Source organism: Crinia signifera, chromosome 12 (genome assembly GCF_055691185.1).
Source record: "Crinia signifera chromosome 12, ASM5569118v1, whole genome shotgun sequence".
NCBI lineage: Eukaryota > Metazoa > Chordata > Amphibia > Anura > Myobatrachidae > Crinia > Crinia signifera.
In genome coordinates, this window is record NC_139228.1 from 78418885 (window position 1) to 78490973 (window position 72089).

General features: G+C 42.1%; 3 protein-coding genes across 3 annotated transcripts; all 3 read right to left on the reverse strand.

Moving 5' to 3' along the window:
* Positions 1–16447: 16447 nt before the first annotated feature.
* Positions 16448–20669, reverse strand: LOC146049573 (olfactory receptor 6N1-like). The gene is made up of 2 exons (XM_083166097.1): positions 20340–20669; positions 16448–17398 (listed from the first exon to the last, which is right to left on the reverse strand). The coding sequence occupies exons 1-2, from the start codon at positions 20667–20669 to the stop codon at positions 16448–16450; spliced, it is 1281 nt and encodes a 426-aa protein (XP_083022223.1).
* Positions 20670–45037: 24368 nt separating this feature from the next.
* LOC146049574 (olfactory receptor 2B6-like) lies at positions 45038–45967 on the reverse strand. Its single transcript, XM_083166098.1, has one exon. It carries the CDS (start codon positions 45965–45967, stop codon positions 45038–45040), a length of 930 nt encoding a protein of 309 aa, XP_083022224.1.
* A 10507-nt stretch (positions 45968–56474) lies between these two features.
* On the reverse strand, positions 56475–57404 carry LOC146049575 (olfactory receptor 6N1-like). The gene has a single exon (XM_083166099.1). The coding sequence runs from the start codon at positions 57402–57404 to the stop codon at positions 56475–56477; it is 930 nt and encodes a 309-aa protein (XP_083022225.1).
* Positions 57405–72089: the final 14685 nt, after the last annotated feature.

Consider the following 72089-nt stretch of genomic DNA (forward strand, 5'->3'; position numbering starts at 1 on the left):
AGTACCTGCTGGCTCCCTAGTACCTGCTGCCTCCCTAGTACCTGCTGGATCCCTAGTACCTGCTGCCTCCCTAGTAGCTGCTGGCTCCCTAGTACCTGCTGCCTTCCTAGTACCTGCTGCCTCCGTAGTACCTTCTGGCTCCCTAGTACCTGCTGGTTTCCTAGTACCTGCTGCCTCCCTAGTACCTGCTGCCTCCCTAGTACCTGCTGCCTCCCTAGTACCTGCTGGCTCCCTAGTACCTGCTGCATCCCTAGTACCTTCTGCCTCCCTAGTACCTGCTGCCTCCCTAGTACCTGCTGCCTCCCTAGTACCTGCTGGCTCCTAGTACCTGCTGCCTCCCTAGTACCTGCTGCCTCCCTAGTACCTGCTGCCTGCTGCCTCCCTAGTACCTGCTGCCTCCCTAGTACCTGCTGGCTCTCTTGTACCTGCTGCCTCCCTAGTACCTGCTGGCTCCCTAGTACCTGCTGGCTCCTAGTACCTGCTGCCTCCCTAGTACCTGCTGCCTCCCTAGTACCTGCTGGCTCCCTTGTACCTGCTGCCTCCCTAGTACCTGCTGGCTCCCTAGTACCTGCTGGCTCCTAGTACCTGCTGCCTCCCTAGTACCTGCTGGCTCCTAGTACCTGCTGCCTCCCTAGTACCTGCTGGCTCCCTAGTTCCTGCTGGCTCCCTAGTACCTGCTGGCTCCCGGCTATTAGAAAGACTGAGATGCACTAAGCCTAGAAAAGTGATAAAATGGACAGTGATAAACCACCAACCAATCAGCTCCTAAGTGTCATTTTTCAAACACAGGCTGTTGCATGGCAATTATGAGTTGATTGGCTTGTACTTTATCATTCTCAACTTTCTCCCATTTAAAGCTTTGTACATCTGTCCCACAGTGAGCAGTTTTATTTCCAAGCTCTCAACAGCAACCAATCAGTATGTTCATGTCAACCTTTTGCTTGTGTAAACCTGTCAATGCCAATGTAGTGTATGTCAACCATTATTAGGTGTGGACTTAATCACTGTTCACCATTAGTGGTCAACCTAGTGACTGTCAACCTAGATACTGTTGAACATACATAACACAACCACGTCTGTGCTGTCTGAAATCACCAGCCTGTTTGAAAATGGCGCCGACCGCCGGGAACTATATATCCCCAGGTCTCAGGAGAATCCGATGCGGGATGATGACTTTTTAGCCTTGATTTGGACTCGGAAACATGGCGGGCCACCGGCGAACTCCTCGAATCCGGCCTTGGGTCAGGTAAGTTCGTGGGGGTTTGGATCTCTAGGATACGAACCCGCTCATCTCTAATAGTAACGTCATGCGGCTCTGAAGCCCCTCCCACACTTGGGAGCTGTCTGCAGTGTATTTGCTGGAAACCATGGAGCTGCAGTTGCAGCATCAGTGGCGGGAGGTGAGGGTGCACAGCGGGCAGGCATCACTGTTGTCATCTGTTTCAGAAGCGGCAGCCAGTGAGTGAGACAGGCAAGCAGCACTATGTGGCATTTTGCGGGAGTCTGTGGTGATAATAGTATAGAGACCTAGAGAGTGGAACAGTGTGTTGCCATTAGACTCCTCTGTGGATTGTCACAATTTACACAATTTATTCAACAAGTGGAAAACCCTTGATCCTGACTGAGAACGTGCGGGATTAGTCAACTGGGGATAATACATATATGGGAAAAAAATGGGCAGTAAACATTCAGGAAAGGGCATGGCCACACCTCCCCTTTTCTGTTGACCATGGCCATTTGCTAGTGGCATTGCCCCATTCCAAATGTGCACCGGTTTCTGCCCTTCAGATGTTGGAGGGTATGTGTTGCTGCTCCCAAATGCCAGCAGTATGCCAATCATGCTGTGGCTTTTGGGGCACTGTGATCAACATTGCAGTTAGGGTGTGCCAATCCTGGGATTGGGAATGGTGGGATCCCAGATTTGGCCCTAAAATCTCCAGGATTTTAATCCTGGGATTGGAGTTTCAATTCCTGGATTTTTATGGGTTTTATCCTGCGCAAGCTAATGTCAACACCTGCTCAGACATGGCTTGGCTGCTCTGGACCCCAGGTGTCTGACTCTGTGCGGTGTCGTGTGGTCAGAGGTCATGCTGTACAGCCTGCCTGCTGCACCTCTGCTTGCTGCACCTCTCCTTCCCTCACACACATCATCTGCTGGGTCTGGTTGCTGCAAGCCCCCACTGACCAACACCATTTAAGGACACCTGTGGGGTGTCCAGTTTAGAGGCGGGGGTGTATCCAGGGAATCCCAAAATTAAGCACCTTTCAATCCTGAATCCCGGGTTTGAAAAAATGCTCAGTGATTAATCCCACTTTTTGCAGGGCCAGATCTGCACCTGTGCATCGTGGCTTTTTTGCACATACGCAGATCATTAAATATCAAATATTTATGTAAATAACAGGTTTATGTAAATCTTTGAATCTTGCCCAGAGTTCTTTGCTAAAGTTTGAGGATTAGTAATTTACTGCAATGAGAAGAAAGGTTAGTGGGCATATACTGTATTTGTAAGAGAAGAAATATATAACACATCGCTTGGGTTTGACTGAATAAATTAACAATACCAATTGGAAAATGTAATATACATTTAATAAATATAATTCACATACTATAGTACAAAAAAATTATAATGAAAACAGAATTCTCTGAAAAGAATGAATATCGTATTATAATATAAAAAATAAAGATTCATTCCAGCTAGCATGGGTATTCCACGGAGAGTGTTATTGTCATGTCCATTATAACAATGAATTTATAGTTACCAGATAAAGTATATTTATTTTTTATATTACTTTTATATTTTTTAATATATATGTTTATGATATTCATTCATTCAAGAAAATTCTCTTTTCATTATTATTTTTTTGTACTATAGTGTGTGAATTTCATTTATTAAATGTATGTTAAATTTTCCAATTGATATTGTTAATGTATTCAGTCAAACCCAAGCGCTGTATTATATATTTCTTCTCGTGTCATTACCTTTTTGGAGTTTTACACCCTCCCTATACAGCAGCTGTAGCTACATACGTGGTTCCCATTTTCTTCTTTCCATATACTGTATTTGTATTGTCTTTCCTTGCCGAGAGGAATGAAGCTATCTGAGATCTCATCAGCGCAGTATACAAGGACACAAACTTGCCACATAATGTAGAGTGAAGTGTAGAGTTATTAGTTCACCCCCCTCCCCACATTGTGTCTGCGCATAATATCATTTTAGGAGGACATTTTAAATATTTTATTTTTTTATATAAAAAAACAATGGTTCTACTTTGGTTAGAGGTGGGACATCGCATATTGGGTCAATATTTTTGAAAAACATCCTCTTCTGTTCATATCTTTCCACGTCTCTGAAGGCCTAAGAGTTTATGGAATGTTCCCACAAGAGTAGGTCGAAAGCTATTCATTGTAGTTGTTTTCTGTCAGGATCGCCAAGATGGACTAGTGCAAAGCACAGTGCCCTTCGATCAGCAGAATGGGCTGGGAGGCCAATCCCGGGGCATTTTTTTCAATCCTGGGATCCGGGATCGAAAAATACTCAATCCTGGGATTGGCATCCCTAAAACAAACATGACCCACACCGGCCGCCACACAGATTTACTTACATGGTTGGGCGGCTTTGATCCGGGGTGCAGCACTGCTGTGGTGCCTGGTGCCTCTGGGTGCATGGCGGCAGCATCAGCTGGGTGGGAGGTGAGGCCAGGAGTGGAGCTGATACAATGCAGGCAGGAGCGTTGATACGATGGTGCAGCCTGCACAGGCCGCACGCCCGGGACGGAAACAGCCGGGTAGCGGCTGACCGGGTGCTCAGACGCTGCCCGGCATTAGACTACGCATGCATATATCTATATACAGTATCACTGTAATATAAGCAGCAATGTTTATTAATGCACTAATTCTACAGTTTTCATTACACAATAAAAAAAATGGTAAGACCTACGTGCGGCATCGGAGAGGTGGTGGTTCTTCTCTGAATGTTACCTTTGGATAGTCTACATCTAAATGGACAGGGAAGAGACCTCCAAATGTGATATCCCCTTTTATAGAGTAACCAATAATGTCATCATTAGAAAGTGTGCATCCAATCAGTGATGTTCTCTGTATATTAGCACCTGTTCTCATTAGCAGCAGGTACACAAAATAACATTCCAGCAAGTACAAGTTCAGCTTCATTCTATGAACATAAAGTACAACTGTGTGAGTAACAATATAAAACAGGTACTAAAGTGCTGTATACAGCAGTGTTTTTCAACCACTGTGCCGTGGCACTCTAGTGTGCCGTGAGCTATCCTCAAGTGTGCCCCCAGATCTAGAGATGCCCAAACCAGTTTACAGCCACCACTAGTTCAACTGTTATTTACTGGTCTATTTTTTTCATGTAAAGGGCCAATGTATTTTATTTTTGTTACCTGTGGGGACCAGTGTGATTGTTTTTTATATGGGGACCAATAGTTTTTTTTTTTTTTTTTGCTGTGGGGGTCAATGTGTTTTGCCCTGTGGGGATCTCATGGTGTGCCTTGGCAATTTTTAAATCTTATTCAAGTTAAAAAGGTTGAAAATCACTGGTATACAGTATTATCAGATATAGAAGGGATATGTACATGTAGTTATTATATAAGTGTCAACAAGAATAATGAATGACGTTCTTTAATAGAATCATTATTATAAGATAATATAGCCCAATAACATTGTTTCAGTCTCATTACAGACTGTTGCCATGTCATTACACTCTAATAAAAGGCCTAATTCAGACCTGATCGCAGGACAGACTTGTTCTCAAAATAGGAAAAACCATTTGCACTGCAGGTGGGGCAGATGTAACATGTGCAGAGACATTTAGATTTCGGTGGGGTGTGTTAAAACTGAAATCTTCATTGCAGTGTAAAATAATGCAGCCAGTATTTACCCTGCACATAAAGATAATAACTCACACAAATCTAACTCTCTATACGTTACATCTGCCCCACCTGCAGTGCACATGGTTTTACCCATTTTAAAAACCAAATAAATTTGTCCTGCGATCGGGCCTGAATTAGGCCCAAAGAACGTAACTTTATTCCATTAGTCTTCAGTGAGAACAAATCCTTCACATCTCTGGAATTATTACATCATTTTTTTTTGTTTCTTTTGCAAATCTGCACATGGAAAATTATAATCTATAGCGGTAGCACATGATTTATGCATATATATATATATATATATATATATATATAGTCACGCAATAGTTAATCTGAGGAGTAACAAAGGATTATATATGTAAGATGGATATATGTATGCATGTGTATGTGTCAGATGCATCAAGCTTCACAACGCTCCCCGCAACAAAAGTGATAAAATGGAGAGTGATAACCAGTCAGCCAAACAGTGCCTAACTGTAATGTTACATATTGGGTTTAATAAATGACAGTTAGGGGCCATTTTTTTCCCATCACTCTCCACTTTATCACTTTTTGAAGCTTGATACGTCTGGCCCAGGTCACTGTCACATAATACAGTCACAGAACATCAGAGCTACGCGCTTGTTCCAGCTCATGTGACACATTACACACTGGTCTGGGTCCACCAACGAGCACACTTTGGGCCTGATTCAGTAAGGATCACTAAGCAGTGGTCATTCGCAAGCGCTGAAACACTGCCCACCACTGGCCATCTCCCCCCCCCCCCCCGCTGAGTCCTCTAGCATCCCCTCACATGCGGCCGCTAGCAGGAGAAGGCATTCAATGATCGCTGACCATCAAATTATTTCTCCTGCATTTGGAAATAAAAGTCAGTCTGAACTGGCTTTAATTTCCTCCAAAAATTGCCGAAGATGAGGCGGACACCCCCCTGCATTCCCATGGTCCAGCCCCATCCCTGTCCCTCCCTTCCCGCAACAAAGGGTCGGAGAGTGTCTAACTCGCCAAAGCCGTTTGGTGCCAGGGATTTGCACATTCGCAGAAATGCGCATGCAAAAACCACGACCATCGGAGCTGAGGACTAAATCCTGAATCGGCCCCTGTATGGTAGTAGGAAGGTAGGAAGGAAATAACGTTAAATCCAATATCCTGTATCCAACAAATAATAATGTGTTGCGTTGTCCAAAAACATGTGACTGGGGAGAAGGTGATTCTTCATGTTCTGTCCAGAACACACGACACAGGACACACGGCACACGGCACACGGAACATGACACACGACACACGACACACGACACAGGACACACAACACAGAAAGCAAGGCACATGACACAGGACACATGGCACAGGACACATGGCACAGGACACACGGCACAGGACACACGACACACGGCACACGGAACATGACACACGACACACGACACACGACACAGGACACACAACACAGAAAGCAAGGCACATGACACAAGGCACATGACACAGGACACATTGCACAGGACACATGGCACAGGACACATTGCACAGGACACACGGCACAGGACACATGACACACGACACACAACACAGAAAACACGGCACAGGACACATGGCACAGGACACAGAACACAAGGCACATGACACAAGGCACATGAAACAGGACACATGGCACAGGACACACGGCACAGGACACACACCACAAGGCACAGGACACACGACACACGGCACAGGACACACGACACACGACACAGGACACACAACACAGAACACACGGCACAGGACACATGGCACAGGACACACGGCACAGGACACACGGCACAGGACACACGCCACACGGCACAGGACACACGACACAGGATACAGAACACACGGCACAGGACACATGGCACAGGACATACGGCACATGACACACGGCACACGGCACAGGACACACGGAACAGGACACATGGAACAGGACACACGGCACAGGACACAAGACACAGAACACAGAACAATAAACATCCAACATTTTATTAACAATCATCGTGAATGTGGCAACATTTCTATCCTATAAGTGTGATGTCGCCCTTAGCAACTAGATTTGTAAATATAAAAATAGACAGAAACTTATTTAGTGCAATTTTCTCAAAACCCTTCTTATTCATCTGAATTTTTACATATGCTGAACAGCTTAAATAACGTATTTATCAACAGGTTTCATTAATAATACTAGGTTTAAAATTGCCCAAAATTGTCAAAATGAGCGGCTTATCTTGGAAAGTGTCTCTATATATATTGTATATATTGGGCAGGTCATTGGGCCTTAAGGTGACAGCAAAGCACCTCCAATTACTGTACATAGCGCAATAACGCAGTGTAGACAAACCTCTACCTGATAGACGCTCTAGAAAACACATAAACCTTTATTTATTTACTTACATATACCAGTGAGGTGTTTTCATTTAGCTACACTTTCTACTACCCAAGAACCTGGTACATGAGGCTTCTGATAGATAGATAGATAGATAGATAGATAGATAGATAGATAGATAGATAGATAGATAGATAGATAGATAGATAGATAGATAGATAGATAGACAGACAGACAGACCGACAGACATTTAGCCATGTTCAGTTCATCCGTGGTGTAACGCATGCCTCTCCGCCGCATGCATTGAAGTTGAACCTGCAACGGTTTGAAAGCACAGTAGCCGGGTGTAGCTCAGTGCCCCATGTTGGGGATGGGGATTGCTGTGCCAAGCGGGCGATGAACATGGCTACATCTATAGATAAATAGGAGGAATCTTATTATAGATATTATAGACAGAAAGGTAGTTTAACCAACTATTCCACAGTGTAATGCTGCTTGCTTACCTCACAGTATAGAGGGAACTCTTTCAAGAAGTTATCTCCATGATTGGGGAACTGTAATGGTCTGTATGGATGAGTGAAAATATAAATATGTCAAAGGTAAGAGGTTATATGAAAAACTGTTATTCTAATACTATATATATATATATATATATATATATGAATCTAGTGTTCTATCTAACTTATAGACACCTTGTTAAAGACATCAGTTTTTAAAGCTGCTCATTACAGCAATACAATGTATATGTACAGTAGCTATATTTACTATGGCTTGAGCACTACTAATGGTGAGTCTTTTTATGTAATCCCACTTATTTAGGTGACTGATTTCCTTGTAGATGGTAATATACTAACATATTATTATCACAGAAAATAATAGGTTGAACTATGTTATTACACAAAATCATTATAATTAAATTGATCACCAGGTGCGTACAATAAGGGAGATCCAGAGGGGATGCACAGATCATGGCACAGCTAATTGTAGCACACCGCCTCTGCTGACTAAGACGTAGATGTGTGTAGCTGGAGAACACTATACACAGACTGTAGGACGCTATTCTGTGCAGGTGTTACGGAAACTGTAGGTTTGCACAATGTTTTATTTACATTTTTAATGCTCAAGTGGATGTTCTGCGATTGACATGAAATGATTCCCTTTATTGGCGAGTACAGCACATTTTGTGGTGCTCTTCATTATTCATATAATGTAATATACTGTACTGCCAAATCACAGATATACCGTATATACTCGAGTATAAGTCGACCCGAATATAAGCCGAGGCACCTAATTTGACAACAAAAAACTGGGAAAAAACTTATTGACTCAAGTGGGACCCTCACTCGAGTATAAGCCGAGGGGGGGGGGGCTATTCAGCATAAAAATGTTCTGAAAAAGTAGGCTTATACTCGAGTATATATAGTACATTTTAAAACTTTATTATTTTATTGTAAGAATATTTTCAAAATTGAAAGCATTTCGCTGAATTTTTTTTAAAATATGGCTTGGGCAGCCGGCTCTATTTATACCAAGCACAATGGGTCTAATTCAGACCTGATTGCAAGATCCTGCTTTGAAATCAGAGTAAATCAGAGTAAATCAGAGCCTGCACATCTCTAGCTAAAAGTGGCCATGTATAAATTTCTAGAAGGGGCATCATGAAGGTAGCACCAAAATTAAATGAAGATTAAACAAACCACAAAATAGGCGGGAATAATACATCACTACACTTGTGTGGAAGACGTTGGTTTCAATATTCTAGTGGCCCCCAGACCTTTATGCTGCTGTGACAAACGACAAACCTTCATATGTCACATATTACCCCTCCCCCTGAGACTGACCACAGATTCCAACATTCCATCTAGCAAACAACTAATTAACATATTCTGCCAATATAACAAATATCAAACCCCTCCCCCTGTGCAGCCCAGAAACACCCACTCCTGTCCCTTTGACCGATGTTATAATGGATGTGCTGTAGATAAGAGCCCACCTTAGATGAGTATTTGCAATGTTGGATACACTTCTGTAAACAAGCAAAAGCTGTTTGTGTGTAGGGCAGGAGTGGAAGGGGCCACTACTTTGGACAGGGCCACAGCTTTTAAACAAGTACCTGGACAACAGGAAGCCTCACAGGTGCATTGGCTTAACGGAATCTTTCCTGTTACGTCTATGGGCAATCTGCCCCTGATTGTATCTGACATTTACAGTAAACTGTTTCCTCAGTGACATTTATTCTTCTTACGGGGGCAACATAATCTAATCAAGCCTGAAATAACTGTACAGAGACTGAACACTGCTATTGATAATCTTCCCTAAATCTGTATATTTAATCGGTTTAGATTTTTCGTGAGAGCAACTACTTCACAAAGACAACAAAAATTTTTAAAGTTGATATTTGATGGGGTGTGTAAAGGTTGCAAAATTTGGAAGACTGGTCAAGTTGTTAGAGAATAATGCTTCATATTTGCACATAGAAAAAGCAAAAGTCGTTGCCTATTATTTTCTGACCCATGACCTCTGATATCATCATTTTTTTACTGCATCCTGAAAGTTTACTGTAATGGTATGCAGTAAAATTTCTGGATACAGATTCATTTTAGGATACAGTAAACTTTCGGGATACAGCAAACTGTAGGGATATAGTAAAACTTTGGGATAGTTATATATATATATTGGGATTCTGGTAACTTTCGCTATAGAGAAACTGTCGGGACACATTAAACTATTGGTATACAGTAAACATTAGATGAACGCATTGTAGAATAATAATATTATTTTTTGGTCGTTTTGGGGCAACACCAATGACTGATAATTCTTTAGACACTTTCCAGCTTTAGACAAAAGTCCTTACTCATCTGCTCTTCGACAAAATATGCTATTAAACTAACATATTATTACCATTTAATCTTAGAAGACAATTATAGCAATCTGTATTCAGTTCCCATAGGTACTGTACATGGGCTCTACAATTACATAACTACAGCATATACTGTAATAAGATAATTATTGGTCTCAACTGAGAAAACCAATGAGTATGAAATCATTTAATAACCCAGCAAAACAAAAAGTAATACCTAATCGGATATATATATATATACTTAAAATATACTTAAAATATACTTCTGAAAATACTTAAAAAAAGTTTCCATTTTGTCGAAAAACAGCTGCAGATTTGACAATCCACCACCGTTTTCGACAATACAGACTCACATCTACAGAATTCGGCAATGAGCTGCCTTTTCCGACAAAACAGATCCGACTTGCTTTAAAGTCAGATCTGTTTTGTCTAAACTGTCTTTAATGCTCTCGAAAACAGTGGCAGCATTGAATCGGCACCGGCTGCTATTTCCGCCAAGGAAATACCGGCTAAGATTTAATAGCCCACCTTAAAATTATTGTTAGGGAACAGAGAAGTTCAATATTTCCATCTGCTCTCTCCTACAACTCACTTGTGTCCCAGCTCTGTGCTCTGCTTGTGATAGATCAGAATAGACACATTAGACAGATAAGTTGAAAATGGCACATGTGCATTGGAGATTAAACTTGCTTTGAAGTTGCAAAGATCTCCATGCCCATGAGCTCTAGGCCTGGCCCAGAATGAGACTTCAGTGCAATAGTACTGATCAGAGCTAATTTTATAGGCAGGGAAACGGTTACATAAAGTCGGATATTATAATGTCTGTTTTTTTCTTAGAACTAAGCCAGTGTTGTGGCATGCATCTTTAACACTCATAAAATAGTCAATGCTTGTCTGATTTGATGCCAGCAGGAGATGGAAAGTTGCTGTAAGTAGTACTACTTAACTCTCCATTTCTCGCTAGCAACAAATCAGATAAGCTTTGACTATTTTATGCTATTGTACGGGTCCATTTTCTACTGTTGTTGATTATTTGCATGTTTTTTTTTAAATAAATATGTTTTAGAAACAGTATGATGCTGTTTACTTTTCCCTGGCTTGGAGAATTTTTGGGTTTTAAGGGTCCCTGGATGGCATCTGATGGGAAGTCTGCCTAGACGTGAATAATCCCTGTGTGAGTTGTCTGTATATATTTTCCTTTTTGTCACATCGTGACAACTGTTTATATAGAGCTATAATAGTATTAGCCAGAAGGTGGCGTTGTGTACCTATTTCACAGCACACAAGCACTTTTATTGGGGTGCCGGATGACGCTCCGACAGTGGGGATCCCAACAGTCAGTATCTCAACTGCCGGTGCTCCGACAAGGCGACAAGGGGGATCCCGACTCACAAGGGCTATTCTCCATTGTTGGGGTTCACAACCCCCATAGAGGGAAACTAGAACCTGTGGCAAGCTTAGCGAGCCACCGGGCCCCCAGCATAGTGAGTGCACTGGGCCCGCAGCATGGCGAGCACAACGAGCCTGCTAGGGGCTTCTTTGTGCTCTCCCTGCTGTCGGAGCACTAGCAGTCGGGATCCCAATGTCCGGATACTGACTATAGGGATACCCACTGTCAGAGCCCCATACCACACCCTTTTTATTGTGTGGATTGGCACAAATTCACTTTAACTAAGTGCACTTTATTAATACCCTCCTCCTTAACTTATCTTTTTGGGTCATATGAGCTGATGAGTCCACTGATGGTGGAAGACAGAAAGATATAGAGTTTAAGAGAGAAAGACACTGCTACGAGCTGAGATTTGTTCACATTTTGGTATGCATATATATGAAATCACTAAGGATTGTCACATATCTTTATTATCTGAACACTGAAGGTGCAGGGGTCTTACCACCTATGAATAGATTCCTTAGTGTAATCCAGATGGAATCCAGGAAAACCTGCACCAGTTATATAGAGATCCACAGCTTTTATAAATAGCACATTTATTCGGCCCAAGCTCACATAAAATAGAGCACATGAGGCAAACTTTTAGACACCCAACAGGCAGATACATGCGGTATACATTACTCGTCTCCTCGACGGCCGTTTCAGTGCTAGATAGCACGTTTCTCAAGAGGGGGTCATCAAGGTACTGATGGCTAGAGCTAGAATTTAAGGGTTGTAGATGACCTACTCACCTGTGTGCAATCCTCGATCCCGCAGGACACGCCACACTCCCGAGCAGGACCCGCCCGCTCATCACCGCATTCAGTCCACAGCGCCTCAGATACCGGAAGTACCCCGGCGTTGTGGAACTAATCTGCAGGGCGTGCAGGCGGGGGACCCGTCTGAGATTCCTACAGTATGTCCCCGGAAACGTCAGAGCGCACACAGGCTATTCCCATGGTAACCTTATAAACAACACAGCATATCTAACAAGTACATACAAACGGCTGTTCTTACACAACTACATATAGAAAAAAAACTAAAAATAAAGAAGTGAAAAAAAGAGAAAAAAGGTAAAGAGACCATCTGCATGAAGAGAATACACTTGCAAAAATATATATCAACATAATCTCTGGGACATGACCTCAGGCAAATAGAGCGGTGCACATAGCCAAAACGAATAAAGCTATATACAGTTATATTTAATAAACAGAGAAAATGAGAATTCCTCATTTAAACCCAAAGGGCGCATGCTATTAAACTCATGTATCCAATAACATTCCTTTCTCATGAGTAGTCCATGCCTGTCGCCTCCTCTCCTCAGGGGGGGCACATGTTCCAATGGTATAAATACAAAGTCCCTAATAGAGTGCCCACTATTACCAAAATGTCTCACCACCAGTGGCGTACTGGCATCAATTTTCTGATAAGCCTTATTTATAGACGATCTATGCGCACCAATCCTTTCTTTTAACATGCGCATTGTTTTGCCAACGTACAGTTTGTTACATGGGCACTTGATGATATAAACAACATATTTAGTCTCACAGTCCATAGAGTGTTTCAGCATGTATCTCTTGCTTGTTTCTGGGTGTGTAAAGAAGTCTGTGTGAATAATGTGTCGACAGTTCACACAACCTGAGCATTTATGCGAGCCAGCAGCCCTAGGCAGCCAGTTCTTTGTCTGGTTCACTTTATGACTGATGTCCGAATAGGTCAATTGCTGGTTTAGGTTTTGGCTGCGTTTGAAACAAAACAGAGGACTCTGACACACATTTCCCATCACCGGGTCTGTATGTAAAATGTGCCAATGTTTCATGATGGAGTCTTTGATCACTTTAGAAGCTACCAAATATGTGGTGGCAAAGTGTAGTCTCTGCTCCTTCTCCTCCCTTGGTTTAGGGGACAAAAGATCACTCCTCTGTAGGCTTTTACATTTGGCTCTGGCCTCCTCTACTTCCTTGAGATCATATTGGCAGGCAAGAAATTGCAGACACATATCATCCAGGACAGTGTCAAGCATTGCAGGGTTAGATGTTATGCGCACTGCTCTTAAAAGTTGCGAGTATGGTAACCCGCGCTTGAGCGGCTGTGGGTGGAAGCTGGTTGCCAGCAAAAGCGTATTTTTATCAGTGGGTTTTTTGATAATGACGTTTCAAACCTGCCATTGGTAACAGAAATCAGCATGTCCAGGAAATTAATCCTATCAGGACTAATAGTAGAAATAAACCTAAAAATGCCTGGAATTGAATTCAAGACTACAATAAACTCCATGAGTGAGGCCTCAGTGCCAGTCCAAACAAAAACAAATCATTTATGTATCTCACATAGCAATTAATACATTTGTAAAAAATTGAGTTTGAAAGAATATGCCGCTTCTCATACTGAAACATAAATAAATTGGCATACGATGGGGCCATGTTTGACCCCATCGCAGTGCCGAGTCGCTGTAAAAAAAACGCATTATCAATCAAACATTTTTTTGGTTCAAAACCATTTCCAAAAGCAACAATAAAAACTCAATGGGGGGGTCCAATGTATAACGTACTGGCACTGATGCACTCACGCACCGCTCTAATGCCTTCATCATGTGTAATGTTTGTGTATAAACTGGCGACATCTAAGGTCACCAGCAAACACCCTTTGGCTGGTTGGCCAAAATTGTTCAGTTTATTCAAAAAGTCGGTAGTGTCCTGAAGAAAGTATGGACTCTCCTGGACCACTGGCTGCAAATAAAAATTAATATATTGTGAAACCGGTTGACTGATGGATCCCATGGAGCTAATAATTGGTCTCCCAGGAGGAAGGACCAACGATTTATGCACCTTAGGTAGGCAGTAAATCAGGGGAATAACTGGGAATTCCTGGATTAAGAAATACTAGTATATATATATATATATATATATATATATATATATATATATACCAAGCTCTCTCTCTCTCTATATATATATATATATATATATATATAATGTACTAACTATTGGCCGCTCAAGCCCTGAATTCTGCCGCCGCTGGGTGGCGGTTTTGAATAAGTGTGGGTTAGATTTGATGCTCCTGGTGATTGACCAGGCTGGTCGTGAGCTAAAAGTCACCAGGGAGAAAATTGATGCTTTCACCACTACCCATGAAGCTATCTTAAAGAACATGACAAATTATGGCAAAAACTGAGCACCCAGTGTGATGCATATAGATACGAATTGCTCAGATTCAAAAAGACCAAACTTCATACCGTCCAGCAGGATTATGAAGATAACATGGTCTACCGCTGGGTGTTAGGGATTAACAACCCCAAATGTCAATACAGACCAAGGAACGCCAGTTCATGGTGTAACCACAGGGATAACAGTGATCAACAAAGAGGTTCTTCACAAAGTGATAACAACATTGGCTGGCCTGAGTCTGATGACCCTTCTGCAGCAAGGCCCCCTTTAGGGATGGCTACTCGAAAAAAGTCGGGTGCAATACCAAAAGAACCCACCGCAGCGGCCAAAATGAAAGGCTCTTCAAGAGCAACAGGCAGAAAGAACAACTAATCTTCAATCTGTCCACCAGAGTCCTATCTGAAACTGAGGTACAAGTTCTCAACAAAGGACTATCTTTCATTCCTACCACTGTGCATGACGATTTCGAGTGGCAATGCAGTCTCCTGGGAAGAAATATGAGTCTGAAGGAACACTTCCAGAACTCTGTATCTATGCAAGATGCCAGTGTTACAGGTGCATTTGTAAGACGTCAACATCTGTCTACCTATGATCCTCCGAGCACCAATACATCTAATAAAACCTATACTCGCCTATTGAACGACTCTATGTCTCGGTTTAATGCGGCGAATCAGCCGATACATCTTAATCTTTCCCGTGCTGAGCATGATGCTCTTAAAACCTTGGGTGCTGACAGGACTATCACTCTCCGCCCTGCCGATAAGGGGGGCGGAATAGTGATACAAGATTTATGTGAGTATAAGGCTGAATTGTACCGCCAGTTGGCGGATAGCACTGTATACCTTGCACTTCCTTCTGACCCCACTAAAAAATTCCAAGCGGAATTATTTAAGCTCATTGATGATTCAGTAAAAGATGGGCTAATTGATTCTAAAGTTGCCTCTGCGCTCAGGGTGAAGGATCCTGTGGTACCGGTGCTATATTCGCTTCCAAAGATATATAAAGCACTTGCAACCCCCCCTGGCAGACCGATAATTTCTGCCAGGGGGAGTTTATATCAACCAGTATCACAGCTTCTGGACATGTTGATTCAGCCACACGTTACTTCCCAGACCCATTTTCTTAAAGATACCACCAGTTTCTTGAATGCCATTGCCTTCATGTGTGTAATTGATGTGTCTAGTTTATACACATCCATTCCACATGAATTAGGCCTGTCTGCTATGAGTGATTTTCTTAATGGTCTCCCCAGTTTTGATTTTAACATTTCACTGTATTTACAGTTACTAAAATTGGTCCTTACCAAAAATTATTATTTTTGGATGGGAAGATGTATCTGCAGACGTCCGGTTGTGCTATGGGGGCGGCGGTCGCCCCGGCCTATGCTTATGTAGATTTCTTTAGCATCTAATATTGTAAGGTTGTTGTCTCGTGCTTGACTCGTGCTTGACTGTAGAAGCTTACGTTGTTTCAGCATATATGTGTTTCTTAAGCTTATGACCTGATGTGTGCTGAAAAGCTGTAAGCTAAATTTGACCTTGAATAACTAATATATGAGTTCTGGACCCACACTGTCATATCACATTAGGGGCAGGGCACTGCAAGATGTGCACAACTCTACTGGGTACATTTACTAAAGCTTCAAATATGAAAATAGATAATGCTGCCCATAGTAACCAATTAGTAATTATTTAGTCAATTTTACCCTAAATGTTAAATTATTAAAAACAAGAAGTAAGATTTTTTTTTTTACAATGTTAACCAATACTTTGTAATTAAAGTGGCTTTTTAAGACGCTTTATTGAATTCCCCAAAAGTTTCTTTACTTCTCTGTTCCTAAATGTATAAATAAAAGGGTTAATCATAGGCGTGATTACTGTGTACATAAAAGCAAGATATTTGTCATAATGGCTTCCTTTAGGCTTGGTATACACAATGCTGGCTGTGCTATAAAACAGAACGGCTACAATGAGATGAGAGGAACATGTGGAAAATGCTTTCTGTTTTCCTTCATTGGTCTTGACCTTTGACACAGTCATTATTATATGGATGTAGAGTCCTATGATTATAAGAAAAGGGACAATGATATCAAAAATGCCAGATGCACTCGCACATATATTGCTAATGAAAGGATCGGAACATGCTAAGTTCTGTAGAGGAGCCATGTCACAGAAGAAGTGGTCAATCACGTTAGGACCACAGAAATCCAGCTGTGCTGTGATGATATCAGGGATTAATATACTACCAAATCCTGTGATCCATGGAAGGAAGGCCAACCCAATACAAAACATAGGTGTCATGATAGCTCGGTACTGTAACGGATTGTTAATAGCAAGGTGGCGGTCAAAGACCATTACTACGAGAAGATAACATTCAGTTACTCCCAAGGAGTTGAAAACATACATTTGAATAATGCATCCATTAAATGAAATAAAGTTATTACCTGCAATTAGAATTGCTAAAAGTTTGGGGATAGTAACAGATACAAACATAATTTCTAAAATAGAAAATACACTAATAAAATGATACATCGGGGTATGAAGAGAAGGTTCCACTCTAACAAGAACGATTATAGCGATGTTCCCCATGATACATATTATGTAGGTCAGTAGAAAAACAAAGATGAGTAAATTCTGGAACTCGTGCAAATCAGCAAAAGCCAACAAAATAAAACCTTCTACTACAGTTTTGTTGGTTTCTGTCATTATGTTAAACAACAGAGAATCCTGTGAGAGAAATAGAAGATTCAAAAATCAGTTTGCAAATTAGAAAATGTTTCCCAAAAACACCTCACCACTCTAATGGTTACACTTATGTGATTATATTGGATGGAACTTCAGCATATATAATACCCATATTTACATCCATTGTTCCTGTGAGATTTCAATATATGGGACTATTGACCTATGGATTGGTGGATTGGTATATTGGTGATTACAAGGTCCTGCTGGATCTTGTACTTTTTTGAAAAGGGAATTTACTGAAATTTTATATCTGAGTACATTTAAAAGTGTCTTGTAGTACACATATCATTTATTTAATTAATTTCTAGTTATTATTTTGTTGGTGGCCGCCAATAACTGTAACTATTGATTTTTATTGTGTATTCTTAACAAATTGAGTCTATATTACATAAACATATTGTGTGAAATTGTGGAAAGTTCATTCATTCATATTGCACCCAGATCCATTAGCGCAGGATCATTTGTTTTATGTTGCTCCAGAGAACCTGAGTATCGCAGTTTTTATCTGGAAAAATACATGTATACACCAACACGTTAGCTTTCTGCAGCTTTTTTTGTATATACTGTATGTCTATGACTCAGATTTGTAAGATATCCTCATTTAGAGAATTTTTGGTACTTGTTTCCTAGCAGGGCACCCAGATTTCCTATGTATGCTAGCGTAGTGAAATAAAAATTTTAATTTAATTTATTCACTGCTGTGTTGGCCTCGGGGGATCGCATCGCACCTCCCGCAAAATCGCATGCGATTGCATGCAATTTTATAGGGTGCGATGCCATGCCATTATCTATACATTTGTATGACATACAATGAGGTTTAACTGACCCCCCCACGATCCACGCCACCCTGAAGCGTGGTGAGCGCAGCGAGCCCCGCGAGGGGTGGCGGAACGCGTCCTCCTGACCTTTTCATACCCCCACTATCCCGAAGTGTGGCGAGCGGACATGGAATACATGTAAAGTAATCTGTGCCCTTTCGTTGGGCTCGCCACACTATATGAGATCAACTCCCCGCCGACGTGCATAGTGGGGGTATGAAAAGGTCGGGAGGATGCGTTCCGCCGCCGCTCGCCACGCTTCAGGGTGGCGTGGATAGTGAGGGGGTTCCCCCCAAAAAACTAATTGTATCTCATACAAGTATATAGCTAATTGCATGGCATCGCACCCTATAAAATCGCATGCGATTGCATGCGATTTTGCGGGAAGTGTGATGCGATGTGATCCCCCGGGGCTAACACAGCAGTGAATAAATGACATAAAAAAATCGCATTGCATCGCACAGCACTAAAATGGCCCATACCAAATTTTTATTAGAGCCCGACTTTTGCAGTATTAGTGAAAGTAGAAATAAGAAACAATAATCACTGTATGTTCTCAGTGGAATCCCTACTGAAGCTACCGTTGCAGCTGGATATGGAGTCTGGACACCGAAGGCACACCCTGGCAAAAGAGATGTGGTCTAACAAATAGGTGCAAAGCCATGTGTATATAAGGCGTGGTCTTACAAGATGAGGCATGGCCATGTATATAAGGCGTGTCTTACAAGATGAGGCATGGCCATGTGTATATAAGGCGTGGTCTTACAAGATGAGGCATGGCCATGTGTATATAAGGCGTGTCTTACAAGATGAGGCATGGCCATGTGTATATAAGGCGTGGTCTTACAAGATGAGGCATGGCCATGTGTATATAAGGCGTGGTCTTACAAGATGAGGCATGGCCATGTGTATATAAGGCATGGTCTTACAAGATGAGGCATGGCCATGTGTATATAAGGCGTGTCTTACAAGATGAGGCATGGCCATGTGTATATAAGGCGTGGTCTTACAAGACGAGGCATGGCCAAGTTGCCTGGACCCCTATTTTCTTCGCTGCATGGGGTCCAGGAGATTCTGACCAGTATGTGTGCAACACTGTGACAAGAGCTGTGTGTTGCACATAATGTCACAGCGAGTCAGCATTTTAGGTGTTGCTCCTTTTTTTTTTTTTTTTTAATTCTGTATTTCTTTATTTCGTTTTTCAAATTACATAAAATCATTCTTATACATTTCAACCATACATTCATCATTTTACATTACAATTGTTTGGTCCATCAGTTTCCCATCCATACATGTTGCTAATTAATTTACATTATTACTATACATCTCTAATCTTTCAGCACTCTCCTCTTGTGCCCCACCCCCCACCCCATATCACCCCCTCCCTTCCCCCCCCCCCCTCCCCACCCCCCAGATTTGCATCTTTTCTCACTCCTTTCTTTTCCTATCTTTAATTTTCCAGTATCCAAATTTGTGTTTCTCTATTACAAAACATCATAGTGCACTGATTCTATCCAACGTGTCCATTTTTTTTAAAATTTTGTGTTATTGCTTCCACTTCTTATATACATGTGTTTTTCGTGTTCTAGTGTACTATTGACTAGTTTTTTCCACTGGTCCAGTTCCAGTTCTCCTGGTGCTAACCATTTTCTAGCAATAATTACTTTTGCCAGGGCGATTAATTTTTCCCCCAGTATGTTTGATATATCCCCTTCCCTGTGGTCCCTTTGTATACCCAGCAAACACATTTTAGCATCATAGTTTCTGCTAATCAGGCCTATATTATTCAGTATGCATCTGATCTGTTCCCAAAATCTTTTTACCACTTCACACCGCCATATCATGTGGATAAATGTTCCTTGTTTTTTTTTACATTTTGGGCATATATCATCTTTGTTTTTATCAAATTTTTTCATTTTTTCCGGGGTGATATATACCCGGTGTAACATGTATAGTTGGATTTGTTGGGTTTTTATAGATTTTGTGGCTCTTGTTGGCGACGCTAGGGCTCTTTTCCAGGCATGGTCATTAATTTCTCCCAGATCCCTTTCCCATTCCTGTTTAGTTTTATCTATTTGGGGGTTTTTGGATTTATTTATTAATACTTTATATATTTCAGAGATCTTAACATTTTTCCCTCTATCCATTAATTCCTTTAGTGGAGACTCCTCAATGTTAACCTTTCCTCCACCATATCTTTTCTTTAAACTTCCTCTCAATTGGAAATATCGGAACATATATCCTCTTGGCAGGCAATATTCTTTGTCTAATTGGCCATAGGTCTTAATTACTCCATTCTGGTATACTTGTCCAATATTTATTATCCCTACTTTCTCCCATGATATCCTGGTTTCTTCCTCACTCAGATCACTCTTTTTTTCTTTTACCCCTTTCTTCCATACTGGTGTTTCCGGGTCTATTCCTCTAACTCCCATTATACTATTTGCCCCGTCCCATACTGTTTTTGCTTGTTTAATTAATGGGTTACTCGTTTTTTGGGCGTTTCCCACTATAATGGTTTGTCTGGGTGTCATTTTGCCACAATTCTTGGATACTAATTTATTTATCTGTTATTATCTCCTTTCCTCATCCAGTTTTGTATCTGGGTTAATTGTGCGGCCATGTAGTACAGGCGGAAGTGTGGCAACCCCAGGCCTCCCATTTTTTTTGGCCTGGTCAGTGTTTCACTACTTATTCTCACCCTTTTTCCTCCCCATATTAACGACACTGTGATGCTATCTATTTTTTTAAACAGGCTCTTTGGCAGGTAAACTGGTGAATTTTGAAGGATGTATAGCAGTTTTGGTAGGATCACCATTTTTATTAGATTGACCCTTCCTGATACTGACAGTGGGAGTCTACTCCAGGTGTGGACCTTGGTCTGATATGTCTTAATAAATGGTTCTACATTATACTTTATAAATTCCTCTACTCTATTAGTTATTTTGATTCCCAAGTATCTAGTGTCATCCACCCAGCTCAAATTTCCTATGTTATTCCCTTGTTCTACTCTACCTCCTCTAAACGGTATTATGTTGGATTTCCCCTAATTGACTCTCAACCCCGAGTACCTTCCGAAGTTTTCTACTATCCTTAATACTATTGGTACTTCTCTTGTGTAATTGCACAGATATACCAACATATCGTCGGCATACATCGATATTATTTCTCTGTCCCCTTCTCCCCATCCGACCCCTACCAACTCTCGTGTGTCTCTCAGGATACACGCCAAAGGTTCCAGCGCAAGGTTGAACAAGGCAGGGGATAGCGGACACCCCTGTCTTGTTCCCCTCGCCAAACCAAAGGGTTCTGTGTTGAATCCATTGACCTGAACTCTGGCTTTTGGTTCTCTATACAGCAATTTTATCCAGTTTATATATCTGGGGCCGAATCCATATTTTTCCAGGACCAGCCACAGATATGTCCACTCTATGCAGTCGTATGCTTTTGCCGCGTCTAAGGACATTACTGCCCTGTTTTTTGCCTGGTCTTGATCTATCAACATATTGGTGTATAGCCTCCTTATGTTCTCCTTAGTACTCATATTCTTTCTAAAACCCGTTTGATCAGGGTGGATGACACCATTAAGTACCCCTTCCATTCTCCGTGCCAACACTTTCGCCAATATTTTGGCGTCTATGTTGATGAGCGATATTGGTCTGTATGACTCAGGTCTACGCAAATCTTTTTCTTCCTTGGGTATCACTACTATTAGTGCTTCTTCCATGGATTCCGGCAACCTCCCTTCTATTAAACTATTATTAAATAATGTCATTAACCACGGGGCCATTTTACCTTCATGTTTTTTAAAGATTTCTGCTGGTATCCCGTCACACCCGGGTGCTTTTTTCCCCGGGAGTTGTTTGATCGCTTCTCTTATTTCCTCCACGGTGATGGGTTCCTCCATTACTTCATATTGTTCTCTACTTATTTTGGGGAGTTGTACCTCTTCCAGGAATTGTCTAATTTCGTCCACCCCCATTTTTAATGTTGATTTATATAGTTCTTTGTAATATTCAACAAACACCTGTGCCTTCTCTGCTGATGTATCCACCATCCTCCCTGTTACTGTTTCCATCTGTGCTACATAGTTTTTTGGTTTTGCATTCCTAATTAACTGGGCCATATAACTGCCGGGTCTATCATCATTTATGTATCTACTATGCGCTAGAAACCTTTGTTGTCTCACTGCCTCTTCCTTTAACTCGCTTGTCCATGCCCTATTCACCTGCATCCATTCTTTCTTAATTTCTACAGTTTTATTTTGCCCATATTGATTTTCCAATCTTTTATTTTCTGCTTCTAATTTATGTTTTTTTTCCCTTGTTCTTTTTTTAATTTGTGCAATTCTTTTGATTAATGACCCTCTTATAACTGCCTTCCCTGCATCCCACACCACCACTTGGGGTGCTGAGCTTGCATTCACCCGATAATATTCTTCCCATTCCTGTTCTAAATCTGACCCATCTCCCATTTGTTCTATCCATACTGGGTGGCATTTCCATATATTACATCCCCTCTCTTCTTGTTGTTTTAACTGCACCAGCAATGGAATAACATGTATATTCCTGCCTGTCTGGGTGTTTCTCTCTCCACACATCCCTCCATCCTATATCTCTTATAAATCTATCAAACCCCTTATTCCCTATCCTCACATTCCCCCCTACACGGTTCCACCTGTCAATGCTAGGGTCCATAACGTTATTAAAGTCCCCGAGGCATAGTACTTCAGCCCCCGTGGCTTTAGAAATAAACTCAATTGCTCGTTCCAAAATATCATACTGGAATGGGGGAGGGATATATATTGCCAATATACAAACCCTGGTTCCATATAATTCCCCTTCCAAAAAGACATATCTCCCGTAGCGATCAATTTCCTTCCGTTTATAATGAAATGGTACATTCTTATGGATCAGAATTGACACCCCACGGGAGCAGTTTGTAAAGGTTGAGTGCAGGGCCGGCGCCACCACTAGGCAGCTCTAGGCATTTGCCTAGGGCACCGGCCATTGGAGGGCGGTAGTCCGGAGCTGGAAACCCCCCTGGATGTAGGTGAGCGGCTAAGCTGCCCCCCCGCCACCCCCAGCAACCTCGTCGTCTCCCCCTGTCACTTCGCTTTTGACTACTTCAACCCACCCGCCCAACGCTGCTGTGGAGAGACACGACTTCCCCCCACCCCCAGAAAACTCAGCAGCTGCCGCCGCATCACTACCCGACGCCTGCCCAACGCCGCTGTGAATCGACGTGGCAGGCACCCGGCAGGTGAGCGGGTTCCCTCCTACCCCCCCGCAAACTCGGCGGCTGCCGCTGCACCGCTCCCGCCCCCCCTCCCCCCGGAGCAATCGCATCCTCTACCCCCCCTTCCACAGCGGGCACATCATCCTCCCCAGTAACTGCGCGACGGTGGGCGCCGGGGTGACCCCCCCAGCCTGGGGCGCTCCGGTGCCTAGCACCGGCCCTGGTTGAGTGGAATGCTAACCCCACCCATGGCTTCTTCATTACTGCTTCCTTACCCTCCGTTAAATGTGTTTCACTCAAACATATTATTTGTGCACCATATTTCTTAATTTGATTCAATACCGTGGTCCTTTTAATCTTATCATTCAACCCTCTAACATTCCAGTATACTATTTTAACCATTATATATGTCTGTGCTTGCTAATCCACGTCTATCCTTTACCTCCGTGTGTACGCACCCCTTTTTTATTTTACCACATTTTAACCTGATATCACTTCTTATTTTTACTGGACCTATACGATGCAAACCCCACCTCCCACCTTCCCTGTCCCAGCCCCCCTCCGCCCTCCTTCCCTGTCCCGCCCCCTCCCTGTATACCTTCCCCATCAAAGGATACCTTAACCCTGATCAGTTACCCTGCAATTATACTCCCCTCACCTCATTCACCGCATGCACAAAAATAGGGCAACACCCTATACCTTCTACCCTTAGCCCAATTCGGAATCTCTTCCTTAAGATCACCACTTCAGTGGACTCTATGACGTGTGTACTCATATTTATAAGCTACTATACAAGACTTATTATACTACTTAATATTACCTCATCCCATATCCACTCATCCCACCCCTCCACCCCCCCCCCCCCCTCCCGACAGCATTTTCCTTCTTTATATATTTATTAACATCATTGCAACATTTTATTTTAACCGAAGAGACCAACTTAAAACCACATAAACCGACCTATACGGCCGTCATCCCCCTGGCTCTAAGGAACACAATTTTAGGACCCCAAAAGAGGGCAATCAATAACAAAAAAAAAAAAAAAGCAATACACCAAGCAAAACCTTAAGCAACCACCTATATACTTAATTTCGCATATATGTGTGTGTATACACTGTTCCATTGTCAGGGGAGGTTGCCCCTCTTCTCTTCACTGCGGACGGGGTTGCTAACTTTTTCAGAGTCCCATTCTTCTCCTAATTTGAGCCGTTTCTTACATCACTATTCCTATGTTTTTTTATTATTTTCTTTCTTTATGGCTCTCTAGCCACGTGGAGGCTTCCTCTGCTGTACTGAAGAATTTTGTTTCCCCGTTACTGATGATCCTGAGCTTGGCAGGGAACATGACTGAGTACTGTATGCCCATTTCTTTTAGGCGTTTCTTAATGCTGCTGTACTTTAGCCGTTCTTTTTGTACATCTCTAGAGTAATCAGGGAAGATCATGATTTTAGCTCCATTAATTTCCAACTGATTTTTTAGCCGTGCCTGTCTAATGATTGCATCGCGGTCCCTAAAGTTCATTACTTTAGCGATTATAGTCCTCGCAGGTGCCCCTGGGGGTAACGGTCTCCCTGGTGCTCTCTCGATACAAAATTGTGGGGACAACACCTCTTTTCCGAGATTTGTTACTAGCCAGTTCTCCAACCATACTTCTGAAGATCCTCCTTCAGTTCTCTCAGGTACCCCCACCACTCTGATGTTATTACGCCTCAACCGGCCCTCCATTTCGGACACCTGCGATTGTATCCCCACCATGGATCCTTTCAGCTTATTGAGCTGAGCTATTACTGAGTTTTGTGTGTCTTCTATCTGAGAAATTCTCGACTCAGCCTCATCCACTCTTGTATTTACACTCTGTGGGTGAAATGTAATAGGATGAGAGATTCAGAAAGTGAGAGATTTGGTAAGAAATCTCCAGTTTTTTTAAAGTGGCAATCATTTACACTGCAAAATCCCACTGGTTTTGCTGTGTAAATGATTGCCACTTTAAAAGAACTGGAGATTTCTTACCAAATCTCTCACTTTCTGAATCTCTCATCCTATTACATTTCACCCTGTATCTCCTGTCTCAGCAGGCATATATCGGCTTGAGTTTTCTCTATTTTCTCCCCCAGTCTTAGCTCACACCCATTAATTGCTTCCAGAAGCTGTTGGAGTGTTGCTTCTGCTGCAGGCTCGTTCACGCTAGTGTTAGGTGCCGCATTCTTTTGAGGGGACATAGACTGCCTCACTTCCCCTGCAGCCAGCCTTGTCTGAGGATTACTTCTGGCATACTTTTCAAGTTTTGCTGCAGCAGCCGTCTGCCCAGTTTTCCCCATGTCACAGACAGTCTATGCTATTCAGTCCCAGAGACAAAGATACTTTTATTTGTACTCACGGTACCAGTTCACCGAACTCTCTTTAGGCTCAGGGCTCACCAGGTGCGTCAAGCTGGCAGGGCTACTTTGCTCCCCTTTACTCCGGTCTGCTCTGCTGCTGCAGCCTGTATCTTCTTCAGACGGTGCAATCCGTCCTTCAGCTACCTGGGGTCTCCCCAGGACTCTAGGGGTCCGGTCTGCTGTGTTGCTGCCGCCCGTATCTCCTTCGGGCGGTGCGTGCCGTCACTCAGCTGTACGGAGTCGGAAGGGCTTAGTGCGGAGGAGTCAGTTCAGCTTCTCATTTCTGGGGGTCCGGTCTGCTGTGGAGTTGCCGCCCGTATCTCCTTCGTGCAATATGTGCCGTTACTCAGCTTGTACGGGATAGGGAGGACTTAGCGCGGGGGAGCCGGGTCAGCTTCTCCTCTCTGGGAGTCTGGTCTGCTGTGCTGTTGCCTCCCGTATCTCCTTCGGGCGGTACGTGCCGTCACTCAGCTGCACGGGGTCGGGAATGCTTAGCGCAGGGGAGCCGGCCGTATCTCCTTCGGGCGGCACATGCCGTCAATCAGCTGTACGGGGTCGGGCGGGCTTAGCGTGGGGGAGCCGGGTCAGCTTTTCATCTCCCGTCTGTCTCGTGCCTTCTTCCCAGCATCTCCTCACGCACACACGTCACTGAGTCCCGGACGCACGTCCTACGTCTGACGCGCCGTGACCCCGGGCCGTCCGTTCAGGTGTTGCTCCTTGATGGTTGACACCCTGGTGCAGCTATACCTGATTTTTTTAAAATGCTTTTTATTGAAATGTTTTTCCAATAAGAATAGAATGACACACGATACAAAGATATAAATGCATATTATTTATTTATTTATTAACAGTTTCTTATATAGCGCAGCATATTCCATTGCGCTTTACATAGGGGACAGTGATACAACAAAACAGGGTATTTACAGATGGTCAAAATGTAGGAGGGCCCTGCTCTCAAGCTTACAATCTATAGGGAAATAGGCATTGATACATAAGGATAGATACTGTATTCTTTATTGCATCGATTCCACCAGAACGCAAGGTTCTATGACTGGTTCTGGAATTTGATAAGCTTGCCTGAAGAGATGAGTTTTTAGGGAACGCTTATAGGTTTGGAGACTGGAGGAGAGTCTTATTGTGCTTGGGAGGGCATTCCACAGAGTCGGTGCAGCCTGAAGAAAGTCCTGCAGTCGGGAATGGGAGCGAGTAATGAGTGTGGATGAGAGACGCAGATCTTGTGAGGAGCGTAGAGGTCGTGTTGGATGATATTTTGAGATAAGAGAAGATATGTATGTTGGTGTAGTTTGGTTTATGGCTTTGTGTGTAAGTAAACTAATTTTGTATTGAATACGGTAGAATACAGGTAACCAGTGAAGTGACTGACAGAGTAGCTTTGCAGACGATGAACGTCTGGCTAGGAAGATTAGCCTTGCAGCTGCATTCATAATGGACTGTAGTGGTGAGAGTCTGTATTGGGGAAGGCCAATAAGGAGACTATTGCAATAATCAATGCGTGAGATGATGAGAGCATGGATTAGAGTTTTTGCAGTGTCTTGTGTAAGGTAAGGGCGAATTTTAAATATGTTTTTTAGGTGCATGTGGCATGATTTTGAGACAGATTGAATGTGGGGTACAAAGGAAAGTTCTGAGTCAAGGATAACACCTAGGCAGTGAGCTTGAGAGGTAGGAGTGATTGTAATCTTCTCAACAGCGATAGAGATATCAGGTTGGTAACTACTATTTATTGGCGGAAATATAATTAATTCTGTTTTTGAGATATTAAGTTTGAGGTGGCGAGATGACATCCAGGATGAAACAGCAGAAAGGCATTCAGAGACACGGCTCAATACAGATGGGGACAGGTCCGGGGAGGATAGGTAGCATATAACACGTGTATATATATATATATATATATATATATATATATATATATATATATACATACACATATACAGTAAATGATGGTACACATTGTAATAAAGAGTACATCTTACGTCACAATCAATCGCCTATGGTCCAGTGATATAAACCTGTGCCTTTCCAAGATTGTGGTATAAAGTAGAAAGAGGAGAGTACTGTACTGTATTTGTTGTAACAGTATCCCAATTCAATGATTTTTTAACTGTATCAATGTTCAACTCCAAACAACACAAACCAGACTAAATAATGAAATAAGAAATAGACACAGACAGAATGTTGGGAAGGGAGAGGGGGGGGGGGGGGGGAATGGTGGAAGAAAGAATGTATTAACTTGCACTATTCTTATACCATTAATAACACAAAATTAGTCAAGGTGTTATCCATAATTTACATGTAAGCCTTTCCAACAGAACTTCTACATACATGTGCTTTTCTTGCTCAATACGTATGAAGTATAGCACCACTAAAGTAGAAGTTAAGTATTCAAACAGATTCAAGAATAGACAGGATATGCGATCTAGTATCTGAGTTCAAAGTGTCTATAAATAAAGTCCATTTTTCAGCGAATTTTCAGATCCCATGGGTTAAGTCCAGTCTTGCATATTTCCTTTCAAAATAAAGGATCTGTATAAGCTTCTGCTTAACTGAGGTTAACTGTATTGCATTTTTTTTTCTGGTCCAATGCATTTCCTTGCTATTGTAAGTACCAAGATAAGTAGTGGGAGATTCTGTTTTTTAACCTTGTTCATTGGCCACGTGCGAAAAGTAAGTCCCATAAGAGCTAAGGGAGCCATAGAAAACTGATGCGCTAGGAAAAGCATATAGAATTTACAGTCAAATTTCATTATAGCGGTACAAACAGGAAAAAAGAACGTCTGGCTTTCGAAACTTCACTGGAAAAATCTTGAAGTATGTCCCTCCCATTTAATGGGATTGATCTTTCTGGAAGCATTCCAGATTATTTGTTTGTGTAAGGCAGAGAGGAGAGCCTCTGACTGGGACGTGTGAGCATTTCACACGCACATGCGTCCCAGTTTTCCAGCGGTTGGGGACAAGAACCCTGTCCATCTCCACTTCAGGGAGACTGGCAGGGTTACGGGGGGGGGGGGGGGGGGGTGGTGGTGGTGTGGGGAGTCAGCGACAGGGAGGCAGCGGGTACCAATGGGGAGCGTCTTGTGGGTGCGTCCCCTTCTGGTGGCTGGCGGTTGCCGATCCGACCGCCAGACCCACACTAAACGAGAGCAGCTCTATCTGTACATACAGTACTATATTGTTCCAGACACAAACCTTTGCTGAAATAACTTATATACATCTGTACAGGTTTGAAACCTGCTAGTGATTTTTGCAGATTTGCGCCAGTTTGCTGAGATTGATTGAATAATCCCTGTGAAACGCACATTTGAAATAATAACACACATATTCCCAATAGGACTATCTCACCATGTCGCCCTGTATCTTTCATCATCCATTAGCCCTTCAATATTGGCAAGATGCCCAGTGAGCATTGAGGAAACCCTCCCCACAACATGATAGTGCCATACCTATACTTTATTTGTGTGAAGGTATTTGCTGAGCAATAATCAGTGGTAGGCTTTGCTATTTACTACAGTTTGAATTGGGTCCAAAAGTTCCCTTTTCGGTCTAATCTGGCCACAAAAGCTCAGAGCATTTTAGTGAGGTCAATACTGATTCTTCATTATAAACTCAGGATATATTTTTAAATGGTTGTTCTTCAGTTTTGTCTTTCTACTAACCACTGTCCCATACAGACCAGTTTCTTGCAGAGCTCTTGAGTTGTTTGACTGGTTCACCTTCACTCAGCTCAGCCTTAGAACGCCTTCAAAATAATAAAGAATCTCTGTGGTTTCCTTTACAAGTCTCCTTCTTTGTGTTTTATTTCTACGGGGGAAATGTATCAAATCTACTAAAGATAAAAAGAGAAGAAGTTGGTCATATCAGTTTGTCTGCCCATGATCACATGCACTGTGCTACCCTAGAGAAATGATGTTTAGAAGATTATTGGGTACTTATGTATTATCTGGGCACCTGATTTTTTTCATTGCATGCAGTTATAGTTAACCATGGGTGATTTCATACCCCCACTATCCAACTATGCATGGAGTTGATTTTATATAGTGTGGTGAGCGCAGCGAGCCACCAAGCCCGAAGCGTGACGAGCGGACGCGGATTACTTTACATGTATTCTGCATCCCCTCGCGGGGCTTGCTGCGCTCGCCACGCTTCGGGCTCGGTGGCTCACTGCGCTCGCCACACTATATAAAATCAACTCCATGCATTGGATAGTGGGGGTATGAAATCACCCATGGGTGACTATACAATTAAAAATCGGGTCTTTACAATAAAAAATCGGGCGCCCAGATATTACATAAATACAGATTATTGGTTGCAAAATCTCTACATTTTCCCTTCAGAAGATTTGATACATCTCCCCCTAAGTCTATGTGTGGTTATAATATTCCATTGCATTGTTTTTTATATCGAGCACGGAACAAAAATCTAGTTGTTGATAAACCATAAACATCATGTAATATCATCTCAGCAGCTTCAAGTTTCCATGATGCCAACAAGCAGCAAAGTTACATTTTCAGTAATTACTTTACCCTTTCTGTGAGAGACGTTCAAAATATCTGCTAAAAATGACAGCATCGCTCACATTTGTTATATCAATTTTAAAAAAAAGAACTTTGTGTTAAAAAAGATTATATTTCCTATATGAGGTAAACATTACAGGTCATTATGACGAATAATGATGTTTGCTTTGCAATTTTTACTCCTATTTGGACAAATTCACTTGGCACTCAAAGGGAAGACATAAATAAATGAGAAATGATACAGTATGTAACATTTTACCTTATGGAAAATCAGAATGGAATTTCAGCTTCCACTTTATAGTATTACATAATGTAAAAGAGACACGGATGTTCTGTATTCTGAATTGCGCTTTATGGACATAAAAAATAAAAATATGCTTTTCTTTAATATTACAGAAGACATTAAAATATATCTTTATGTTACAATCACTGTTAAATATAATTCAGAAGACAAAATGATTACACACTGGATTCTGCTGCGGATTGTGTATAGTCAGCATTAGAGTCAGGTAATGTAATTCAGCCTTATATACCCTTTATCATATTTCTGAAAGAAAAATTCACTGGGGAATATGTTTTATAAATGTATTATTAATAGACTACTAACAAGGTCGTTAGCTGATTTACATTTTCCTCCGCTACATTAATCACTTGAGAATTAAAATGAAAAGATATTAATATGAATATTTCCCTAAAGAACTGACAATAAATGTAAAACCACTACAGATGTCAGAAGTAACAATTGATTGATTGATTGATTTATTATTTATATTTACAATTTAGGGTTTTCACACAGTGGGGGTTATTCTGGTTCACTCGGAAAGGCAGGATCACTCTCTAATGGACAAAACCATGCTGCACTGCAGGTGGGGCTGATGTAACATGTGCAAAGAGAGTTAGATTTGGGTGTTTTATTGTTTCTGTGCAGGGTAAATACTGGCTGCTTCATTTGTACACCCCCACCCAAATCTAACTCTCTCTGCACGTTACATCAGCCCCACCTGCAGTGCATATGGTTTTGTCCATAAGAGAGTAATTGTACCTTTCCGAGTGAATCAAAATAACCCCCAGTGTGCACAAGAAGTAAAAGGTTAGCAGTTGACGGTTTAAAATAATAACTCAAGTGACCAGGTTCTCGGATACAATGGGCGGTATTCAATGACCTGAATCGTTGGTCACAGCGATTCAGATTTTACATTCGCCAGCCATTCGCTGTTTTTTTGACGGCGATTCGCCATGCGTAGGGATTCGTCGGGAGTCGCCGGGACTAGCTGTGTTACCCTATTCAACGTGGCTGAGAATCGCCGCCCCCAACGGCGATTCTCAGCCAATCCGGCGTTTCCCTAAACAGCTTCAGTACTGTAAGAAATGGCAGTGAAATGCAAGAAAAATGCAAATTACCCTGAAAAAACGATTCCAATACAGCAGACTGCAAAAGCTGTGTAATCTCCTCAAAGGCCAAACGAAGGAGTGAGGTGGGGAGGAGAATCATGGGTAAGTGAGGTGCACCATGGGTAAGAACAGTGCTTTGTGGGAGAAAAAAAAATACCAGAAAAAATTAAATATATATTTGTATAGCACTTCTACAACCATCAAATCACACAAGGGCAGCAAATAATATTAGATTACACTTGCAGAGTGAAATTAAACACTTAAAACCAATTATTTCACAGGTTCATAACAAAGTTCACCATAAAAAGATGACGAGGGACACTCGGTGAGGAACGGCGATATGAAACAAGAAATAAGAATCGCCAACTTCTCATTGAATACACTTTTGGCGATTCATGGTGATTCCCGTCGACTACCGGCGAATCCCCATGAAAATTCCTATAGACAAAAACCGGCGATTTGTAGAGAATAACATTTGGCGATTGGTGCTTCATTCACCAGTCGTCATCGGCGAATAGAGGTCGTTGAATAGGGTGATTCGCTTTTTCAGCTCAAAAAAACGCCGGCACACACAAAAAAAACACAGAATCGCCATAAAACTTGGCGATTCTGCCTCATTGAATACCGCCCAATGTGTTAAATATAGGGACTGACACAGGACATTTCAAAACAAAGATAAACATTTATTTAAGCTACAATAATAAAAACATGCAAATAAGTAACAAGTTAATACTCAGCTTTTGTCTCAGATGTTTTAAGATCTGTCCCGGATGGTTATCATCAGATAAGTAGTTTAAAGTATAAAAGTCCAGTCATCCTCTGGGTCCCTCTTAGTAACTCTACTGAGTTATTACACAGAGGTGGATTAGAAGTCTGTGTCCGCTGCAGACAGACGTAGCTTCAAGAACTTCTATGTATAAGTCTCTAGGCTTTAAATACCCATCCTGCAGCAAATATCCTAGTATTGTAAGATATTGCTTTCTGGATGTAACAGTCTGTTCACATGATATAAATTATCCCAAAATGACACGATTCCTGTTCACATAGTTATGGACACAATAGCCCATACAGCTTACTAGACAGTTCCGATCAGACATACTGATAGCAGGCTTACTGTCAGTTTGCCTAAACACTGGCTACACTTCCCACTCACTATATCTTCCACACCAGGTCAAAGGTAAAAGACAGCTGACACTTAGAATGGAACTATATTTCTAACTGGTGCCTATATGTCTGCAAAAGCACTAATCCTAATAAAAAATACATATATATAGCAATAAAGTAATACAAATACAAAATGGAGGTTATACATGACAAAATGGCGTCCAAAAAGTAGTTAAAAATATCACCCTATATAGTTAGCATACTTACCTAAAAGATGTCAGGATCCTGAACATTGGGATGCCGCTGGGGGAAATTTACTAAGATGGCCATATATGGTTGATCTCTGTATAAATGGGTAGGAACGGGAATAGCCATATATGACCAGAAAATAGGAATGGAGAATACGGCAAATTTACAAAACTCATTCGTAATTTCCAATGTCATAGCCGTCGTATCAATTCATATTTGAATCCATTCGTATCCATTCGTATTCGTATTGAATACGTACGATGCTGCCTTGTGTAAAAAAAATATATATAATAATAATAGGGAAAAACCCCATGTTGACCTTTTTACTGTCAACCTAGCCCATGTCGACCTAATGCTTATGTTGACCTAGACCGATGTCGACCTAGATCCATGTCGACGTTGACCCATGTCGACCTTAGCCCATGTCAACCTTGCTGCATGTAGTGCACCTAGTAGTGTCGACCCAATGCTTGTGGACCTAGTTGTTGTAGACCTAATGACCATATCCTGAACTGTCCCCTGTGCCCCAGGATGATTTTTGGTGTAAAAGTAGAATAAACTATTGGGTTTTGTTGTGGAATTCAAGTCTAAGCAGGCCTCCCCACATGCAGGGACATGGAGAACCACAAATCCCAGCACGCTGAGCATTAAAGGGCCCACTGGTTCTACAACAAATCCAATAGTGAAATAAAACATAGTCATTTAAGAAAAATAAAACTTTAATCATTCATACATACTTACCTATGGATTACATTGTAGGCCTGTCCTCTTCTCCAGTAGATTCCAATATGTTACCTGTGGAAATAAATTATACTCACCAACCAGGGACGGATACAGGGGGTGAAGGGGGCAATCACCCCCCTTGGCTGCCATCAGCCAGCGCCAGTCGAGACACCGAGATGCGGGTGATCTTTCCTCTCGTACTTCCCACTGGCCCCCCAGAGTTTTCTCATAGTTTTCTTGCAGAAGTGCAGTCTGAGCTTTGTAGGGCTTTGCCTCCTGCCCACAATAGTTGTCAAAATACGGGGGACTCTTATTCATTTTGTTCCCCTGTATTTTGGGAACCAGTACCAGCCTATGAGCCTGTTGCTGGTTTTAGAAATATGGGGGAACCCAAGTTTTTGTCCACCTGAATTTCTAAAACCAGGACCGGTTCAATGAGCTTGTGAATGGTTATAGCCGTGGAAGGGGACTACACACTGTTACAGATGGAGCCCCTGTGATCTTTGCTCAATATCCCCTCTGGTGAGCGCCAGCAGACAGGGACTCCATTGAATTGGGAAATACATGCGTCTCATGCGCATGCGCATCCCAGTCTCTCGGCGGTGGGGCAGTGGCATCCTTCCCATCTCCACATCAGGGAGACAGGCAGGGTTAGGGGGGTTGGGACGGCGGTGGGGACCATCGGCAATGGCAGGGGAGGTGGCAGATGTCCGCAGTGAGCTCCGTTGCTACGGGGCACGCAAGCATTCCGGCGCGTGTACCGTTGACAAGCAGGGGCTGGCGATAGTTTTGCCACCCCCTGCCTGGAGGACTGCGGCTACATCTGTACCTCCAGTGGCCGTGGACCTCAATTCACTCATCCAGGTCACATACTAGAGAGGATCCAATTCCTTTGAGAATTTGGGACACACCCATTGGACATTACACTGGCCTCCCCCCATCTGGGAATACCCAACCATTCAATCGACTGGACAGACCCCCTGTGGCTCACTACGAGTGGAGAATACAGCTTGGAAACACCTCCAGTGGCCACGGAAACATCATCCATCTTCTTCCAGGCCACCTACTAGAGAGGAACCACTACACCCTGCTGGGTGCTCCACCTGTTCCCCCCTAGCCCATTGGGGCCCAACATTGTTTCCCCAGTTTTGGGAGAAATACCCAGACCCACCGGACATTATCTAATTCCATCTGTCACTAGTAGGATAAGCCAGTGTACCGCATGATTGCCCATGGAGTGGTAACTATACCAATACTCAATTGTGTAACAGCATTGTATTGTTGCCAAAATATCACAATCAGTCCAGCAAGCACAGAGTGTTTTTATTAATTTTATAGTTCATATGTACATGTTGTTCTTTAATTTCTTCTTTTTAGAAAATACTGTATATACAGGTTGTTTATCAATATTAAAATTGTTTGTAAGTATCTGTCAAATCCATTTTTCAAAATCATCGAGTCCAGCGCTGCCACAGAACTTTGTGTTCTGACCCCCCCGCCCCTTTCCTTTACATCTGTACTTCAAATTATTTCTTTTTTTATTAATTTTTGCTGCAGCCTGCAAAATAATGCAAAAAGATGTTCTACTGAACATTCATATTTACTGGTGATTCCGTATCAAAGAGATAAAAGACAAAAAAGACAATGACTGGAATGTCCCAAAGAAACATAACACCATAAGGCAGGCATGCCCTCCCATCATGCCTTGCCAAATTTTAATATTAGAGAATGCTTAAATTATGGCAAGGCATGCTGGGATGTTTAGGTTCACAACAGCTGGAGGGCCACAGTTTGGACATGCCATACAATAATGTATGGCGTACCCTCACTCACACAATGTGAAGAGGGAACAAGCGCATTAAGGTATCTTTATCTGCTCGGTGTCACTGAAAGTGTATAGTGACAGACAACTGTATGAAGGGAAACTCATACCGTACTTACACGGGTTCAAGGTAGATCTTTCCTATAAAGTTAACTTTAATGGAACTCCCATAGGAATGATCCAGAGGAATTGACTCGGTAATTGATCAAAAAAGTGAAAGGTTCTCTCAGTAAAACAATTTAATAGGGAAATAGTGCCTGCTAAGGGCCTGCTAATTGTGATGGGTGAATTTAACCTGATTCTCCATACGTCCCTTGACAAATCCTGTAGCCTTAAATCCTTAGGCATGCCCACACTTAAAGGTCCATTGTCTGCTTTTACTAACCTGCTCCCTGAATTGGATTTGTATGACATATGGAGAACACACAACCCAATTAGCTGGGAATATGCATATTACTCCCACGTTCATAACACTTATTCTAGAATAGATATGGTGTTGGGGGACAAATGGACACTCCAACACACCAAGAAAATGGACATCCTCCCCATCACGTGGTCCGACCATGCCCCTATCCTGTGGTTCTGGCAGATTGATTATCGCAATGTGACTCCATGTCCTTGGCATCTGTCGTCCCATCTCCTGTCCAATCCCATATCTAAAAACATTATCTCTGATAGTCTCGACAATTACCTAATTACCAATTCTCTCCAAGATACCTCACTTTCTACCCATCGGTGTACCCTTAAAGCAGTCACCCACGGAGCCGCCATCCAAGCTGGAACTATTCTCACAAAACAGTCCGTTGCTCACCAAAATGTCTTAGAGGCTAAAATCAAAGAACTGGATGCAAAAAATAAAGTACTGCCATCACTGTCTCTACGTAAAGAACTTTCTGAAGCATTCAGTCAAGTTCAAAAATGTCTATTAGCTAAGACACAATCTGCTCTAAATAGGCTATGACAGAGGTTCCACCTTTTTGATAATAGATCGGGTAAAATGTTAGCCAGCTAGCAAGCTACGGATGCAACAAGATAAAAATAGGATACCCCATATCTTCTCTTCCTCTAATGTTAAATTGTTAAATCCCAAAGACATATCTAATCAGTTTTCTACCTACTACTCAAGTCTTTATAATGTGTTGCAAAACTTTAGTATTCCTCAGCCGTCCTCTGCTTCGATTAACTACTTTTTAGACTTCGTAAATTTGCCCTCCTTTTTTTTTTTTTTTACTTTTTTTTTATTGTATAATAAATTGCAGAACAAGCCAAACAAGTTTGCCCATAGGATATTAAGACAGTAAGACAATAAGGTTAGTCTTATGAATGGACTAAGTTATAATTATCACTTTGCTATCTTTTATAATCATTCCAAAAAAAGGGTTATTGTAAGACATGGAAATATCCTAAAACCAATTTTACGACCTGTCCAAAACCATCACAAGAAACATTAACTTTACATATAGACGTAGACACGAAGGGGATGGGGAAGGGGTTTACTATTGAAAGGGGGAGTGAAGTTCAATACTTTCTTATTATATGGGCTCCAATGCATATATTGAATTATCAGGGTGTCATTTTGGAGAGAATGAAGTTTGGGTTTTCCTTTTCGATAACGCACTTGTGTTGTCTAAATATGTCACCGAAAGGAATAATATACATTATTAGATATTGTAAGAGAAAACCATTATCTAGATTCGTTTGTTGGGATCTGTGAAATTGAAGGAAGGGATAAGTTGTGAGTAGGGTCAAGGTCTTATACTGTTAATATAAATTTGGCGTAGATTTACAATAAATTTAGAAACCATTAGAGATTGCAATTTCTATTCCACAATTGGTTTGATTTTTACTGTATACTTTGCATTCATGTATCTTCATCTCCCCTTGACCCTTTGTTAGTCCGATCAATTAATGGGTTAATTTTTACAGCAATATTGACCATCAAAGAACTGTAGGATATTTTTTTTGGTACTTGTTTCCCAGCACGGCGCCCATCGCATCGCAGACCATACGATGGTATGCAATGCGATATTACGCAATGGCAGCCGATGTTATACAATTTTAAATTGTATACCATCGCATTGTATGGCATATATAATGGTATGCGATTTAAAATTGTATAAGCACCCTAATGGGTTTTTCCAATGTTAAATGTGCCCCTTATAAGATAATGAACCATAATGGGTGCTTAGTATGTTAAAAGCACCCCCAACGGCACCCCCACTATCAACGCCAATCCGAAGTGTGGCGAGCGGCGGCGGTATGTGTCCTCCGACCTTTTCATACCTGTCATACATGTCGGCGTGGAGTTGATTTTATTTAGTGTGGTGAGCGCAGCGAGCCACCGAGCCCGAAGCGTGGCGAGCGGACGCATAATACATGTAAAGTAATATGCGTCCCATCGCGGGGCTCGCTGTGCTCGCCACACTTCGGGATCGGGACTATATAAAATCTACTCCACGCCACGCTTCGGGTTGGCGTTGATAGTGGGGGTGGCGTGGGGGTGCATTTAACATTGTAAGCCCCCATTAGGGTGCTTATACAATTAAAAATCGTATAAGGGGCTTATACAATTTTAAATCGCATCGAGTGTATGGCATGCGATGCAATGTGATTATATGTCGTATGACTTAATATCGTGGGCGCCGTGCTAGGAAACAAGTACCTTTTTTTTTGAGTAGTCGTCAAGAGATCCTATATAACAGTCCCATTTATTATGGAAAGATAGTAAAGTAAATAAGTCTGTTATCATAAGTGTCTTTATATCAAAATATAGAAATTGCAATTTCTTGAGTTTCAATTCTTGTAGCAAAGGGGCAGATTTCTTAATCCAGTGCCTTAATATTTGCTTCTCAGCTAAAGTAAGAATGATGACCAACATAGGAATGTGCTTAAGACCATTTTGGCCCAGATTCCACTTATCAAATATGAGTAATAGACAGGCTTCCGGTATTGGTGATATAGAAATGTTCAGAGTGTCCTTCAAGAAGTTTACAATTTTATTCCAATACCTTTGGATTTTAGCGCAACTCCAAAAACAGTGTAAATATTTTGCATTGGCCATTGAACATTTATAACAGTGTCCGGTTTCATCTGGTACCGTGTATTTGCATTGAGCAGGAGAGATATATAGTCTATAAAGTGACTTTGAATGTGTTTCTTGTAGATAAGCAGATTGTAAATATTTTGAGTACTAGCAGTATGTTTTCAGTATTGTATCAGGAGGCATGGTCAATCCAGGTATATCTTCCACCCACTTTGAAAGGAGTTGGGTCGAGTGAAGATGAGGGTCTACTTTAGCTTCCAATATTTTAGGGTATAGTTGATTTATTGTATCTTTTTTTGTGAATAGAAGAAGGATCTTTGCCTAGTAGTGAGTCAGCAGGTAGACTTTGAGCATGTTGGGTATGTTGTGAGGAATCAAAATCTTCCTCTTTAGCATCAGACATGTGTTTTTTACAGGCTGGGGAGGGGCCAGGTTCACCAGATTCTGCCACCATTGTTGGGGTACGGCCACGTTTTACTTGCTTCCCAGTTTATTGAAGGGAGCGTGGTGGCTGCTGTGAGGTGACAAACTCTGGTAAATTATGTAAAATTCCATATTTGTACAGGGGTGGGTATAGCGCTCAAGTACCAATGTACGAAGGGGCTGCAGACCCAGAGTGGTCCAAACTCTAGATACGGAATATGCAAACAATAAAGGGGTGCTGCGCTCACCTTCTGAGGTGCCCACACAGCCGATGCTGACTGGGAGCACTTCTACGTGTAGTATGGACTGCAAGGAGGACAAGATAGGTGGGTAAATAATATATTTATTATTAATAAAAAAAAAAAAAAAAAAAAAAAAAAAAAAAAAACTGGTGGGTAGGAAGATGGGGGATGGGGTGACAGGCCGGGTAGCTTCCACTTGTGAGGAGTGGTGTCCGCTGTCGGCCTGGTGAAGGGCAGGGGGGCGGGGGGGCGCAGGTAAGATCAGTCTCTGGCTGCGGTGGGTGGAATGACAAATTATAAAAATGAAGAAAAACGAAAGGAAAAAACAGTCCCGGTACTGTCCACAGTAAGATGGTATGGAGATGTCACTGGAGGCTGGCGTCCCAGCAGCTCACAGTGGTGCATACAACATACCTTAATGCTGCCGCAGTGCGGGAGTGTTCAGATGCTTGTGGCCGTAGATGTTCCGGGCGTCCTGCTGGATGTGAGAGGGACACCGACGGTTGATCCACGCTGCTGTGCTGTGTGCGCCGGCGGGTGCCAGAAATAATATATAATAAATATATTATTTACCCACCTATCTTGTCCTCCTTGCAGTCCATACTACACGTAGAAGTGCTCCCAGTCAGCATCGGCTGTGTGGGCACCTCAGAAGGTGAGCGCAGCACCCCTTTATTGTCTGCATATGTAAAATTCCAGCCACAGTAAGCCAGAGTATAACAGATTATAGATGGGGGCTGTAAGGCAACATGTAATCAGCTGCGTGTCTGCCTGATTGGAGTGCTTCGTATATGAGAATTCTACCTTTAAGGGACGCCTTCAGTGGTTATTATGCTGGCACAGGCTGCCTGCTCTGGTGAAGTGGGATGTAAACTAGCCACTGGTGAGTAGGGGCAGCAGGTTACCTTCTATGCGAGAGTATTTGGTCACAGGCTTTGCCGGTCCCTGCTGTATTCCAGGGTCGCGGGGAGTTACGCCTCAAAGCCTGCTGTGAGTTGGGCGCCTGGGCTTTGTTCCCGGTGTCGGGCAGAGCTGGAGGATTCCTCTGAGGGGGTCTCTGGACTAGGCAGGTTTCTCTTTTCGTCTGGGGTCGGGTCCGTGGAGGCTATAAGCCTTTTAAATATTTTTTTTAGCCGGGACTGTACGGAGCTGTGGAGAAACGCTGTTTACTCCATACACCCGAACCGGAAGTGTAAATTTGCCCTCCTTATCCGCAGACCAATTGGCCAATATTAATGCTTCCTGGACCTCTGGCATTGTAAAACTAGCTAATATATCTTTGCTAGTTATATCTTTGCTGTTACTTCACTAGGTTCTCTCCCTAGAGAGATGTTGGAGGCCCAAATAGTCACACTCCCTAAATCGGGCAAAGACCCAGCTTATTGTCAAAACTATAAACCTATAGCTTTACTGAATAGTGACGTAAAGAGTTATGCAAAAATGATAGTCACGCGTATTAACTCTTTCCTACCTCTGCTGATACACCCAGAGTATTTGATAGATTCTCTTCCACGTGACGGAGGCCTACTCCTGCTATCCTTTGATGCGGAGAAGGCCTTTGATTGCCTAAGCTGAATGTACATGCGTGAGGTGCTCACAAAATTTGGTTTTAGAGACCAGATCTTTTCATCTATTTGTGCTCTATACAGCTCCCTTCGGCACGGGTGTACAGCTATGGTTTCTTATCTGACTCCTTTCTTAAATCTATTGGATCTAGACAAGGGTGTCCCTTCCCCCAGATTTTTGTACTGGCTATTGAGCCCCTAGCTGCGAAAATATGCAAACTGACCAACTCCCAGGTCAGAAGATTGGAGACTACTGTATATCTGCAAACTATGCTTATTTGCTGATATTGTCCTCCTCTTTATCACAAACCCCAAGGAGACTCTCCCCACTCTACATGAAATTCTAAACCAGGAACGTCCAAACTGTGGCCCTACAGCTGTTGTGAAACTACACATCCCAGCATGCCTTGCCATAGCTTTACCATTCCCTGATAGAAAAACTGTGGCAAGGCATGATGGGACTTGCAGTTTCACAACACCTGGAGGGCCATAGTTTGACATGCCTCTTCTAAACCAATATAGTGCGGCTTCATATTACAAATTGAACACTACAAAGACAAATTCCCTTCTGATCTCTCTGACTCCCTCCCGACTCACTGCTCTATGTATCCCTATACTTGGCGCGCTGTAGCGATTAAATATATAGGTATAAACATTCCAGCCGTCCCTTCTAAAGTCTTTGATATAAATTTCCCTCCCCTCAATGTGCCCATCTCAGCTTTAACTAAATCCTGGCTCTCATTTGATACTTCCTGACTAGGCCTTCTTGCTGCCTTTAGAAGGACTTTGTTACCAAAGTTGATGTACCTATTCCGTATGATTCCATATGTTATCCCATAGAAGATTTTGCAAGATTGTACTAAGCTTATGACTAAATATGCTTGGTCCTCTAACTAGGGTGACCAACTCATCCCTTTAATCCGGGACACATATTAATTACACAGGTTCTGTGGCAGTTTAAAACCAGGTGAAATGGAGTCTTGAGGTGTGGCAGTTTAAAACCAGGTGAAAGCCAGCCACAGAACCTGTGTGATTAATATGTGTCCCGGATTAAAGGGATGAGTTGGTCACCCTACCTCTAACCCCCCTAAACTAGCCCATTCTAAAATGAGCCTTTCTAAAGCCAAAGGCAATTTAAATCTGCCTGATCTGACTCTATACCTATTCTAGTTAGCTGGGCCCTTCTTCAGACCTCTGCAAGTTCCCTGTACCCTTTTAAAGATGATTTCTTACTCCCCAAATGCTTAAGATCCACCACCGCCTCTATGCTCCCATTCATGGGGGCCTCTTTAATGGTTTGGGACAGGTTAAACTCTAGACTCCCTCTTTCTTCCCAAACACTAGTGAATATCTCCCTTCAAACCCTGTCAACTCTTATCCCGAATTTAACTCTAGCACGATGGTCTGCTTGTGGAGTGGCAACGATAGCAGACCTATTACTAGGCCCTTTTTCAAGTCTCCACCAGAAATTTTCTCTCCCAAATAGCAAACTTTTGCACTATTTCCAGATCTCCCATTGGTGGCAATCCATTCCTAAGGACAGCAACCCTGCCATCCCACTACTATCGACTATTATCTCCAGATTGACGTAATTTAATTCGAAACATGACATTTTTCTGGTATATGTCCCTACAAGACTTGACACCCCCCACTAAATCTACTGCTCAGAGGAAATGGGAAGCTGAATTGGGCATGGAATTGACTGAGTCACAATGGAGCAAAATATTCCTCTTATCATACTCTATGTAAAAATGCTTATACCATACCGAAATGCATATCAAACTGCTCCACAGACTCTAGTTAACTCCGGACAGGATGCACACATTCTGGCCCTAATGCTCCAAAATCTGTTGGTGCCTATGTGAGGAGGTGGGAAACAAATATCAGTCTTAATAGTGTATTAGCTTTAAAACTATCCCCTTCCCCCACCCTAGCACTACTAAACGTAATCCCCGACTCCATCCCTATCTACCAATGTTATGTTTTGGGCCATATATTAATCGCAGCTCGTGCAGCCCTAGCCCAACTTTGGAAAGTGATCCATAAAACTAATTTCAACTTTATTATGGAAACATAATTTAAGCCCTATACTTGTTCAGCATCTTCACCAACAGTATGATGGTCTTACTGGCACATGTTGTTACGATCCAGGGAGTGATTAGCACTAGATCGCCACCCAAACAGGACAGGGCAGTTATCCTGAACTAACTCTATTGGCCCTCTCCGACTGGTGACCAGAGACTGCTGGGTTCTAGGCTTCCCCTGTAGCCGCCACGGCTGAAAGGGCGAGTTAAGCCCGCCCAAGCTCCGCTGCAGCCAGGTGTTAGGTATGGACAAGCCTGTGGCGACCACCAGAGAGGGTCCAAGAGGAAATCTAACTAAGATGAGAACCCAAACAGGATAATGGTATAATGAGAACACTAAATGAATAAGTCCCTATTTTACACTGGAACAGAATACCATAAAGAAAACACTGCGACTCAGGTGCAACCAATCCAGCAACCCTGGTCGCAAAAATCCTGTGTGACCAACACACCCCAACCAAATAAAGGGAGGAAAAGGGCCCGCCTCCACTAGGGCACAAAACCAAATGAATAAGCTACTCGGCAGTAGCTCAGGGTAACTCACGGCACCATGAAAGGAATGAGAGATGGTCGTCTCAGGGCGTCAGTGAACCTGCCAAGCCTCTGCAGAAAAAGTACACCTGCACACTCCTGCAGCTTTCCTGCAGCAGGAACAGGAATCTAACACCGGTGTCTGAGGGAGGGCTCAGATGCCTAAAGAAGAACTGGCATCCAATTAGAGAGGGCTGGCTGATCCAGACCCTCTCTGAGGAAGAACACCTGTGTGAGGGCGCCAACTCCTCCGGTGTCCTGGCTGCTTAGAAACAGCCAGGGCTCCTGTACGTAGCTGCCCGGCATCTGCCGTTACTATGCAACCCGCCGGGAGCTCCCTCTAGCGCCGGAAGTTGTGCGCCGGACAGGTTGCCTAGCAACCCACGACGCCCGGCCCATGGACGCAGCAGAGCACGCTGCCGAACATCACCTGCTTCCATCCCCTGTCCTGGCCCGCACAGCAGGTACCGGTACCCTGGGAGTTTGGGTAGCTGTAGGACCTGCATCAGTCCACGCAACCACAGACCCCCCCGGGTCCTAACACACGTATGTCACTGAAGGCGAGGGACCGCAGTACTTTCCTGATACCTCTCGAGTAAGTCCTTTGCAATTTACTCTAATTTAGAGGGATACTGATTCTTAAACCGCTATTACTATTCCAGATGGTACTAAAGTTGTTTAAACTATGACATCCCTGTTAAGACATTATGCATAATGCCTGATGTGTTTACCTACTTTTTCATGCATACTGATGGACCTTATGTGACCCATTTTTCCCCTATGTTTTTGTTTCTTTATTTCTTTCTTCTGTACCCCATTTCTGTGATAATTCTCAATAAAAATTTATTGATGTTAAAAATATAAAAATGTAAATAGATGATACTGCCCATACAGTAGTAACCAAACAGATTCTGCCTACCATTTTCTAGAATGCAATAGAGAATGTTAAGGTGCCCATACACGTTGCAATATGTGTGCTGTGCATTTTGAACTTCATTTGTGCCGTGCGAATTTGGCACTTGTAGGGGGATGCGATCTACTGTACTGTGCCGTGTGATGCAATGCGATTTTAGCTTTCTTTTTTTTTGAGTTTATAGTTACCTAATGGACATTGCATCGCATCGCATGTACTATAAAACTGATGCGATGCAATGTAGCACAAAGTACTGCCTGCAGATACTTTTTGTGCTATACAATATTATACCCGCAGGGACGCGCATTGCATAGCATCCCCGCAGGTACACGGTGGGATTTTAACCGATGCGATGTGTTTTGAACTTTAAAAGTTCAAAACGCATGTTAAAATTGCAACGTGTATGGGCACCTTTAGACATATTCTGATTGGTTACTATGGAAATTACAGTATCACCTCTTTTCAGTTTTTAGAAGCTTTAGTAAATTAACCCCTAAATGTTAACTCATTAAAAACAATAACAAGTAAGAAAAGTTTTTACAATGTTGACCAATACTTTGTAATTAAAGTGGCTTTGTAAGACGCTTTATTGAATTCCCAAAAAGTTTCTTTACTTCTCTGTTCCTAAAGGTATAAATAAAAGGGTTAATCATAGGCGTGATTACTGTGTACATAAAAGCAAGATATTTGTCATAATGGCTTCCTATAGGCTTGGTATACACAATGATGGCTGCGCCATAAAACAGACCGGCTACTATGAGGTGAGATGAACATGTGGAAAATGCTTTCTGTTTTCCTTCATTAGTCTTGACCTTTGACACAGTCATTATTATATGGATGTAGAAACCTATGATTATAAGAAAAGGCAACACCACATCAAAAACGGCAACTACACTCATAGTTACATTGCTAATGAAAGGATCGGAACATGCTAAGTTCTGCAGCGGAGCCAAGTCACAGAAGAAGTGGTCAATCACATTGGGACCACAGAATTCCAGCTGTGCTGTGATGATATCAGGGATTAATATACTACCAAATCCTATGATCCATGGAAGGAAGGCCAACCCAATACAAAATTTAGTTGTCATGATAGCTGGGTACTGTAACGGATAGTTAATAGCAAGGTGGCGGTCAAAGACCATTACTACGAGAAGATGACATTCAGTTGATCCCAAGGAGTTGAAAACATACATTTGAATAATGCATCCATTAAACGAAATAAAATTATTAGCTGCAATTAGAATTGCTAAAAGTTTGGGGATAGTAACAGATACAAACATAATTTCTAAAATAGAAAATACACTAATAAAATAATACATCGGAGTATGAAGAGAAGGTTCCACTCTAACAAGAACAATTATAACAATGTTCCCCGTGATACAGGTTATGTAGGTCAGTAGAAAAACAAAGACGAGTACATTCTGGAACTGGTGCAAATTAGAAAAAGCCAGCAAAATAAAACCTTCTATTACAGTTTTGTTGGCTTCCATCATTATGTTGAAAAACAGAGAATCCTGTGAGAGAGCAATAGAAGATTCCAAAAAGTTTTCAAAGTAGCAGGGATGTGCTGTGAGGTAAAAAGATGAGAGTAGGATTTGCACACAATTTATGAGCCATGAAGTACATGTGGGCATTATACACAAGTGCAGCAGTATATACTGCTGGATATTTGCTGAGTTTTAATAAGAGATGTGAAGAAAAGGTAGTCAGGTGAGGCACTGCCTCAGCTGCCATACACATTTACTCCAGAGTTTTGACTATAAAAATGATTAGAATAATAAAAATAAGATTTTTTTTTAATAGAGTCTTTGTATTTTTGACATACTTTATAAACTCAAAACTCCGCCGTATATATATGTTAGTATGACCGGAAATGCTGTGCCTCACCTGCCTCACCCCACCGCACACCACTGCAAAGTAGAAAATGTTTCCCAAAACACCTCACCGCTCTAAGCAGAGTACTGGTTGCAGCTCAGTGACATCTCCACGGCTAATTCCTGCGGCTGGGTAAGAACCAGTTTTTGCAAAGGGCACCCTATGGTTATACTTATGTGATTATATTGGATGGAACTTCAGCATACATAATACCTATATTTACATCCATTGTTCCTGTGAGATTTCGATATATGGGACTATTGACCTAGGGATTGGTGATTAACACACAGGTGTAGGCTCCTGCCAGACCTTGTACTTTTTTCAAAGATATATATTGAAATGTTATATCTGTGAGTACATTAAGAAGTGTCATGTATACATTTTGGTCATATATCATTTATGTATTTCGTTTCTTGTTATTATTTATTGGTGGCCGCCAATTTACTTTTGATGTTTATTGTATATTTTTTTTTATAGATTGAGTATATTTTACATATTATGGATTGTCTCAAATTGTGGAAAGTTTATTCACCCATAGTGCAGCCAGATTCATTAACACAGGATAGTTTGTTTTATTTTGCTCATGTTCCAGAAAACATGCATATTGCAGCTTTTGGGGGAGATTCTCTAAGAATATCCCCCCCCCACCTTCGCCGCCCATCGCAATTATAATTATAACATATGTTCTAACATATGCGATAATTATAGCAAAGGACAGCTCTTGCGTTAAGAGCTGTCCTTTGCGGTGAGAGTTGCTGGGAGGATCATAGTGCAGGGAGGAGGTCACAGGTCCGGGCAGCACAGCTCTGTGCTGCCCGGACACAGGTGAGGGGGCGATGCGGTAACCCGGCGGGGGATGCTTAGTGCACCACAAAATGCGGTATAAACCCAGATAACGGGGGTTTTACCGTATTTTTAGCTTAGAGAATCTCCCCCTATATCTTTAAAAATATGTGTATACACCAACACGTTAGCTTTCTGCAGCTTTTTGTATATACAGATGGAGCTGCTACCATCCTTGGCCAGCGCTCGCCAGATCCCGGCGATAGAGACTGGGACGCGCATGCATCTCACGCGCACATGCGTCCCAGTATCAGCGTCTCCCTGCCCATATCCGCTTCAGGGAGAAGCTGCCTAGTTCGGGCGGGGGTCGGGCGGCAAGGGGGACCAGCGGCAATGGCAGGGGAAGCAGCGGGGACCCCCGCCAAGCTCCGTTGCCACGGGGTGAGCGAGCGTCTCATGTGCGCGTGCCCCTGGCGGTAGTCGGCCGCTGGCGGGGGATGGCGGTAGAATCGCCATACCCTGCAAAGATGAGCCCGGCTACATCTGTATGTCTGAGTCTCAGATTTGTAAGATATCCTCATTTAGAGAATTATTATTAGAGCCCGACTTTTGTGATATTAGTGAAAGTAGAAAAATTAAATAATAATCACTGTAAGTTCTGGAGTTACCGTTGCAGATGAATATGGAGTCTTTACACCGTAGGGGCGCCCTGGCAAAAGAGGTGTGGCCTTACAAATAAATGTATATCCATGTGTATATCGGCGTGGTCTTGCAAGACGGGGCATGGCCTAGTTGCCTGGGCCCCTATTTTATTCCCTTCAGGGGGTCCAGGAGATTCTGACCTCTGGGGACCAGTCTGTGTGCAATGTCAACACTGTGACAAGAGCTGCATGTTGCAAATAATGTTATCGGGAATGAGCACTTTTGGTGTTACTCCTTGACGGTTGACACCATGGTGCAGCTCTACATCCCCGCAACGTCCTTGTGATGCCACAGAATGCTCATTTGTTATCTAATTAAATGTATATTTTTATTCTATATAAGAACATAACGGGTAAAAATTTCCCAAGACATTAAAGTATTATGATACCTGTAAATATTTATTTGTTGAATAATCCCTGTGAAACGCACATTTCAAATAATAACACACATATTCCCAAGTGGACTATCTTACCATGTCGCCCTGGATTTTTCATCATCCATTAGCCCTTCAAATTTGCAGATGACACCACGCTAAATAGAATGATCACAAAAGGTAATGAGAATGCCTTCAGGCAAGAGGTGGAAAGGCTAGTCAGCTGGTGTAGTGCTAACAACCTACAGCTGAATGCGTCAAAAATGGTTGAGATGATCATAGACTTCAGGAAGAATCCCCCTACACTCCCCACGCTAATGGTTGAAGGTAGTTTAGTGGCGGTAGTGGAATCCTTCAGATTCTTAGGCTGGGACCTGAAGTGGAGGGCCAACATCGATGGCCATGTGGGAAAAGCCCAGCAGAGACTGTTTTTCCTACGTCAACTCAGGAAGTTCAAACTGCCGCAGGAACTCCTAATGCTCTTCTACTCTGCAATTATACAATCCGTGATCTGTACCTCAATCATAGTCTGGTATGGCTCGGCCTCGGCTTATGACAGAAATAGATTACAGCGAATTGTAAGAGCAGCGGAAAAAAACCATAGGAACGGGGTTTACCGGCGATTGAGGACGTGCATAGGTCAATGGTTACAAAATGTGCTGAAAGAGTTATCAGTGACCACGCCCATCCTGCTCGTGACTTGTTCAGAAGGCTGCCATCTGGGAGGCGATACAGCTCTCAACAGCGAAGACAGCCAGACACAGAAACATGCTATGGAATCCTATCCTTATGTATCCCTCCTATTATCCCTATAGACTGTAAGCCTGTGAGCAGGGCCCTCCTACCTCTATATGAGATGGTTTCTGCATCCCATCAGGACTGTCCTGTAATCTGGTGGGACTGCCATGCTATGGAATCCTATCCTTATGTATCCCTCCTATTATCCCTATAGATTGTAAGCTTAAGAGCAGGGCCCTCCTACCTCCATGTCGGTTTGTATCTACCCAGTTTGTTTAATCTCTGTTTGCTATTGTAAAGCGCAACGGAATCTGCTGCGTTATATAAGTAACTAATGGAATCTGCTGCGCTATATAAGACACTGTAAATAAATAATAATAAATAATGTTTGTACACTGTGTGGGAGCAGTGGTTATCGAAAACCAATTCCCTGTGTATTATGTATGCTGTACATTGATATACTTGGCAATAAAGTGATTCTAATATTGGCAAGATGCTCAGTGAGCATTGAGGAAAACCCTCCCCACAACATGATTGTGCCGTACCTATACTTTATTTCTGTAAAGGTATTTGCTAAGCAATGATCAGCGGTAGGCTTTGATATATGCATCAGCTTGAATTGGGTCCAAAACGGTCCCTTTTCGGTCTCATCTGGCCAAAAAAGTTCAGAGCATTTTAGTAAGGTCAATACTGATGCTTTATTATAAACTCAGGTTGTATTTTTATATGGTTGTTCTTCGGTTTTGTCCTTTTACTAACCACTGTCCCATACAGGCCAGTTTCTTGCAGAGCTCTTGAGTTGTTTGACTGGTTCACCTCAGCTCAGCCTTAGAACTCCTTCAAAATAATAGTAAATATCTCTGTAGATTCCCTTACAAGTCTCCTCCTTCATGTTTTATTTCTACGGGGGTAATGTATCAAATCTACTGTACTAAAGAGGTAAAGTTGGTCAATTCAGTTTGTCTGCCCATCATTACATGCACTGTGCTACCCTAGATAAATGATGTCTAGAAGATTATTGGTTGCAAAATCTCTACATTTTCCCTTCAGAAGATTTGATACACCTCCCCCTAAGTCTATGTGTGGTTATAATATTCCATTGCATTATTTTTTATATGGAGCAGGAAACAAAAATCTAGTTGTTGATAAACCATAAACATCATGTAATATCATCTCAGCAGCTTCAAGTTTCCATGATGCCAACAAGCAGCAAAGTTACATTTTCAGTAATTACTTAACCCTGTCTGTGAGAGACGTTCAAAATATCTGCTAAAAATGCCAACGTCGCTCACATTTGTTATATCAATTTAAAAAAAAGAAGAATGTTGTGTTAAGAAAGATAACATTTCCTACATGAGATAAACATTACAGGTCATTATGATAAATGATGATGTTTGCTTTGCAATATTTACTCCTATTTGGACAAATGCACTTGGCACTCAAAGGGAAAACATTAATCAATGAGAAATGATACATCATGTAACAGTTTACCTTATGGAAAATCAGAATGGAATTTCAGCTTCCACTTTATAGTATTACATAATGTAAAATAGACACGGATGTTCTGTATTCTGAATTGTGCTTTATGGGCATAAAACATATGCTTTTCCTCATACAGAAGACAATCAAAATATATCTTTATGTTACAATCACTGTTAAATATAATTCAGAAGACAATAGGATTACACACTGGATTCTGTGTATAGTCAGCATTAGAGTCAGGTAATGTAATTCAGCCTTATATACCCTTTATCGTATTTGTGAGAGAAAAATTCACTGGGGAATATGTTTTATAAATGTATTATTAAAAGACTACTAACAAGGTCTTTAGCGGATTTACATTTTCCTCCGCTACAATAATCAGCTGAGAATTATAAGGAAAGGATATTAATATGAATATTTCCCTAAAGATCTGACAATCATTGTAAAACCACTACTGATATCAGAAGTAACAACTAAATTATTAATTATTTAGATTTATTTATAATTTATGGTTTGATTTCTAAAAAGGGAGAAGGAAAGGGACTGTTTAGAGGGGAACGCACTAGCAGATGAGAAAATGGTTAAATAATAACCTTTTTGGTTTAATTAATATTTCCTATATTTCAAATACGGAAAATGGACATAACAGTGAAAAGTAGAGGTACAATCATGGACATACAAACATGAACAATAGGTGTGTTTAAAGAAAGAAAATAAGTGTATTAAAATGTAAACAGAGACCAGTCTGAGAGATGACTTGTTATAATATAGTCCGTGAGTGGTTTGCATAGGTATTGGATCCCTTTTAGGGTGTATTTCTTGCATGTGTAATAACACATACTGTACACTGCACCTTCCACTGGATGCTCCAAAGTGGACCATTGGACCATCCAGTGGAAGGTGCAGTGTACAGTATGTGTTATTACACACATAATAAATACACCCTAAAAGGGATCCAATACCTATGCAAACCACTCACAGGCAATAACAAGTCATCTCTCAGACTGGTCTCTGTGTAAATTTTAATACACTTATTTTCTTTCTTTAAACACACCTATTGTTCATGTTTGTTTGTTTCGGGATTTTGTCCTTGTCGGTATTTTAAATGTCGGGATTTTGACCTTGTCAGGATTTTGTCCTTGTCGGTATTATGACCCATTTGGGATTTTGACCCTGTCGGGATTTTGACCGTCGGGATTTCATACCGAATCCAATATCAACAGCATATCCTTTAAGTCCTGTAAGTTGATGGAAATATGAAGGCCAAGTCAGCACCTTAAAGTCTTTGTTTTGTTTTTCAATCCATTCCTGAATAGGTCATTGCCATAAAGAAATCTACTTAGTCTGTAACAATGTTTATGTAAGTGGTACACGTCTTCACAGCAGAACATTGCCTAAAGAATCATACTGCTTCTCTAAACGTAACTTCTTTACCTAGAGATGATGCCATGAATGCCATGAAGAGGGCTGTCTCCTACTTGAGCCTGGTGGTTACCTTCTCAGAGTCTCCTGCTCAAGGCTGCATTTGCTCTCTCTCTCTCTCTCTCTCTCTCTGGTTGCTTATGTTTCTTGTACTCTCTGCCCTAAAGATCCTGTCTCCCTCAGTGTGTCTACAGATCATGTCCTTGTCTCTACATGTACTGTGCCCTATTTGACAGTCAGCCGTAATGTGTTACACCTTGACATTCTATTATGCACTTTCCCTTTGTCACTTGTCCTGCCAACTCTCACCAACTGCTCCATATGGCCTGACCACCGTTCTGTACCATGACCCCCTGATCAACAGACCTAATATATATGACACACTGGGCCTTATTTTGGTTCATTCTTTCTGACAAAATCCTTCTTAGATGGACAAAACCATGTGCACTGCAGGGGGGGGGGGCAGATGTAACATGTGCAGAGAGAATTAGATTTGGTGAGTAATTTTGTTTCTGTGCAGGGTAAATACTGACTGCTTTATTTTTACACTGCAATATAGATCTCACTTTGAAGTAAAACCCCACCAAATCTAATTCTCTCTGCACAAGTAACACCTGCCCCACCTGCAGTGCACATGGTTTTGCCCATCTAAGAAGGATTTTGTCAGAAAGAATGAACCAAAATAAGGCCCTCTGAGTAGTTTTTGAAGCTCTGGATCCTGTTCTGGATTTAACTATACCTATATCCAGTTCATCATTTTCTCAGAGAAAAAGCTGTTAAGAATAATAGCTGTCAATAATCTTGATGCAACCTATATTTCCACTATTACAACCCAGATGGCTTCCCTTGCCCAAATACAGTAGCTATAGATGGTACTTGATAATAATCTGAGGAATGGTTAATTTTATGCAGCTTTGGAAAGATAGACCCTGCATTTTAATATTATTTACATTATTCATCAGTAATGCACCCACATTATTGGTCTTCTCATTATTTGAACTCCTGGCTCCTGTTTTGTACATTGCCCTTTTCTAGTGCACTCTCAATTCCAGACCCCCTATGGCTCCTTCGTTAATGTAGTGTGTTCTCTTATCTCCTTTAAATGTTCACTAACCGCAGACACTTACTTGAGATAGCTCCATGGAAAGTAATTCAATTGCTTTGCCTCTATTGTTTCCACTATTAGTTCTATGCTTTGCAGATTGTTCTACAGTACTATTTGTTTTACATTCACATTTATGTATACTCTTGTTCTACTCCAGTTTGGTTAATCTGCCTTTCCATGGATCATGGGTTTTGTCTTGCTGCCCACATGGTGTGACAGCAAAACTGGGTATAGTCCCACAATTATTATATACTTCGTTCCTAGTTTAAAATTAATTACTCCTACTTGTTGGCTCTGAATATCTTCACACCTGGTCATGTTGTGGTCAGACAACACAGATGCTTTCCAATTAAATTTGCACCTATCCCAGATTCAAAATCATAGGATTTTCCCATCCAGCACCTATTCTAACCAAGTCTAACTTGTTCCAGCCTAATTTCCCTCCCTTACTGAATAAATATAAAGCTGACTTTCAGAAGTTGTCAACACTAACAGTTTCTTGGAGGGTAAGACTAATATTGCCATTAGTGATCCTGCTTTCTTTCTTTAGAGAGTCAAATTACATGGTACTGTAGGTAAGTTTGTCTTGAGTGCAAGCAGATCTTGATAGGTCTAGAAAAACTTAATTCAAAGTTCCTCTAAGGGTGGCTTCCAACTACAGTACCTCATTTTCAAAGTTACTAAAGTATAATTCAGTGCATTTGGCCAGGACTATTGAAATATGTATGCCACATACTCAAAAATGGCCAGAGGCCATGCAGCTAAAATCCCTTTTTAAATGTTCTTCCTTGGCTTAGAAAATATCCCTGCCTTCAACACCGCACATTAAACCATACAAGTAGGTGTTATCATAAATACAGACATCTTACCCCCACAGATCCCAGATTTCTCCTGCCAGGGCTCTCAATGTCACCTATATGTTTGGTAATCAGTAGATAAGACATTTAGTGGACTCGGCAGGTTAACAATCCTAGTGTATATGTATCTTAACAACTGCTTATCCTTCTAACCCACTTGTTCTGGGTATAGCTTTAGATATTTCCTCATTGCCTACCTGTAATGCTGGGTGATCCCCAACCACTTCTACATCACTATTGCTCATTTGACTTGGCCCAGACATTTCAGGCCAAATGTAGTAAAATGCGATTTTTGGGGATGTGTGATTTTTAGGCAAAAAACGTCTGAAAACACAATTTGGGTAATTTTTCCTAACATGGGAGTGACTGGGGATTAGTTAGGCGTGGAGAGGAGGTGAGTTGCGGGAGGTTGTTTGGTGGTTTTGAGGAGTTTTGAGTAAGTTTCTGAGTGGTTTTTGTGTTGTGTAAGGCGAATTGGTCATAGGCTCCACAGGTAAGATTCCCGTAAGCTGATGCACCTGCAAGGCCACCTGTCAGATAATGACTTTTTTTTAAAAGGTTTGGCTTATTCTGGAGTAGTGGCCTATTCCCGTCTCCCTCCTGTCTCCTACACAAGCAACCTGTGCCAGTTCTCAGAGCACTTAATACTGCAAATACTCATCTATGGAAGATGCCCAGCTCTATCCACTGTGACATCTGTTAAAGGGACAGGAGTGGCTGCTATCTGGGTGTGTAACTATCTCTTGGGTGTTTCTGATCACCACTGTCTGAGGGGTGAGGATGTGTTTGATACTCCGGGGAATGGATTATATGATAAATGGTGTTTTTTTTTATAGAGGTTTGGGCTCTGTGGTCAGTCTCAGTAAGGGGGGGGGGGTTATCAGTGGCCACTCCACTGGCTTGTCACAGAGCTTGTGGCCACTAGACTGGTGAATATATTGAGACCAACAGTTTCCACACAGGTGTAGTGATGTATTAACCCTACCTATTTTGGTGTTGGTTCCACCTACATTTGACATGGCGCTGCCTATGTGAGGCCACTTCTATACATTTTTTCAGGGTCGCTTGCAGTTCCCAATCCGTACCTGCTTAGCCTTATGTTCATGTTTGCGTTGGCAAGCAGTATCACAGTTTTTACAGTATGGGCTGTGTATATGTATAAGAAAAAGTTTGTGAGCAAGTATTGCTGATGCATATACAGTACATACCTCTTTCCGATTTGTAAATTATTGCATGATTTTTTTTTTAAATAAAGAGGAAAATGCAGCTTGTTATCTGTCCTTTTCTGTGTGTAATGAGGTGCTCGGGGTTGATGCATAGTGTTGCAGTCTTTTCTCTGTCTCTAGAATTCACTGGATCCTCAGTTGTCTTTATAATTCTCTGTTATCAGCTACAGTAGTAGCACACGTCTGCCATGATATCTGGAGAAAGCGGACCTTCTCTCTCTGGGGGAGATTCTCTAAGAATCTCTGCCCCCCTTCGCCGCCCATCGCATATTTAATTATCGCATATGTTGTAACATATGCGATAATTAAGGCAAAGGACAGCTCTTGCGTTAAGAGCTGTCCTTTGCGGTGAGAGTCGCGGGGTCCCAGCAGGTCCCGGCGGCTCCCCCCTCCCTCACACACCCGGCGCTGCTGCTGCTGCGCCGGGCTCTCCTCCTCCCTGCACCCGGAAGAGGATCAGTGCAGGGAGGAGGTCACAGGTCCGGGCAGCACAGCTCTGTGCTGCCCGGACACAGGTGAGGGGGCGATGCGGGTCGGCGGGGGGCGGCGGAGGGTTGCGGTAGAAGCCCATTGGCTTCTATGGGGCATCGCCAGATTTTTCTGGCGATGCCCCCCGCCGCGGTAACCCGGCGTGGGATGCTTAGAGCATCCCAAAATGCGGTAAAAACCCCGATAACGGGGTTTTTACCGCATGTTTCGCTTAGAGAATCTCCCCCTCTGTCTTATCAAGCATGTTCTATAAAGTGATAGGTAGTAACTGATTGGTTGCTCTGGGGGAATGGGTCATTGGGTCAACCAAAATAGGGTCAACATACATTAGATCGACCACCGAACACATTAGATCAACCACATTAGATCGACCACCGAAGGTCGACAGTCCTTAGCTCAACACATGAAAAAGTTTGAGATGCCTAAGGTCGACAGGTTTAAAAGGATGACACGAGCATTCTGTCAACATTGGAAATGTCAAGTCACAAGGTCGACATGGGTTTTTCACTTGTTTGTCTCAAATGCCGTTTGAGACCATGATCGCCATGCTTCCGACTCGGCATGCTTCTGGCTTGGTGACTCGCTATGCCGGGCACACTATTGTATTCTCCCTCTGCCTAATGCTTGTGTTGACCTTTTGACCCTGCCGACCTTAGGCATGTCAACCTATTTTCATGTGTCAACCTTAGGCCTGTCATCATTCAGTGGTTGACACAATGTATGTCGACCTTAATAGTGTTGACCTAATGACCCTATATCACTTTGGGCAATTTCTTCACTTTTCCACCCTTAAAAAATGATAGAGACAGAATCTGATTGGTTGCTATGGGCAACATCACATTTTTTTTTCATTTTTAGAAGCTTTAGTAAATATACCCCTAAATGTCAATTCATCACAAACAATAATAAATTAGAAAAAAATGTATAATGTTGACCAATTCTTTGTAATCAAAATGGCTTTGTAAGACGCTTTATTGAATTCCCCAACAGTTTCTTTACTTCTCTGTTCCTAAAGGTATAAATAAAAGGATTAATCATAGGCGTGATTACTGTGTACACAAAAGCAAGATATTTGTCATAATGGCTTCCTTTAGGCTTGGCGTACACAATGATGGCGGTTCCATAGAATAGGCCGGCTACTATGAGGTGAGATGAACATGTGGAAAATGCTTTCTGTTTCCCTTCCTTGGTCTTGACCTTTGACACAGTCATTATTATATGGATGTAAAATCCTATTATTGTAACGAAAGGCACAACAATATCAAAAACGGTAGCTGCACTTGTAGATATATTGCTAATGAAAGGATCGGAACACGCTAAGTTCTGCAGCGGAGCCAAGTCACAGAAGAAGTGGTTAATCACATTAGGACCACAGAATTCCAGCTGTGCTGTGATGATATCAGGGATTAATATACTACCAAATCCTATGATCCATGGAAGGAAGGCCAACCCAATACACAACATAGGTGTCATGATAGCTGGGTACTGTAAAGGATTGTTAATAGCAAGGTGCCGGTCAAAGACCATTACTACAAGAAGATGACATTCAGTTACTCCCAAGGAGTTGAAAACATACATTTGAATAATGCATCCATTAAACGAAATAAAATTATTAGCTGCAATTAGAGTTGCTAAAAGTTTGGGGATTGTAACTGATACAAACATAATGTCTAAAATAGAAAACACACTAATAAAATGATACATCGGGGTATGAAGAGAAGGTTCCACTCTAACAAGAACGATTATAGCGATGTTCCCCATGATACATGTAATGTAGGTCAGTAGACAAACAAAGAAAAGTAAATTCTGGAACTGGTGCAAATCAGAAAAAGACAACAAAATAAAGCCTTCTACTACAGTTTTGTTGGTTTCTGTCATTATGTTGAACAACAGAGAATCCTGTGAGAAAGAAAGAGAAGATCCCAAAATCAGTTTGTAAAGTCGAAAATGTTTCCAAAAACACCCAAAACACCTCACCACTCTAAGCAGAGTCCTGTTTGCTACTCAGCGACATCTCCACGGCTAATTACGGCCGTCCGGGTAAGGGTAAGACCCAATTTTTGCAAAGTGCTCCGTATTGTTACACTTATGTGATATATTGAATGGAACGTCAGCATATAAAATACCTATATTTACATCCATTGCTCCTGTGAGATTTCGTTATATGGGACTATTCATGGATTGGTAATTAATACACTGGTGTAGACTGATGGATCTTGTACTTTTATTAAATGGATATACAGTATACTGACATTTTATATCTGTGAGTACATTTAGAAGTATCATGGAGTACACACTTATACATTTTGTACATATATATAATTTATGTATTTTGTTTCTTGTTACTATTTATTGGTGGCCGCCTATTAAATATAGATATATTTTTTGTGTGTATTTTTAATAGATTGTGTGAAATTGTAGAAAGTTTGTTCATCCACAGTGCACCCAGATCCATTAGCGCAGAATGCAGTTTATTTATCTGGATAAATACGTGTATACAATAGCATGTTGTATATATGTCTACTAGACTCATATTTGTAAAATATCCTCATTTACAGAATTTTCATTAGAGCCCGACTTTTGCAGTATTAGTGAAAGTAGAAATATGAAATAATAATCACTGTATGTTCTGAGTGGGATCTCTACTTCTGTAGTTACCGGTACGGCTGATTATGGAGTCCGGACACCGAAGGCGCGCTCTGGAAAAGAGGTGTGGCCTTACAAATAGGTGCATAGCTTTGTGAGTATGGGGCGCGGTCTTGCAAGTAGGTGGCATGGCCTCAGTGGCAAATTCAGGGGAAGACCATAAAACGCTGCGAGTCCCCTTACAGATGCCCACTGACCGTCTCCCCCCCTACCCATACAAATGCCTTGGCAACTGTAAAAGTCGCTGAAGGCATTCGTACAGTGGCACTGCACACGCGTATGAGCAGTGCTGCAACATCGGTCCCCTGCAAAGCAAAAATACGCTGGGACTTATCAGTGTTCAATTGGGTGCTAAATGTATATTTTTATTCTATGTAAGAACTGAATGGAAAGAACTAAAGCGCAACGGAATCTGCTGCGCTATATATGAAACTATAAATAAATAAAATAATGGGTAAAATGTTACCCAAAACATTAAAATATTATCAGATACAGATAGAGCCATCCTCATCTAGCCCTTTAATGGGATTAAGTGAGACAGAGCTGTTGGACTTAATCCTATGCTAATCCCCTACTGTATTGTTCTGTGGATTGTATTGCAGCTGAGAACAATAGGCCTTGGCTCACCATGGTATCCAGAGACGGCTTGGATTTTAGCAAGATGCCCAGTCCCCATTGAGGAAAAGTATCCCCAAAACATGATAGTGCCATACTCTTACTTTTCTTCTGAGAAGGTATTTGCTGAGAAATAGTCAGTGATAGAGTTGGTTATATACTGTACAACAGCTTGAATTACAATGCTTCCTTATAAACTCAGGATGTATTTGTAAATGGTTGTTCTTCAGTTTTGTTTTTCTACTAACCACTGTCCCATACAGGCCGGTTTCTTGCAGAGGTCTTGAGTTGTTTGACTGGTTCACCTTCACTCAGCTCAGCCTTAGAACTCCTTCAAAATAATGGTTGATTCCTTTACAAGTCACCTCCTTCGTGTTTTATTTCTACGGGGGTAATGTATCAAATCTACTAAAGAGAAAATCAGAAGAAGTTGGCCATGTCAGGTTGTCTGCCCATCATTACAGGTGATATTTGGAGCTTACAATATGGAGCTGAATGTATTAAGAGTAAAATCTGTTATATTTGTTCATGAGAATATCCATTCCAGATGAGCTAATGGTAACCATTCACATACGACTATATAAGATAAGATATATACATCCTAGTTAAGGCCCGGTATAAGTGTCACATACTGTAGAAGTCAGTTCTTTGAAGAATGATGCATGTATAATCCAGTAGCTAGATGAACTGGCCTTGACATCCTGAAGTCCTGTATTCTTAGAATTATAGTGATAGATGTGTCTAGTGTCTAATACTAACTCTTTTATGATGTCATGTATGATCCGGTTTGGTTCCAGCTGCGCTTTCTCTGAAGGTTGGGCAAAGCCTTATATAAACACTTACTGTTTATAACCAAGTTGTCTCACAGTCCAATAACTGGGGCACCCATGTGTACACATATAATACACTTATTAAGCTTCTTCATCTGATCCTGGCATATCTCCTTGATTATTTGCAATGACAAATGCACTGTGCTACTGTAGATACGTGATTACTAGAAGATTATTGGTTGCTATGGGCAAAATCACTACACTTACCCTTCAGAAGATTTGATACATCTCCCCCTAAGACTGTGTTCTGATAATATTTCATTGCATTGTTTTATATGGCGCAAGAAACAGAAATCTACTAGTTGATCAACTATAAAATCATGTAATATCTTCCAAGATGCCAACAAGCTACAAAGTTACATTTTCAATAACTACTTAACCATTTTGGGGAGTATTCAATGGTTTTATTCTCCATGTGCAGTGAATCCTGCTAAGGATTCGCTGCACATTCGCAGGGTTCAGGAGGGCTGGTGCATTCGCTGCCAGCCCTCCCTGTCACCCTATTCAATGCCGCAGGGGCTCGCTGCCCCTTGCGATGAATTTCAACCCCTGGGGTGAATGCAGCAGGGAGCCGGGGGACGGAGGCAGGCAGGGAGACGTAAGCCTCCCTGCCTGCCCCAGAATTTGTGGGGGAGGGCTCCCAGGGACACAGGCAGCAGAAGCTGCCCCCCTGGAGAGCTAGCTGTGGACAGGGGTAGGGAGCCTCTTCACTGGTCCAGCTCATAAGAAGCCGGGACCAGACCAGTGTGCAGTGAATAAATTAATATCTAATAAGTGGCTTCCGGCCTCCTGCTGGCGAATGTGTAAAAAAAAAAAAGGTACAAAAAATAAAAATAAAAATTAAATATATATTAATGTGCTTCAAGCACATGAATAAAAATCGCATGTCCCTTCAAAGAAAAAAAAATCTGATTTTTTGACACAAAAAAAACCCCTTTATTTTAAAAGATCACTTTCCAGTTCACCTTAAAAAGATGTCGAATGCAAAACGGTGAATTATGACAAAAATCAGGGAGAAAGCAATTGGCCATCCTAGCATTGAACACACTCTCGGCGAATCCCAGTGAAAACCCCATTAAAATACACCAGCGAATTGCAGCGAGCATGAAACAAAGAACTGGCGCACATTGAATAGGGTGAATCAGATTTTCAGTGAAAAAGATTCACTGCAAGGAGTGAAAACAGCCCGATTCACCGAAAAAAAACGATCAATCGGGAGCATTGAATACTGGCCTTTGAGTGCCAACATCTATGTGAGAGATGTTCAAAATATCCGCAAAAAATGACAATGTCAAATTTGTTATAAAAATTCCGTAAAAAAAAAATATTGTGTAAAAAAAGATTATATTTCCTATATATGGTAAACATTACAGTTCATTATAATGAATAAAAATGTTTGCTTTGCAATTTTCACACGTATTTGGACAAATTAACTCTGCACTCAAAGAAAAGACATTAATCAATAAGAAATTAAACAGTATGTAACAGTTTACCTTATGGAAAATCAGAATGTCATTTCATCTTTCACTTTATAATATTACTTACTGTAAAAGAAACACGGATGTTCTGTATTCCGAATTGCGCTATGGGCATAAAACATTTGCTTTTCCTAAATACAGTATTCCAGAAGAAAAACTAACATATGTCTTTATGTTACAATCACTGATAAATATAATTCAGAAGACAATAGGATTACACACAAGATTCTGCTGCGGATTGTGTATAGTCAGCATTAGAGCCAGGTAATGTAATTCAGCCTTATATACCCTTTATCGTATTTGTGAAAGAAAAATTCATGGGGGAATATGTTTAATAAATGTATTATTAAAAGACTACTAACAAGGTCTTTGGCGGATTTACATTTTCCTCCGCTACAATAATCAGCTGAGAATTATAAGGAAAGGATATTAATATGAATATTTCCCTGAAATTACAATAATTGTAAAATCGCTACTGATGTCAGAAGTAACAATTGAATTATTAATTATTTAGATTTATTTATCATTTATGGTTTGATTTCTGCAAGAAACAAACAATCTAATATTGTAGCATTTAGCTACTGTCACGACCACAAGGTCAGCTACCCTAGCTCTCTGTGCTGTCCCAAGCCCACAGACCTCTGACAGGTTAACTCCTACCCTGGCGCTCACCTCCACTGCTGTTTCCCATACTGGCTGTCTGGTTTCCGTCGCCTTGTCACCACCAGGTGACAGTGGTGGCGTGCGGCCTCATGCCATGCGGGGTCTGGGTGGCGTGAGGTATGAGCCGCCATGATGGGTCTGTGTCAGGTCAGGCCTCTGGCTGCAGCGCCTCCGCGCACAACACTGCCGGCTGGTTTCTGTCGCCGCATCCGGCGGCGGACATCTTTTGGGACCCTTCAGCCTATGCTGCATGGCTCACTCAGTGTGGTCACAGACGGGGCCAATCATCTTGCAGCTTACCCTTCAAATACTGACTTGCCAGGCAAGACCGTCAGTCAGTACATTGATGTCCAACCGCACGCATCATTGATCCTTCCTGGCTAGCTGTAGTTTCCACTACAGACCCTGCGCTTCTGGTAAAGTCTTCCCCCGTCTCTTGCTGATCGTCTACTGCTACCATATCATCACGGAACCCGCTGCCGCCTATACGGATTGGACAAGGTTAACCCCCAAAGGGGTAATATCTTCTTTTTCATTCCTGACGGTTAATCTCTGTGGTCATCCCTGGTCCTGCAGCTACGATCATACTCAGCACAGACTCATCTGGACTTCATCTTCCCAATCCTTCAACCAATCTTCCAATCCTTCATCCAATCATCCAATCCTTCAACCAATCTTACAATCCGTCATCCAATCATCCAATCCTTCAACCAAGCATCCAATCCTTCATCCAATCATCCAATCCTTCTTCCAATCATCCAATCCTTCAATCAATCATTCAATTCTTCATCCAATCATCCAATTCTTCAACCAGTCATCCAATCCTTCTTTCAACCATCCAATCATCCAATCTTACAGTCATTCAATTACTCCATTTATTAATCATCTCCAAAGTTCTTCAATAAGCATTGTATATTAGTGACTTTATTATTTATCAGAACCTACAGTTTATCATTGTGTCATCATTCATTTCCTGTACCGCAGTATCTTTATTAAATAAGGTTTTACTTTATCCGATTGCTTCACTCCCTTCTGTCGTCCATGCAACAGCCCTACATCAAAGCACCCAGCCTCCGTTACACTCCAGCTGGTGCTTCACGAAACGTGACCGCTACACTCACACAGTGTGCACAAGAGGTAAAAGTTAGCGAACTTACCTAAAAGATGTCACAAACCTGACCATTGGGATGCGGCTTACTGTCGGCATCCCAAGCATCAGGATCATGATACCATTTCGGAGTACATAGGGGTTTGTATAATATAAATGGTACACTAAGGTACACTCATGGTAACCCTATGGATTCTACTGGAGAAGATGACCGGCCTATGGGGGACAGTATAGATAAGTTTGGATGTGTGGCATGTGTATTAATGTTTTATTTTTCTAGGTGTCAGTGTGATATCTAGGGCTATTGGTTCTGTCATAGAACAATAAGTCCATTAATTAAAACAATAGAACATTAATGCCCCACATGCTGGGACTTGAGGTCTGCCATGTCCCTGCATGCGGGGATGCTTGCTGGGACTTGTAGCTCCACCACAGAACCCAATAGTTTATTCTATTTTTTACACTTTTACTGCCATCCGCCCACCACCCACAGCCCAGGCATGATGGGGACAGCCCCAGGTATCAGCCATGTCTGGTAGGTTTATAATTCCATTAAAATCTAAGAAATCTATTTCTGGAGATATCTGCAGTCAAGCAAGCTTTCTTCCCACCAGAAGATTATGAATAATAAGGCCACTCCACTATACACCCCTCCTCTGCGTATTAAACATCCTCTACCAACCTGGAAGTTATGTATCAGGACCCCTTCATTCAGCCCAATGCCCCCTTCTCCCACCCCTTCTCCCACCATCTGTGAAGTAAATGGGTAATTAGTGAAAATTACTGATCCAGGCGCTACATGCTGAGCGGTTGATATAATACCCCCTACCACCTGCGGGACATCAAAGCTTCTGCACATAGCACCCCCCCACCCCTACCGCTGGAGGATAGGTAGGGGCCCCAATACATTACTATGCCAAGGGGTCTACACTGCTGTTATGTATATACCCTTCCGAAAATCCTGCATTTGCCCCTGACTGGAATATATTTAATGTTGATTTGTCTTTTGCTTCATAACCAGTTGATCTTTGAGAAAGCTGCTGATACAAGTAAGCGGGAAAACGCATTAGATCCTGATTCTCCTGCCATACAAAGGATCGGCCGGCCGACATACTCATGCCTGGACTGGAACCAGAGCTGTGTCTCTAAATATCCTGGACTTTTAAAACCAACAAGGTTTGCCCTGACTGTTATCTATCTCCCTGCATGCTGCTAAACCACTAATTGGAAGTTTGGTAAATATGGCTTAAAACCAAATACTATTTATACTAATACCTTTTAAACAGCTGTTGATTAATATCACTAACTGGAGGAGGGGCAGTGATTGCTGAACTAACTATCCCAGACTTCTGTGAAGCATTTAACATTGAATTGCCTGGATATTAACATCACTAGCAAATGGCTGGCATTTTCTTAATATCATAAAGTTGGCATCAGTAGATCCATTGAGTTGTTTTTTATTCCCACCTAAACACCTTTTTTCTCCTTATTACAAGGAAACTTTTTATCAATATTAATTTTTTTATTTATTTTAATGTGTGGTATCGGCTGGTACCTATTGTATTGTATTGTTATTTGATTATTCATAATCTATAACTGATTCTATTTTTATTGTACTATATAAATGTGATTTTTTTAAGATACTAAGACTGGCTAAATTATTTACCTAATATCTGAGCGCCTTCTTTTCCTTTTTCTGTTCCTGTTTCTTTGGGATTGGTGAACCCACTAGGAGAGCCGTTGGAATATTACGGTTATTTAATCATTTTATGTCATTAGTGCTTATATACTTTTTTTTTGCTTCATAACCATATGTTTTCGGTTACAGGAAGGAAGGACTGCTTTTTTTTATAAAATGTCATGCTCTTCTTTAATGTGACCGGAGACGGCTTTGAGCAAGGGGGAGTGTTGGAGTCTAGAACACTCTTCACTCTGTCTCCTGTGTCCACTAGACAGTACTGCACATGCTCTAGTCCTCATCCAGCTTGATCTGTCGGCTGCCTTTGACACTGTTGACCACCCTCTCCTGCTCAACACCCTCCGCTCCTTTGGCATCACTGGCACGGTCTTCTCCTGGTTCACCTCATACCTCTCCGATCGCTCCTTCTCCGTCTCCACTCCGAGCTCCTCCTCTCCTACTACCCCGCAGCCAGTCGGTGTTCCCCAAGGGTCAGTCCTTGGCCCTCTCCTCTTCTCCCTCTACACCACCTCTCTGGGCACCCTCATCAGCTCCTATGGTTTTCATTACCACCTTTATGCTGATGATACCCTAATCTATCTCTCCTCCCCCGACCTATCCCCATCACTCCTGTCCAAGGTCTCCGAATGCCTCACGGCCATCTCAGCCTGGATGACCCAACGCTTCCTGAAACTAAACATGGCTAAAACTGAACTTCTAATCTTCCATCCCCCGAACATCCCATTTTCTCCCACTATCTCCATCAGCAGTGGTGAAACCGAGATCACCTCCACCGACCAAACGCGCTGCCTCGGTGTCATCATTGACTCCTCCCTCTCTTTCACCCCCCACATTCGTGCTCTCTCACAGTCTTGCCACTTTCACCTACGCAACATCTCATGCATCAGACCATTCCTCTCCTTGACTACTGCAACATCCTTCTCTCTGGCCTACCTCTCACCCGCCTCGCACCTCTCCAATCCATTCTTAACGCTGCTGCTAGGCTCATCTTCCTCTCCCGTCGCTCTACCTCCGCCTCCCCCCTCTGTCTATCTCTTCACTGGCTCCCCATTCCTTTCCGAATTCTCTTTAAATTCCTCACCACCACCTACAAGGCTCTCTCCTCCTCCACCGCTCCTTACCTCTCTTCACTGATCTCTATCCACACTCCCTCCCGTCCTCTTCGCTCCATCGCTGACCGCCGACTGACCTCTCACCTAATCACCTCCTCCCACTCCCGTGTCCAAGACTTCTCTCGTGCTGCCCCCCTGCACTGGAACAACCTCCCGCCACCCATCAGGCTTTCTGATTCCCTTACCTCCTTCAAGCGCTCCCTCAAAACCCACTTTTTTCGACTAGCCTATCCCTCCTCCTAACCTCTTTTGATCCTCCTATCCTGCCTCCGTTCCCCTCCGTTCCTACTTATCCTATTGTTTTTCGTTCGTCCACCCACCTATTTTTAGTATGTTAACTCTTTTGAGTAGGGTCCTCCTTCCTCACGTACTCACCCTACCTCTTTACCTCACCTGTGCTCCTGTCCTGTTCTTCCCTTCCTCTACTTCATCTTCAGTCTCCTCGACAATTTTGACACCTACTTCTGAACTGATGCTGATTTTAGTTCTACCAGCTATACCCCTATTTATACTGTATTTTTCAACACACCCTGTACGTTACCTTGTCATTTGTTTTTTGATTGCTATGTACGGCGCTGCGGACACTTTGCGGCGCCTTATAAATAAACGTACTACTACTACTACTACTCTAGTGAGTCCCTTAGTGTCAGATCTGTGCAGGAAGGAATCTGTCATAGCATCTTCCTCCACTGAGAAGGAGTAGTCTGACGCTGCTCAGTGGTAACACTGGGGAGCTGAGCCTGACGCGGTCTCACTGGCGGTTATACCGGAGAGCATCAGACTGCAATGCCGTGCAGTCTGTCACGACTACAAGCGTGAGTCACTGTCATATACCTGGCGCATTATGCATAACACAAGCTGCTGTATAGTCACTGTCTCCACCATGATGTGTATGTGCGGATCCTCTTGCTTCTGCAGAACCTCTTATTTCTCCTAATAATGTTATCACCTGTGTACTTAATAAGCCAACATTCTGATTACTCTGTTGTGTGGATTAAAATCACCCAAACACCGCGACACTCTGCCAACATAAAGTTACTGTGTTCTGCTTCAAACTCCGAATCTACTCCATAGTCACTAAGGACCTTGTTAGTATTGTTTCAGTAAAGTACCAAAACTAATGGCTAATGAGAACTATGCGGAGCATCAGCAGAATACTCCCCCGTGTAATACATTTCTGTGCACGCAGTATAATAAAGGTGTATATAAGGTAACTTACATGAACCGGCTCTAACTCTGCCAAAGCAGAGTACACTCAATAACAAACGAATAAAAAAAAGATAATAGATCCTGTTACTCATAAGCAAATTATCTTCAGGTTTCTTCCACGATATTTTGGACAAAGACATTTTCATAAACCCGGTAACTTACGAGCACAAATAACATACTTGATAATGTATGCAATACTAAACCACGTATATGCACAAAACAAATTCAGATTTCCATTAAGGCAAACTTGTGCATATGAATGCTTCTTTATTAATGTTAATTAACTAATTAATTAATTAAATGCAAATTCAGTTAGTTGTACTAAATTGTAAATCCACAGATTACTTGCAAGTAGCAACCTGCAGCTAAAAGACAAATATATAATTATACATATACATATATGTATAATTACATAATTATATATATGAGCAACAACCTGCAGCTAAAAGACAAATATATAATCATACATATACATATATGTATAATTACATAATTATATATATGAGCAACACCCTCTGCAGGCTGGATAGACCGGTTTTAAACCAAAGGAAGGATGTATAGTTTACACTGGAAATTTGGGAAATGTATCACTTCCTTACGGCATTCTATATTTTGATAAAAGTTTGAAAGTCAGTATGTTCTTCGCTCAAGCAATATTTAAAAAAAATGGGCCTACAAAGTGCATGACCCTGTATGACAACTAATATGCAATACATTGGTGTTAGCGGTGCATCTATAGCATTTTCCACAGGTTCTTAATAACGTTCGTTTTCTCCAGTTGAATCTATTTTTACGGTAGCAATTAAACATAAGACATAGGGCGTGCTGCTTTTGAACAATGTTTGGAAAAAGCCCGATAAAAATCCACTTTTACCTTTGTAATACCATTTATGGGCTATAATTGGCAGCTGGAAAGTAAATTAACAGTGCATAGGTGAATAAGCCTTCAGTCTCAGCTTTCTTCATCTATTCATCTCCCGATAAGATGTTTTTACTTTTTTTTTTTTGCTTTTCAATCATTTGTTTTTACTTTTTAATCATTTTTATGTAGCTATTTGACCAATAACATACATAAAAACACTGTAACCAATACATAATTGCCTAAATGCGTAACATAAAAAATATAATGTTGATTTAAATATAACAATAGCTATATCTTAGACCTGTACACGTCTGTATTAAAAACAGCTTTCAGCATGGTATAGACTTACTAACGGTCTCATTCTGCTTAACTATGAAAACTGTCTGGCTGCCAATAAACACATTTAGCAGGTAATTCTATACTGTAGAGAGAAGCATTGAGTATAATATTACTAGAATTTGATATATTTCTGGAATGTTTTCAGTTTGCCATGTTCCCATTGATTATTACTGTCAGTCCCCAAGGTAGTTCCATGCATGTGTGAAATAATTCTTCTGTCTCATCTCCTATACAATATGTACTGTGCTTTACTCACTGATTGAGGAAAAACTGATTTGTTGAAATCATTGAAAAATAGTTATATAATATTATTGCCATTTAGTGGTCGTACACTTGTGATCTGTACACCATAAAATATCTAAACTTTTAGCATTTAATCAAATTAAATTCCATTCATTTAATTTGTATAAAGCTTATGATGTACATGGGAGGATTTATTACCATTATGGGTGAGATTTAATGGGATGAGAATGCCTCCTTCTCCCCATGGCCATTGCTGCGCCGATTAGTCCTGGCTTATAACGCTGCAAACAGGGCAAAAATCGTTCATTGGTGAATGGTTTCTCCCTACGTGCATGGTTGCAAATGAAATCACAGCCATGCACATGGGTGGGATTTTGTGGCGTGGTGCGGTGTTTACCTGATTGCTGGACTCCAACTATACAGAGCCCAGCAATTAGTTCTAAATCAGGAATGCACTGAAATAAAATGGCCCCTGTTTCCCCCCTTGGAATTCAAACTGCGCCCATTATTTAAATAGCCTTTTGTAATGAAAGATTTTAAGCAAAGTCTTTCACCTCCTGAAAATATCTTGCTCTTTGGGAAAAATAGCTCAGTGTGTACAGTATGAACTTCTTTTTTGTGGTGCAGTACTGTGTCATGCCACCAGTGGCGGTTTTACCTATGGGCTGCAGCCCTCCAGGTAAAATCCGCCACTGTAGTGAAGCCAGATACAGTCTGTGAGACTACAGTGTCTTCACTGTGACTGGCAGTGACTTCCTATTGGAAATCCGACCTGCCAGTCACCAAGGCAGTCCCATTGGGAGGTGCTCACTCCCTCCGGGGCGCCTTTCTGCAGGCTGCCATGCAAAATAGCTGATTGTGTATGCGCAGTACTGCACACGTGCTTATCCGGTACCTGTCATTTGTATTGTACGGACACCAGAACCATGATTCCTTCTATGGGCTGTTGCCGAAGCAGCCCATAGAAGCTGGCCGCATGCACAGTACAGAGGTTTGTACTGCCAATGCACCAATCTGGGCGCCTGTCATCATAGCACAGGCGCAGGGCACTCTGTAGGGACTGGTGGTGACAACAGGGGGGGGGGGGTGAGGTGAGGTGCGGCAAGAGGCAGCCCTCGAAAAGGTACAGGCCACCACTGCATGCCACTATAATTTTGTATGGGTTTTAGACTTCCCTAGCTGTCCCTACTTTACAGTGACTGGAGGATTACTTCAGGTTGGGTCCGGATCTCGTCAATGGGTGCTGTAGATAGTACGGCTGCTGCTTCCGCCATAGCTATTCAGTGTCCCTCAAGCTGCGACTGTGGCCGAGGCCATGTTACTGGTACACAGCTAACAAAAGTGTAGGACTCTCCAACAGTCTTCTGATGTGTTGCAGGGGTCTGCACTTAGATACCAACGCGTTTGTGTGCTGAGTACCTTTTTTCAAGGCTGCCCTCCTGTTTCCTATTGTTGCTTTTTATAGTAGAAAATGAGGAATAACTCCCAATATGGAATAATAGCTGTCTGAGCTCAAACATTATACTGTACTGTCTTTATACTGTACTGTCTTTAGTTTATTGTTATTTATTTATATTTCTATTGTTTTTTTATTTTATTTATTATTTATTTTTTTTATTTTATTTTCATTAAATTTTCATTTTATTTTATTAACAGATACACCTTAGATTATTCTACTAGAGAAGAAGACCGCCATAGGGGGGACCCAATAGTGTAAGTGTGTATATTTTAGTAGTGGTCATGCTGTGGTTCTCCAAGTTCCTGCATGTGGTGGAGGCTTGCTGGGACTTGTAGTTCCCCTGCACATCCCAGTTTTTTTTATATTTTTTACACCAATTATCAACCCACTGCCTAGGGTGCCGGGAACAGCTCTGGGCTACATTAATTGGCTCTCTGTTTTTTCGACGTGGCTCCAACCTGGGTGTGACCCTTTCATTGAACCCTTTTACAGTGTCCCACCCAGCATGATGCTGAGCGGGTGATGCCGGCAAAGGTGGGTCCTGAGCCGGCGCTTGGCGATGACATAATCTCCAAGCTTTGGGAAATTCACCAGCTGGGACCCCCCGCAACGCCAACCAACAAGCTGGGGAAGCCCAGCACCCGGGAAAGCTGCTGGGCTGCCCCCAGCCTTTGTGCGCCAACAGCCTCTGTCCGTGAGGTGAATGGATGGTGCACACAGGCATCCATTAATCTCCCAGCCTTCGCTGCTGACAGCAGCAGAGGCTGTATGTGCCCCCTGCCCAACATCCAGACTGACTGCAGGCTGCTGCGGTCCAGGAGTATAAGCTCCATCATTGGTGGAAATGGGTTCTGGGTAGGATGACCCGGTTACCCATTTACAATGCCCCTGAACCTGGGTCTCACCTGTGACCCTGAGCATTTTCAGGGTTGTATTCCCAGGTAACAGGACCTGGGGTATATTTTAGGACCCATTTACACCAAGCTCTGACCCAGAGTGGCACAGTAATAACCCGAGTTGAGGCTCTGGTGTGAAAGGGATTTTAGGTGTAGGACTGCAGCTGCTGTGTCCAGCATGCCATCTTTATAGCACTCCCAAGCAACAGATCGGTGGCTGCACATGGCGAACATCAGGAACTGAATTCTCATTGCAGCTAAATGTATTAAAGGTGTATGGTTTACAAAATGTATATGTTCAACTGGATCCTTGGTTATGTGGTTATACAGGTTGAGTATCCCTTATCCAAAATGCACGGAACCACGAGCATTCCTGATAAGGGATTTTTCCGGTTTTTGGAAAAAAATTTTTTTTAGGCATACTTACCTGTCTCCTGCTGGTGCTCCGATGGTCCCTCGGCATCCATGTTGTCCCCCGGCGTCCACGGTAGGCCTTCAGCACCATCTCCGGCATCTCCAGTTGTCTCAGGAGTGCATTGTGCGAGTTCCCAGGTGCGCCGGTGACGTCACCCGCGCGCGCACACTCTTGCAATGCACTCCTGGGACCGCTGGAGACACCAGATAGGATGTGGAAGGCCTGCCGTGGACGCAGGGGGACATGTTAAGTATAAAAAAGGATTAGGGAGGGAACAAAAATTTTTAATTATTCCAAAAAATGTGTTTTTTGGAATAATTCGGTTACGGGATGTACGGATACAGGATACCGTACCTATAATAGCAAGTTTGAATGACAGCATGTTCTGCATTCAGGACTTATTGTAAATGTACTGCATGTACTTGGAGCATGAATAAATCTCATATGACAATTTATATGAATTTTCTAAGTGTTTTATACACTGCGTTATTTACTGGTTTCTTACCAGTTCATAATGCCGGGTTGCTGCTGGTTTGCTGGACCTGGTAAACCCTTTTTAGATCGCACCTATTACCGAGTCAACCCGGCAAAAAAAACGTCATGAACCGGGTAATTAGGTACAATCTGAAAGGGGTATTAGTGTCTAGTATGTGTGGAAACACAGAAACAGTAGGTTACAAATGTTTCTACTTTACTAGGAATGTGTAGAAAGGGTTAAAATAAAACATTAGATCATAAACAATCTTTCATTGAGCATACACACTGGGCATTTTGCCCAGTGTGTATGCCGAGCGATGTTGTGAATATCGCTGGGTGATACATTGCTCAATGAATACACACTGAACGATTTTCAGCTGACCCAGCAATTTTTTTGGGGGGTGAACCAGTTTCCACAGTAGGAGAAAGCAGGCTGGTGGACATCTGCGGCCGGCGATCAGGGGTGGATTGAGAACTAAAAGTGGCCCTGTAAAAAATTCTATTAGTGGAGA

Bases quoted from the DNA above. Each gene is read 5' to 3' on its own strand.
- LOC146049573 (XM_083166097.1), bottom strand. From the start codon at position 20,669: ATGGGAGTTAGAGGAATAGACCCGGAAACACCAGTATGGAAGAAAGGG. The intron at 17,399-20,339 runs GTATTAATAAAT...TTTCTCTCACAG, and splicing joins AGATCTCTGAAATATATAAA to GATTCTCTGTTGTTTAACAT.
- LOC146049574 (XM_083166098.1), bottom strand. From the start codon at position 45,967: ATGATGGAAGCCAACAAAACTGTAATAGAAGGTTTTATTTTGCTGGCT.
- LOC146049575 (XM_083166099.1), bottom strand. From the start codon at position 57,404: ATGACAGAAACCAACAAAACTGTAGTAGAAGGCTTTATTTTGTTGTCT.